Here is a 72089-nt window from a genome sequence, read left to right as displayed (position 1 = left end):
ATAAATCCATCCACAAATTTTAAATTAACTCCATTTTTCTTTTCGTTGTTTCCTGCCAATTTAATAAACTCCTTGGGGTGACAAAAGATTCCTGTTAGATTTTTGGTTTTTAGTGAGCGCCGTCGTGAAAAGACGCCGGTTGCTCATCGTTGTTTATATTTTCGTCATACTGTCTCTCTCCGTCATATTCATCTGTCTGGGTATTATTTACTTCTCTTCTATTTTCTCTTGGTCTGTCGGATCTGTTTCGGTTTTCTCGATATCCCTGTTCATTTTGTCTACCATTATTTCTGTTTTCTTGATTTGAGCGTGTGGTGTTTCTATTCTGGTATTCTCGATTTCTATTCTCATTCCATTGCCTATTTCTTTGTTCATAATTTCCTCTTCCGTTGTCTCTATTTTCGTTTTCCCTTCTGGGATTAAAATCTCGTCTTGTATAGTCCCTCCTATTTTGATTTCTATCTCTGTAATCTTGTGTTTCTCGGGGCCTGTAATCTTCTCGCGACCTTCTTGATTTTCTTTCTCTTAGACGTGATTCTCTTATTTGTAGGAATTGGCATAAACTATCTATGTCTTTGTAATTTTGCAATGTGATATGGTCTTCCAGCGTTTCCTCGAAATGTCTTGCAATCAGTTCGACTAATTGTTCCGATGAGTAATTATATTGTAAATGTTTTGCATTATTGTAAATTTGCAAAGCATATGTCCTTTCTGATACACCCATCCTATCATTGTATTTCCCATTTTGCAATTCCTTGTTAATTTCCAATTGTTGGACCTTTCCCCAGAAATAATTCAAAAATTTTTGTTCAAATTGTTGCCAATTGCCGAATTCTTCTTCTTTGCTATCGAACCATAGGCTTGCTTCATATTTGAGATGGTTTCTGATAGTTTCTTTTGCTGTTTCGAAATTTCCGATGTGCTGTATTTTCTTTTTCAGGCTATTTATGAACGGCACTGGGTGTAATCTTCTTACATCCCCGCCAAACCTTATCTTCACGTCATCTGTGCTATGTATAACCATTTCTCTTCTTTCTCCGACATTCTGTTGCGTCCTGTTTTCGGTGACTTGTTTTTCTATTTCTGTGATTCTTTTTTCCACTTCTTCTCTGTCTACTTGAATAGCATTTTCCAACTTATTTTCCAAATTTTCTATTTCCTTTTTCTGGCAATTCGTTACCTCCTTTATTTTGATTTTGATTTCTTTAATCTCTAACTCCTGTTTCTCGCTCTTTTCTGCAATCTCTTCTATTTTTTTAACCATTTCCTTCTTAATACTCTCTATATTTCTGTTGTTTTCTTCTATGGCTTGTTTTGTTTCCTGTTGATTGTCATCCATTTTTTTCTCCACTTTATCCATTTTCTTTGATGTTTCTTCCTGATTTTTATCCATTTTTTGTTGTGTTTCATCCATTTTTTGATCCAATTTTTGTTGTGTTTCATCCATTTTTCGTTGTGTTTCCTCCATTTTTTTATCCATTTTTTGTTGTGATTCATCCATTTTCTTTGATGTTTCTTCCTGATTTTTATCCATTTTTTGTTCCATTCTTTGTGACTGGAGTTGCATCATTTGTAATATTTTATCTATTCCTGATAATTCTTGCTGTTCTGATGCCATGATTGTCGTGTCTAAAATGTCTTCTTGGTCTGAATTATTCTCTTGATTTGAATGTTCTTTTTGTTTTTTGTTGTCTTTGCTTTGGCTTCTTGTCACAGACATTTGTTTTCAAGAAGTACTGTCCCCGCCAAATATGAAATTTTACTAGTATGTTACCAAGACGACTTTTTCTCACCCAAATATTATAAATTGTCAATAAATATATCAAATGTAATATCGTAAAAATAAAATATTAAATCAGTTATGTAAAATTTGTACCTAAAGAGATCTAAAATTTTATGTTATCAAATGTAAGTATCTCACTTTTTACCATAGGCATATAAATTTTCAAATACCGGCTTTACTCTTTCTATCCTTCAAATTTGCCACTAGAAATACTTTACAATGCTTTCCACGTTGGACGACAGTTGATGTGATCTTGATTATTAATATGAGATAATATTCTTATATGTTACTTAATTTAATCAATGTATTAATACTAATCTAATTAATTAACCAGATCACATATCAATATGTTTTCAATCTCAGGGCGAATTATAAATTAATTACTTACTTCCGTGGCTTCTAAATATTTCTTAATGGTTCCTAATCGGGATAGAAAAGAAAAGAGTAAAAAAAATACACATATGGGTTACAATTATAATCAAAATATTTTTTATTTTATTTAAAAAGGCAATCAATGCTTAATATTTGCTATTTCTTATTATTCTTAAACATAACATTTACAAATGGGAATCTTATTTCCTTGTGGTTTTCAATTGAAAGTTTTTATTAACATTTAACTATTAGGAGTTATTAGGAACAACTCTATTTAAGTTTGATGAAGCTTTTCTGATATTATTGATTATGTTATTCAATTTTTTATGTGGAATTTAATACGAAAACCCATACATTCATGTCCAAACAAATGAGACTGACCTTTTCCTGGTGAACTGAAAATGTCCTCACACAAGACCCTTTCCTGCTATCCTTGGCTGCGATCAAACCTCGTCCTGGCTTCCAGTGATGTTCTCCTTTGAAAAACTAGCTCGAATAGCTCTCGTTCCTGCTTTTGTCGTGATGCTGTGTTCTACCTTTTTCGAAACTGCTATCAGCTACCGGGACACTCTGGGCTCAAGGAGGTTCTTTTACTCTCGACCTGGCCTACTTCTCGTTCCACGATAAATACTCCACACTCACGGAACTACACCGGCTTTCTCACTCCTCGAACACTACCGTCTACTACTCGACTTCACTTCTCGACAGCTCACAACATTCTGATCTCTATTTGTCATTCATTCCCCTACTTTCTAAATATCCCTTCCAGATTCACAAATCCTACTTCCACCACCAACTCTCATTCGCAGTATTCCTCAAAACCAATTTTTAAACTTTCTAAATATGCTTAATGGATTTCAAAGAAAATAGTTAATTCCCATTCTAAAATTACTTTCTACTATATACAAATTTTAATGACCTATTCTCTATTTCCACTTAGTCTTATTTAGCATCGGCTAATGATCGATCCTTCCGCGAACAACGATAATGACCTATTAACGATTTCACTTGAGTCTTATTTAATCACTTCTTAAAATTAAATATAACAATTTGTTGTATACAGGTTGTTCTAAATTTATATGCCCGTGGTTGAGAAAATTGAAAATATTTTATATTCAATTGAATTCTGTTTATAATTATCAAATTTTAATTTTCATATCAAATAGAAATATAACAATATATATATATATATATATATATATATATATATATATATATATATATATATATATATATATATATATATATATATATATATATATATATATATATATATATATATATATATATATATATATATATATATATATATATATATATAAGAAGCGGCAATCAGCGCCGCCGCAACAGCAAAAGGTATCCAACCTTCCATAACTAAATGGATTCAATCTATGCTAAACACTAGGAAAATTATTACCTACCTAGGAGGCAAATCAACTACTATAAAAGCAGTAAAAGGTTGTCCTCAAGGAGGAGTCTTATCACCTCTACTGTGGTCGCTAGTGGTTGGCGACCTCCTAACAAAGCTCAAAAGAGCAGGATTTCGTGCTCTGGGCTATGCTGACGATCTAGTTATAGTGGTTAGGGGCAAGCATGACGGTATTATTATTGCCGAACGTATGCAGCAGGCCTTAAACATTATAACCACTTGGTGTTCGAGGATGGGCTATCAGTCAATCCCAACAAAACGACACTTATTCCGTTCACTAACAGGAGGAAACTAACATTACAGCCTCCGATCATGAATGGAATAACCCTTTCTTTCTCAGAAGAGGTTAAGTACCTAGGAGTCATCCTTGATAGGAGACTTACGTGGAATGCACACCTCACTCATATTACCATAAAAGCAACAAGGGCTTTCTGGATGTGCCGTAGGCTTTTTGGGAAAACCTGGGGTTTGAAGCCAAAAATGATCTACTGGTCATATTTAACGGTTGTCAGACCCATTATCACTTATGCTGCGATGGTTTGGTAGACCAAAACAAAGCAGCAAAAGGCAATAAACGAGTTGCAAAAACTGCAACGACTTGCCTGTATTGGGATCACGGGTGCAATGAGATCGTGTCCTACCGCAGCCTTAGAGGCAATGCTAGACCTTCCTCCACTACATTTACATGTACAGAGGATCGCTCTAGAAAATGCCTGACACAGACTAAATCTCTAAAACCCGGTGACTTAACGAGACATCTTGAGGTATTAAGGGCTGGAACAACCTAAATCATGAAGATGCCTACAGACGTAATGCCTGCAAAACAAGATTTCGAACTCGGGTTAGATGTTATTATTAACGACCGCGAGTTGACAGAAAATGAAATCGCTCAAATCACAAAAGGTGCCCTCACTTACTATACTGATGGGTCAAAAACAAACGAAGGAATAGGAATAGGGATCACAGGTCCTAATATTAGGATATCCGCAGCCCTTGGAAATGCTCCAACAATATTTCAAGCAGAACTAATAGCAATAGAGTTTTGTGCTCAAGAGTGCCTAAGAAAAGGCCTCAACTCAGCAAGAATATTTATTGCATCGGATAGTCAGGCTGCTTTGAAGGCTCTGAAGTCCACAACTTACGAGTCAAAAATAGCCTGGAATTGCAAACAATCCCTTAAACAACTGGCTAGTCGCAACAAACTAACGTTGCTATGGGTGCCAGGGCATAAAAGAATTGTCGGAAATGATATTGCCGATAGTCTCGCAAAGGAAGGAGCTTGTACTCCTTTCATCGGACCTGAACCATTTTGTGGCATACCAAAAAGCCGCATAATGGAAGAAGTTCGAAAATATAAAAAGGAACTCAGTGCAGTCTACTGGAAAAATGTTCCAGGCCAAAGACAGGCAAAAAGGTTATTACGACCCTCTGCCCGCTACGCGAAATTACTCTTAGAGCTTCAGAAATCTGATCTCCGAGTAATCACAGGAATTCTCACTGGACACTGCTCACTCAGATACCATCTCTGTAAAATGGGCATACTGGACAGTGGGACATGTAGATTCTGCGATGAGGCAGATGAGACGTCAGAACATATTATCTGAAATTGCAGAGTAATTGTTCGGCAACGCCATAAATATCTGGAACAGGTATTCCTTGATCCTGATCAGATTACAAACCTAGCTCCAAAACGTATAATGGACTTTCTTAGAAGCCTAGACCTTTTGGACTAAAATATAGATGTAGGGTATACACAAAAGATCTTATAGGTCGCAGTGTAGTAAGGTCAACTGGGCCAATCGACCCCTTTTGCAATCTACAATCTACAATCTAGGTAGCAGTAACAAAAGTCAAAGCAGGGGCGTATACAATCCTATACGATCAAGTTGGTACCAAATATAGAGCAAAAAAACATAGAGAAATAAGTCACGTACCTTTATTCCTGTTACAGTAAGGTAATATTTGGTAATAAAGTAATTCAACTAAATTAAAATAATAATTTCCACCCTTTCTCTGTTTCTCTTTTCGATGTTGGCTGAAATTTAAGACTGGGTTTCTCTTACTTAAAGCAGAATTGCCCCCCTCCCCCGCATCCGATGGGGCTCCCTCCGTTGGAGGTGTGGATTACCACCCGGGGAACTCAATTCTTATTTTTCATCCTGCTTCTTGTATGTTCTCCATTTGTTGTTTTTACATGTGCCAGGATGCTAAAGCTTGACGCCAAAACCCCCACTTTGGAGGACCTGTACTATCATCCGGCAATTCTGGAGCTGACGCTGTTTGCAGCCGCCCACTCTGGATCAGACGCTGCTTGATTTTATACTAACCCTAAAATCTGGGGTCGCCACTTCCGCCATCCTCGCCGTACCGAAGGCACAGTATAAAGAGGGACAGTAGAACCACTCTCCGAAAAATTGGAAGTAAAATCTGTAGTTGCGAATGGCGACCGCGCAATGTTCTTAGTCGCTTTCGCTCCACTCTCGCATTGCTCGTAGCATAGAAACGTACGGATTTTAACAGGAAAAACCCGCATCCACCACTGGTGAATTACCAATTGCGTACTGCCGGTATTACTTTTTGAGATCAAAGCGCCGACAGAGGAGTGGTTTTACTGTGGAACCTCTATATACTGTGCCGAAGGTCTTCTTCTCCGCCGCGCCATGACTACCGTTGTGGTCTTCATCCGTAACCGTGACAAGGGACCCTAAGCAGGTACTAGTTTCCCAGGCCAGGAAACACCTGGAATCTGTGGAGAGCAGGGAATGATTAATTTTCCCTGATAGGACTATCTAAGGAGTTCCTACTCGGTAACCAAGAAGAGGTAGACCCGAAGATCATGGAGGGATGAAGTGGACGAGGCCATGGAAAGACGAGACCTTAGAGATGGAGAATGGCAGAACAGAAATGACTAGAGACGTTGGCTGAAAGAAGTAAGGCGACGAGAGCTGTAAAAATCCTTACATAGATAGATAGACAAAATAATAATAAAATAAAACAATATGAAAAAAATTTTTTTAAGAAACGCTTTTATTTAGTTATGAGTGACTAAAAGTTAAAATATAAAAAAATCAACTAAAAAGCAAAAAATTAAAAAATCAAACTCCACGGATTATTCGAAAAAACGTTCGTTAAAAAAATGAAAAAATCTAACACATTCGTTAAAGAAAAGCGTGGGGTGAAAACCGTTTATTCGATGAAGACGCGCCCCACGCGTTTCTTTAACGAATGTGTTAGATTTTTTCATTTTTTAACAAACGTTTTTTTCGAATAATCCGTCGAGTTTTTTATTTTTATATTTAACTTTTAGTCACTCATAACTAAATAAAAGCGTTTCTTAAAAAAAATTTTTCATATTGTTTTATTTTTTACTTTTTAATCTTACACTTTTCATACATTAAAATATATCGTCATGTTTAAAAAAGGATGTAGGTATAATGACAGATAACTGTTTTGCATTTATTTTAACTTTTGATACATACATTGTACATTTTCTGTAATTTCTTCATACATTTCTTAAATCAAAATCATTATTTACGACTATTACAGTTTTCGCAGTATTTCCATCTCTTGTAATACTTTACTATTGCACGGTGTAGACGCTGTTAATTTCTCGCAATGCAGTTCTTCGATGCACAAGCCGTATAAAGGTACAGTTGAGTCCGCGAGTCTTTACCCGTGCGTCATCATTTAAAGCATACGAAATAAGTCGGAAATCTATTTCACGCAACAACAACTGACAGAAAGTGGCTACTGTTCCGATTACGGGTTTTATTATAAAATTTTACGTTATCAAATACCTATATAGAATGTCAAATGTAAGTTTTGCTTCAAAATTTTTGTGCAGAATTACAGCTACATTTTAAGTAGCTTAATAAATTCTTTTATTATTATTGATTAATAAATAAATAAGCAATTTATAGAAAAATTCAATAACATATTTTACTTTTGTTATTTTATTCACTTTGACGGAAATCTAAAGACAATCATTTCTTTACTGTGTGAATGACGTTAGCTTTGTATGTTTTAAATATTAATTGCCAAAATATAATTATTTACTTTAAAATTTCAAAGCCCAATATAAAATTAGTTGTGATAACCACTGTTTGTGTAATATAAAGAAACTTCAAAACGCAAAAATTCTACAAAAACCGCAAAAAATTCAACTGACTGACAGCCACAAAAGTAAACAAAGAAACGTCAAACAAATTGTGCTTAAAATATGAAAACATACCGTTTTTTTTTGTACCTATCTCTTTTCAATGCACTGAGTCTAGATGGTTCATAAAAATAACATGTGTTTTTACTTAATAACAAACGGCAGCTGGTTTGTCATGAGTTTCATGCGTGGAAGAGAATGATGCTAAATAAAAAGTATGTGTTTTATCTCGCCAGGTATTAATGACGCACGGGTAAAGACTCGCGGACTCAACTGTACGTATCCATACAAGGGTAAACCTCGCCCGGTGCAGTAGCTTCACTTAGCGGATACGTCGGTGATCGCCACTTGGCGCGTACACTCCTCATTTCAACCGGTTTGCGGTTTATATGTAAGGGAGCGCATGCTGTATCCATTTGAGCAGCTACACCGAGCGGGGTTCACCCTTGTATGGATACGTACCTTAATGATCGCACTCGGCTTAATGAAACGTAAGCTTTGCAGACTCAATGCAGGCTTTTAAGCCTGTCCTTACGCAAACACTTTCGAGCCCAAGTTCACGACAGCGCAGCGTAGTCAACAGTCGAACCTTGCGTTTTATGTACAGTCGAAGCCCACGACAATACTAAGGGCAGCATTCGTCCATCTGCGGTGCCATAACTTTTTTTCGGTGAAAACTGGATAGAAATCGGACAGAAACTGGATAAATTTGAAACATAACGTAAACAAATAACGTAAAAAATGAAATTATATATAGTTAATATAATTAGCTGCAATCTGTAAAAGTTTCAAGTTTTCTACATTGTAAGAAACAAGAAAATTTAAGCATTTTCCATTAAAATCGTTTTTTTATTTAAACAATTCATAAACATAAAAAAAATTAATCGACTATTCGTGTATTGTTCCCGCGAATCCGTATGTCTGCAAAATTTCCTTCATTTCCATTGAAGAAAAGACAGTCAAATTAACGTCTAAAGATTTGACTCAAACGATAGAACTAAATATAAAAGCGTTTACATAAAAGCGTTTAATGACAACGGTGATGAAATTATGGAATTTTTAATTCACTGTTGGACTATAGTGAGCTTTTAAGTAACTTTTTAGATATAAATCAAACTTCTAAAAATTTCTCTGTTGGTTTTGAATAATTTGAATATTAAAGTAGATTTTAATATTTTTTACATAGTTTGTTTAACATTTGGATATAAAACGTGTAGTGTACACTCCATTTATCTTTTTCGAGAAAAATTTGCTGTACAAACACAGATAATAAATTCAGATTATTTTCATTTCATTTTATATTATTTTCAGGACACTCACGCATGACACCGTAGTCTAAAGCTAAAGCAAATAGAACTAAATAAAAATTAATAGCACTACCGTGAAGAAAAGGATGTACGGCTGAATTCAAACGAATGGCTGGCATTTCTTGGTCGCTATGAATAATTGGTTAGTTGAAAATAGTGATTATTTATAATTACGACAAGCATGTAACATGCTTGTTGTTGGTGTCACAAATAATGTAAATCGAAATAGGTACAACAAGAAATTACAATGTTTCAAAATAGGGTTCTGTTAGATAATTAGATTGTGTACACATTATTTTGAAGATAGTTGGTTGTGGCTTTTTACGTGTAAAAAATTCGAATAGGAATTTTTTTAATGGCTTTGATCTATTCAGACATGATACATAATAAATACTGTTTGCTACAATATTAAATATAAATATATTATATAGGTAAATATTATTATGCATAGGAATTAACCTTCATAATTGTGAAAATTGTTTATAAATTAAGGGCCCCCTGTTAAGATAGGCAAATTGCCCTCATTCTCAGAATTTATAAAAAAAATATATTTCTAATATTTTTGTGCGTCATTTTAAAAAATCCGAAAAACTGGTTTTTGGGCAATTTTATAAATAATTTAATGTAACCGGTTCCGTCAGGACATTCAAAAATGAAAGAAAAATGTTCAAACCCCCAAAAAAAGACCCCCAAAGAAAACCTCCACCTTTTTGAACGTATTTCTCACATTTCGGATTTTCAAAGGTGACGCACCTTACGGAAAAATCTGATAAAATTCACAAAATAAAAAATAGACCTAAAGCGATCTCATTTAGAAAATAAATAAAAAATAGACCTACATCTTCAGGTTATGTCTACCGGTTGGTAATAAATAGAATAGAAATAAAACGTTTTATAAAAGCTACAAGCTTTTTGTTTATTTTAATGCGATCTTTTTGAAATTTTTAAATTCACTGCATCCCACTAAAAGAAAAATAAAAACGAAAAAATTATGCTTTTGGTGGGAAAGCCGGTGAGTTGGACGGTCAGAATTGAGCTAAGTCTTATTTTTTAATTACGTTAAACGTAAAAAAATTAAAAAAAAAAAAATGAATTTTGGGAGTCAGGGAATTTTGCGTATTTTAACGAGGTGTGGCAATATATTGAATGAATCAATATACAGGTTATAAAGAATTCGAACAAAATCGTAATTCACGAATGCCATTGGACTACTTATTTCTTCGACTTGTTAGTAGCGTAGTGACCATGCTTAATGACGAAATAGTAAAGGTTTGACATTGTCAATGTAAAGTTTGGTTAAGCCCACGTTTATTAGACATTTACTACGGTTATCTAGTCCGACTGTGGTGGGGCAGACTTAAATGCTTGACTTACGTCACAAGAGTACACACGCCCATATTTTTTAATGATCTTTGATCATTGAATGTGTATTATTGTGTATATATGTGAATCATTTGTGTTATCATTTATCTTCAACTATTCAAAATGGGACATAAACCACAACTAAAAGTTATTACTGTTTCGATGTCCAAATCGGATGTCGTTGTCGAAGTACAAAATATTACTACATTAAACAAAAATGTTGTTGCTTAGTAAAAAATTCTTCTAATAACTTATTTAATCTGACTCATTATATCGGCAATTCAGACAAATATTATTTTTCTTAAGTAGAAGACCTTAAAATGATATTGCCAATGTTTTTGAGTTGCGCATTTTGACAACGACATCCGATTTGATCGTGGAAACGTTAATAAAATCATTTTTTAATTAAATTGTGGCTTATTTCCCATTTAGAATAATTGATTATAAAAATGCCACAAGGAAATAGCTTCATCTTAGGCTTAAGGATCTTAGGCTTAAGTCCAGAATATCATAAGAATTAATATAATATAATTATAATATATTACAATAATGCCTGGTTGCACCAACAGATCTTAAGCTCCAGCTTACCTAAGCTCTTCTTATAGATCGGGCCTCCTTGAGTATCACTTACGTTGCACCATAATTTTAGATTCTTACCTTATTATTAATTATATCTATTATTATATTACGGTATTCTTATTGTAATATATTATAATTATATTATATTAATTCTTATGATATTCCCGACTTAAGCTTAAGATCTGTTGGTGCAACCGGGCATAAGAATACCATAATATAATAATCGATATAATTGATAATAAGGTAAGAATCTAAAATTATGGTGCAACGTAAGTGATACTCAAGGAGGCCCTATCTATAAGTAGAGCTTAGATAAGCTGGAGCTGAAAATCTGTTGGTGCAACCAGGCATAAATGTTCGTTTTCTCAGATTTGTTATTTTGGATTTAGTGACTTTTGCCGTAACGACGACGTATATTTTATAAGGTAGGTTAAAACGTTAAAATTTCATTATATAGACCCTACTATGGGGATGGGTACGAACTTTCAGCTTCAATGCAATTTAAATGGGATTATTTTTTTTCAAATCCTGAGAAAACTAATAAGTATTTTTGAAAAATTTAAACACAGAATGAAATATTACGGTACTATCGAGGGCCAAAAGTCCCTGAAAACTTCTATAATGTTTATTTCAATAAGTTACAGGGGTGAAAATCTACGAGAAAGTTTAGTGTGGTTTTTAATTTCAAATATCTCATTCAAAAGAAACTTTTTATTTATTCTAAGGGACTTTCGGCCCTCGGTCATTCTTCGTTTAAATTTTTCAAAAATACTTAGTGGTTTTTTTAGGATTCGAAAAAATGATTATATTCAAATACATTGAAAATTTTGACAAGCGTCAAAATGTTCCTTTCATCTTAACGTACCTAACAATATTGTTAATGAAATTTTTGAATGCCAGATACAGCCTGTAGTGTGGCCAAATTTATTACCTATTATTTAAATTCTGACAATAAATTATACAAGTAATTCTAATAATGATAGCTGACCTATAAGAACGGTATGTATTCAATAGTCAATCCAGTATTGATGAAAATTCAGTATAAACGACAAATTTTTGTGTAGAATTACCCCAGGCTGTGGGTGAAAAAACGTGATATAATTCAGGAATTTTTGAAACCTATCAGGTGTTGTAAATGACGATGCCAGGAATAACTTCTACTAAAATGTGACCAAAAATATTGTGAGCTTTTTTTTTAATTGCGATTTTCATTTGTTAAATTTGCAATTTTTAAAGATTTTTAATTTTGCAGCTTAGGATATTGATTTTAGAGAAAAACTTTTTAATAGAAACTTGTAGTAAATTAAAAAACCTACAATTTGAGCTACGGTAAGTTTAATTTCGTTTATTGGTTATTGCAACACAGCCTGCGAAAGGTCCAAAATGGCCGTTTTTTACAATTGCGTTATTTATTGTACAAATATTTTTTTTTATTTTTTAAAGCTTTAAAATGAAGATCTTTCAATTCCAAACATAAAAAAAATTGCAAGGCCGGATTAACGAATTTGTTGCTTAGATATTATAAATTGTTTATCCCATGAGGTCAAATGTCGAAGGCTATAACTTTTTGAAAAAAAATCGTAGAGAGTTGTTGTAACATCCAATCTCCTTCTAAAGAGATATATTTTCATATTCTGATGTAAATAAATGCGTAAAACATTTTTAAACCTCTAATTTTTGCGTTTGAAAATAAGGGGGCAAATTTCGTTATAATCATTTAGAGCTGAAGCGGCCCAGTACATCCTATGAGTTTTTAACTTACAGATTATTGTTGCTGAAGAGGAAACGAAGATTTATAAAAAAATAAAAACATTGTACGACCAGCTGAAGCCGAGCTAAATGTTGGGTTTGAAAATAAGGGGGCAAATTTCGTTATAAACATTTAGAGCTGAAGCGGCCCTGTACATCCTATGAGCTTCTAACTTACAGATTATTGTTGCTAAAGACGAAACGAAGATTTATAAAAAAATTAAAAAAAATTTACAACCAACTGAAGCCGAGATAATTGTTTATTTTTTCTTAAATCGTAGTGCCTTTATTTAAAACAATTAAGAAATTATTTTACAGTCATTGACTGAAGAAAGACTTATATTATCTTAAAATAAAAATTAATATAAACTATAATTACATTTAATTATTAAAAATTATTTTTAAAATCGGTGCTTTTGCGAGCGGCCGAATTTTGAAAATCGCCCGGCTCGCTTCAAATCCGCGCGCTCGGAAAATGTTTGCGTAACTTGTATTAAATTTTGACCGAAAACAATTTAATAATATTACCATTATAATATACAGTGTATTTACCACTGTAATTGTTTTTCTTGATAAACTTTTATATGTGAAATCTCATTTCTGAAGAAATAATATTAGAAAGTAAGTTAGAAACTCATAGGATGTACAGGGCCGCTTCAGCTCTAAATGTTTTTAACGAAAATTACCCCCTTATTTTCAAGCCCAGCATTTAGCTCGGCTTCAGTTGGTCGTAGAAATTTTTTTTATAATTCTTCGTTTCCTCTTTAGCAACAATAATCTGTAAGTTAAAAACTCATAGGATGTACAGGGCCGCTTCAGCTCTAAATGTTTATAACGAAATTTGCCCCCTTATTTTCAAACCCAAAAATTAGAAGTTTAAAAATATTTTGCGCATTTATTTACATCAGATTATGAAAATATAACTCTTTAGAAGGAGACTGGATGTTTCACCAACTCCCTACGATTTTTTTTTAAAAAGTTATAGCCTTCGACATTTGACCTCTTGGGATAAACAATTTATAATATCTAAGCAACAAATTCGTTAATCCGGCCTTACAATTTTTTTATGTTTGGAATTGAAATATCTTTATTTTAAAGCTTTAAAAAATAAAAAAAATTATTTGTACAATAAATAACGCTATTGTAAAAATCGGCCATTTTGGACCTTTCGCAGGCTGTGATGCAATAACCAATAAACGAAATTAAACTTACCATAGCTCAAATTGTAGGTTTTTTAATTTACTACAACTTTCTATTAAAACGTTTTTCCCTAGAATCAATATCCTAAGCTGCAAAATTAAAAATATTTAAAAATTGCAAATTTAACAAATGAAAATCGCAATCACAAAAAAAGCTCACAATATTTTTGGTCACATTTTACTTTACAACACCTGATAGGTTTCAAAAATTCCTGAATTATATCCTGAAATCGACCTATTTTTCACCCACAGCCTGGAGTAAATGGAGATTGAAGTCCTAGATTTCCATAAATCTTGCACTAACAATCAATCTTGATCAATTTTAAGTACCAAACCACCCAAATATAAAACAGTTTTCCATAATTAGCTATTATAATCCACTAAACATCTTTATTTCATAACTACCTTTACTATTTTGCATACATCAAAGACATAAAAAATACTGATTAATCATGTTACCATTTAAATTACTGTACTCTTATGACGTAAACGCGGGCTTAATGTTCATTGGTATATCGATGTAGGCACCGTAGTAAATGTCTAATAACCGTGGGTTAAGCTTACAATATAATATTGTTACGGCAGCTCCGTAAAATTTATTATACAGGGTAGCGAGAATGTATCTCTCTCTCTCCTGTCGTTTCCCCATTACTGAGGATCGTGATTGCTTCCAATATTCCTAACAATGTTTCTCCATTGGTCTCTATCTTCAGCTGCTCTAAGAGCTTCGCAGAATGAGTTTCCAGCTGAATGCTTTATTTGGTCAGACCATCTAGTTGGTGATCGTCCTCTTGATCTTCTTCCCGGAACGTTTCCAGAAACAATTAATCTCTCCAACTGTCGTCACCTCTGCGAACCACGTGACCAAAGAATTGTAGAATTCGTTGCAGACATATTGTGGACAGCCTTTTTTTAATATTGAGTTGGTTTAGAATGGAAACGTTTGTCCTATGAGCTGTCCAATGTATGCGCAGCATTCTTCTCCAGCACCACATCTCAAAGGCATCAATTTTTTGGCGCTCGCATGCGCGAAGAGTCCAAGTCTCTGCTCCGTATAGAAATATTGAGAATACAAGGGCATTCACCAGTCTCATCTTGATATTTTGAGAGAGAGATCTGTCTTTCCAAAGTTTAGTTAGGCAACTCATCGCATTTTTTGCCATACCAATACGTCTCCGAACTTCTGCTTCACAGTTACCATCGTTAGTTATACTAGACCCGAGATAGACAAAGGTGTTTACTATCTGGTATTCCTGTAATATGTTAGTCAGTTGAATAGTGTCAAATCTGCCGACCACCATTATTTTTGTCTTAGCTTTATTGATTTTCAGACCAACTTTATTGCTTTCGTACTCAACTTTTCGCAGAAGATCAAACATTTCTTGCTCATTTGCTGCTATAAGTGTAGTGTCATCAGCAAATCTTAAATTGGAGATTTTTCTACCAGCTACTGTTACTCCACGGGCCAATCCTTCTAAAACCATCCTCATGACATGTTCACCATAAATGTTAAATAAGTCAGGTGACAACACGCATCCTTGTCTAACACCTCTCTCGGTCTTGAATTGGTTTGAGAACTTCTGATCTAGTCGTACTGTCGCTATATTAGACTGGTACAGATTTTTAATAAGTGTCACCAGGTGCATTGGTGCGCCCATTTTTATTAAAATTGACCACAGATTTATCCAGCTTACACAATCAAATGCCTTTTGGTAGTCAACGGAGCAAATAATCATAGGTACTTGAAATTCTCTAGACTTTTCAATGAGTTGTCTCAGGTTCAGGATTTGTTCCCTTGTACCTTTACCTTTTACAAACCCCGCTTGTTCCTGAGGTATTTGGTAATGTAGATAGGTTTTTAATCTCTTTTTGATGATATGCAACAATATTTTACTAGCATGTGTTATTAGTGACAGTGTGCGGTAGTTTTCACATCTGGTAATAGTTCTTTTTTTGTGTAGTGGGATATAAATTGAGGTACACCAATCAGATGGTCATTTACCTGAATTCCAAACAGCGACACAGATAGAATGGATGATAAGTAATCCTTTGTCACCTATGAACTGTAGTATTTCACATGGTATTGAACCAATGCCTGGGCATTTATTTCTCTTTAGTGATTTAATTGCATCTTTGACTTCAGCGAGTAAGACAGTAGGTTCTCTAGGGTAGTCAGAAGGCCACTGATTTTCTGCTGATACCTCGTTATTTTTATATAGCTCGCCACAGTAGTTTCGCCATGTTTCCAATATTTCATTAATATCGGTCTTTAAATTACCTTCCTTATCTATTCTATTACAGACCACGTTTGAGGTTTAAATTTTCTGGTAAGGAGCTTGATCTTCTGGAATAAGTCCCTCGGTTCATTTCGAGAGCCATGGTCCTCTATCTCTCTGCATATTTGAGAGATGTAATCAGCTTTATCTTTGCGGCACTGTTTTCTGATTTCTCTCGATAACGCTCTGTATGGAAGAATGCGAGAATGTATGGAAACACGCTAATTTCTCGGAAACCGCTTGACCGATTTTTATAAATTTTGGTGGATAAGGGTTTTCTATAGCGGCCGATATTATAGTGGTAATTACATTGTTGCCAAATCTTCCGTTTTTCTGGAAATCTAATAAACTTTGTTATTTTAAATGGAATACCCTGTATATTTTTTACGTTTTGAAGTCCTTAAGAAATACTGATTAATTTTTATGTTATATTTTCTATACATAAATGCCCTAATTTCGGAGTTATTGATACATTTATATATAAAAAAAAATTAAATAAATTATAAAAATTAATTTGTTTGGCCCGAGTAGACATTATTTTTAGGTTTTTTGAAGCATTGGGAAAAAAAAGGTCTTTTGTAATTTTCTTGTAAAGTTAATTGTTTTCGAGTTATTAACAATAATTTAAAACTGAAAAAAAAAAAGAAAAATGACGATTTTTCAGGTTCAAAAACACAATAAAAAAAAACAACTTTTGAAATTACGAGGCACCTAAATTCAAGTTCAAAATTTCTTCTACCTATAAGAATTTTTGGCACGTTTTATTCTAAAACATTGTTTTTTAATTGTTAATGAAGCGCATATGAGAGGACCGGCGATCGGGCTGCATTAACAACTAAAAAAACAATGTGTTAAAATGAAATATGACCAAATCACTTATCGGTATGATACAATAAGATTTGTACTTAAATTTAGGCTTTTCGCAGTTTTAAAAATAATATTTTTTACTTGCGTTTTTGAACCTAGAGGATCGTCATTTTTCGATTCTTTTCAGTTTTAAACTGTTTATAGCTCGAAAACGATTAACTTTAGAAGAAAATTATGAAATACCTTTTTTGTTCCTAATGATCCACAGAACCTAAAATAATGTCTACTCAGGCCAAAAAAATAAATTTTAATAATTTGTTAAAAAATTTTTTTTATAAATGTAGTAATAACTCCGAAACTACGGCAATTAGGTATAGGGAATATAACATGATAAATAAGCAGTATTTCTTAAAGACTTCAAAACGTAAAAAATATGCAGGATATTCCATTTAAAATAAGAAAGTTCATTAGATTTCCAGAAAAAAGGAAAATTTTACAACAATGTAATTACAACTATAATATCGGCCGCATTAAAAGACGCTTACCCACCAAAATCTATAAAAATCGTTCTGGCGGTTTCCGAGAAATTATCGTGTTTCCATACTTTCTCGCTACCCTGTATATAAAAAAGGTCCTGTGGCGAAAAAGAAAAAGTAATAAAAATCTAGAATGTTCGAGATGTTACCGAAATACGCTGAATTGCCTAGAGAAGTCTTTTTTTTTTGGACTGAGGTGGAACGCTCTTAGCTGACTAGGGAAGATGTCCCTAGTACTGTTTAACTCGGACAGGAGAGGAGAACACGCCAGGGCACAGAGACCAGAGTATCGTCCATGCGTCTCACGTGTCCCCCATAACCAGCCGCCTACCAACTAAAACCACCCCCTCTTCCGACGCGGAATATCCCTGAACGTGTTCAGTGGATGAACGAAACATGGGGATATTCCGCGCAGTCTAAAAAGAATGTCTGAAGATATCTTACGTGTTAAAAAATCCTATTATGCTTGCCTAGAAGCGGCAGGAACATAGCAGGAAGTCTGTATCTGAAGTTTGAATAACTGAACCCAAAGCACCTGCCTAAAAGCGGCAAACGCTTGTGGAATAGGTCCTGGCTCAAAAGTTACACCAGAGCAGCGGAGAAACGTACCTAGAAGTGTTATCGTATCTATGGTCCTGGATTAGGGATTCCTCTCAAGAGGGAGAAAAAATTGTCTTTAGAAAAGAGAATTAAAGTATTGGAAATCTGTATTGGACCACCATAATAATATTTTTTATATACATATTTTTATATAATATATTGTTGTGATCTTGATTATTGATATGAGATAATATTCTTATATGTCATTTAATTTAATCAATGCATTAATAATAATCTAATTAATTTACCAGATCACATATCAACATGTTTTCAATCTCAGGGCTTTTTATAAAATTAATTACTTACTTACGTGGCTTCTAAGTATTTCTCAATGGTTCCTAATCGGGATAGGAAAGAAAAGAGTAAAATAATACACACATATGGGTTACAATTATAATCAAAATATTGTTTATTTTATTTAAATGGCAATCACTGCTTAATATTTGCTATATCTTATTATTCTTAAACATAACATTTACACATGGGAATCTTATTTCCTTTTGGTTTCCAATTGAAAGTTTTTATTAACATTTAACTATTATGATTTATTAGTAACAATTCTATTTAAGTTTGATGAAGCTTTTCTGATATTATTGATTATGTTCTTCAATTTATAATGTGGTATTTAATACGAAAAACCCATACATTCATGTCCAAACAAATGAGACTGACCTTTTTCTGGTGAACTGAGAATGTCTTCACACAAGACCCGTTTCCTGCTATCCTTGGCTGCGATCAAAACCTCGTCCTGGCTTTCAGTAATGTTCTCCTTTGAAGATTAGCTCGTATAGCTCTCGTTCCTGCTTCTGTCGTGATGCTGTGTTCTACCTTTTTCGAAACTGCAATCAGCTACCGGGACACTCTTGGCTCAAGGAGGTTCTTTACTCTCAACCTGGCCTACCTCTCGTTCCACGATAGATCTCCACACTCACGGAACTCTACCGGCTTTCTCACTCTCCGTACACTACCGTCTACTACTGGACTTCACTTCTCGACCGCTCAAAACATTCTGATCTATATTTGTCATTCATTCCCCTACTTTCTAAATATCCCTTCCAGATTCACAAATCAACCTTCCACCACCAACTCTCATTCGCAGTATTCCTCAAAACCAATTTTTAATCTTTCTCAATATGCTTAATGGATTTAAAAAAAAATAGTTAATTCCCATTCTAAAATTACTTTCTACTATTTACAAAATTTAATGACCTATTATCTACTTCAACTGAGTCTTATTTAGCATAGGCTAATGATCGAACCTTCCGCGAACAACGATAATGACCTATTATCTATTTCAACTGAGTCTTATTTATCATAGGCTAATGATCGAACCTTCCGCGAACAACGATAATGGTACGCGCCATTCACTTTGTTTATTCTCGGCGCATTGTCCCGAGTTTCGTAAGCTTCTTCTAATCACTTCTTAAAATTAAATATAACAATTTGTTGTATACAGGTTGTTCTAAATTTATATGCCCGTGGTTGAGAAAATTGAAAATATTTTATATTAAATTGAATTTTGTTTATAATTATCAAATTTTAATTTTCATATCAAATAGAAATATAACAATATATTTTTTAATAATATTGTATATATACAGTGTGGAAGGCACTCACGGAACAAATCCACTTCCGTCCCTGTATCAAAGAATTACAAAAAAAAAACGCCGAAACCCGTCGACTTTCAAATAAAAATGTGCACCTTCCAAACACAAACTTAAATGTACAGGGCGATCCCTGCAAGCCCAACAGAGTCCACAAGCTCCATTTCCAATGGAACACCCTGTACATTCTCACACTTTCAAAAGCTGCTCAACAACCTGACCTCAACAAACCATGTCATGTAGGGTGCATCATGAACAATACAGGGTGAAACCCCGACATCAAAGAGCATGGAAACCACTCATGGAATAAAACTGATTGCGTCTCCATTCCAGAAAAACACCAAAACACCTAGTCAAGTCTGGAACGTCAGAAAATGTATATAAACACACGAAGTTGACGGTTCAAGAGTATTTGAGTTATTGTGTATAATAACGGATTTATAAAATTAAACATAACAACAAAAACCGAATTACAATCTAATTTGGGAGTGAAAAAGGGAAAATTTCCCCCACTAACAGGGTCAAAAATTAAAGAAAAAAATTATTGAAACATAAAAATGTATTACTGACATGAAACTTAAACCACATACAGACAAATTCAACCCAATAAATACGCTAGTTGGGAAAATTAAGGGAACTTTATTCATGTAAGTTATTATTTATATCTTTTATGTACTTTGGGTTTATCTTGCTTATTTATTTTGGTTGGTGTTTCATTGGAAGTTCCCCCCTAAAGAAAATTTCTCCTCCCAAGGCAAATGACTAGATCTGCCACTGATATGATATCGAATGTGAACCAACAGCCTCATAATCTTTCATAGTTGAACCAGACATAATTAGAGCTGGCAAAATTTTAAAACCACCCACATTCGATGGTCAATCAACTCGGGAAACCTACCGTTTTCAATTGGATAGTTACAGCTGGAGCAAATAGCTGGACTGTGAAAGAAGTGGCATCTTCCTTGGTAGTATCGCTTGAAGGGCAGGCAATAACCGTCTTGCAATTTATTCACCAGTTATACCTCTCTTGTTGAAATCAAATTCACGATGGATACAGAAAATAGTAACTCACTATTAATTCACTACAAATTTTAATAGTCGGTCCGCTAAACTCAGACACAAGACACAACTGGCTAGTGAGTTTAGTAAGTAATTTTTTGTCAATTTATTAAAACTGGCAAAAAAATAATTACTAAATAGTTGATAATTATGTACTAAATAGTTAGTTATTTTGCCAATTATGGCAAAATTGGCAAAAATCAAAAAAAAATTCCTACTAAAATCACTAGCCAGTTGTGTCTGAGTTTTTAGCGAACCGACACTGGTATGTTTAATTTTATGTTGTTAGTAGATACATATCTGTAAGTTATTCACACGTTCAAAGTTATGTTTTACTATCGAAATGTTTTGGAACTACCTTAATCATGTTATTTTATGATCAAAACAAGCATTTGTTTTGCTTTCATTAATTTTTAGCTGTTTTTCTAAGCGAATTATCATATAATTTCTTATTTTATCAGATGGAATGCTTTTATAAGGTATCACTGTGTCTAGTGAGGACACTAATTAATAATAAGAAGCCAACTAAAAAAGCATAAGTAAAGATGGTTATTAAGATAGAAAAAACAAAGACTTTTCTGATTTTTAAATTTATGAAAGGAATAGGAAAGGAGAATGAACGATCAAAAAGCGCATCTCAACAACTGGTTAGAGGCGCTTAAGCCAGATATATTTTCAAGGAGAATGATATTGGTATGACCCAAGATAGAAACTTATACAAAAACGTTATTATGGAAGCCGATACCGCATAGGGACAAAAAAGTGATAGTGAGGAGAAGAATGGAAAAAATAGAGTGCCGATAAGGATCGACAAATGATTGATGGATAAAATCAAAAAAGGTTTCCAGAAATAACAAAAGACACCACCTATTAAAAACGGTAAAAACAAGAAATGCTTACACAAATTTGATGGTACCTACACTGTGTATACACAACAGAATTTATGAACACAACAATACGCCTCTCCCATTTCTTCACAAAATCAGAATATAACACGAACAATATTTTATGTTAGAGTCATTGCGTTTACTTAAATTGCCACAAATCATACCTTTGTCTAATAACAAGCACCGACAAAAAACAACAGTTTTATTGTTATTAATAACTAAGTAAACTCACGCAATGTACATGAGAATGGTGTGAAATCGTTGAAGTTAATAAATAACCTGGAGGATCACGATAGCGCAGCTATTTCCATTATTACTCCACTTTTGCGCCGAAAAGACATTCAATATTTTCCTTTATATTTATAATAAACCGCATTTAAAATCCTAAACATTGAAACAAACTTAACCGAATAAGAAGCTTAATAGTAGGTATTTGTGCAATGTGTTTTTTTTTAATATTTTAGATATTTCTTTAGTATTTACACAGTTGTGAAAATGTTTATTTAAACTTCTTTTTTTGTATCTACTCATACCGGGTGGAAGAAAAGAAATACCTTTCTTATGTTAAATTTGACACACCCTATACGGGGGACGAGGTACACATGTGAGTATACATCGAAATCGCATTGTAGTCTTATGTTTTGTGAACATTTTGTTTTTCGAATGTCCCTGATATCTTTAGAAACAAAGAAAATAGACGGTTTTACTCTTTACCTTGAGTGTTTTAACTAAAACAAAACTAAAATAACATTAAAAAATAACAGTTAACCAAACTTTAAAAACAGAAAGGCACATAATGATGTAAACAGTTCTTATCGACACCTGTAAGAGTTTTTTGTCAACCAGCTAAGCGGTACTCACAGCTCAACATAAGAGAGACGAGATTGTTTAATGGAGGTTCTGTGTTGTTTTCGGGTGGAATTTCCTTGAGAGTAAGTATATTTTTTGAAACACTCTTTTCCTTTCGCTACTTAAAAAAAAATTGTTCGAAGGGAAAAAATTGTTTTTGTGAATTTATTAAAAAAAATTGTTTAAACAATTTTTCGACCAAGTTCGAATATAATCGCATAAAACTCAACAACAATCAATTTTAGACAAAAATGACAACAACCTTCTTTGTTCAGAATGACCAAGATAATCTAAAAAAAATTAGACGAAATGAAAATTTTTTTGTGAATTTGTTTAAAAAAAATGTTTTAAACAACTTTTTGACCACTGCACCGCATGGAACCCTGTGGATTTGTTGTAACGATCTCTTTTTGAGTAAGCAAAAAAATCAAGTCGGAATAATTTCGCTAACGGGGGCGACGATACAGCCCGCTCTAATTGTAGATGTTTTAGCATTGTATTGGTTGCCACTTTTTAGTTTAAATATATTTATTGAATGTTTGTTGATGTTTTTGATTTTTATGTCTATTTAAGCGATATTTGCGTATACAAACCTTCATTGTTCCTTTAATAAATTACCGTTATCCTTTTTTTCTTGTTTAACCTCTTTTATTTTAACATTTTAGTTGGGCAAAATGTTAAATTTTAGACAATAAAAAACGAGATTGATCTTATTGCAATTCAGGAAACGTACATAGAAAATGTAGATTAACTCAGCTCAAGAGGAAAAATCTCAAACTTTGATACACTGTGTAATTCCTATGGGAGAGTCTAAGGCCTAGGGGGTGGCACCATACCTATGCTATAAGTGGTATACAAACTTCATCTGTATTTTCTACGTCTACCAGGAATAGACATTTAAGTAAATTTAAAAATATGAGTGGGTAGAGTAACGAATTATAGATCTTTTTAGGAAAAGAAACTAAAAATCAATGATACTTTTTATTTTAAATTATTGTCTTGACAGCATTACATGTTTAAATAATAACTAGATTTGTGTATACGTGATAATATATTTATTGCAATACAATTTCAATAATGATATTACCTGTAAATGACGAAACATTCTATTAATGCAATAGAAGTTCATTCTTTTCAAAATGAAGACACAATCTCAAAATACAAAATTTCAATAAATCAATTCATTGTCCTCAACTTGTAAAACAATAATTATACTGCAACATAGAGTCTTTGTTTATTAGATTGTCAGCAAGGTAGTAACAAAAACAAATGACGATAACCTCTAACCCTTCCATAACTCATTCTTTCAAACAAAAGCATTCGGCGATTGTTACCATTCCGATGGATTACAAAGGACCGTTCAAGTATTACGTAACGCAGGTGGAGGGGGGGTCATAAATTTTCAAAAATTGCGTTACGCGATAGTTAAACGCCCATTAGAGTGCGTTACGTAGGGGGGGAGGGGGTCAAAAATCTTCAAAAATCGCGTTACGTAATACTTGAACGCTCCCCAAGCTCGAAAATACAAAATGTAAACAAACGATCGGTGAGAGCCGCCCATGACCGTCCAGCGCTGTTGTGTCACTTCCGGAATAAGAGCTATATCCGGAGGAGTTTAGAATAGGAACGAATTTCAACATGTACTGGAAAGAAGATTATAAGAAGAATGCAAAACCTACCAACCTAGATATATTACATGTGTTAGAAGCAAAGATGAGGTTAATCAACTGGTTAATATTCCCAAATGGCCTACGGATGTAAATCTTTGACCCTGAGAAATTCGGAAAGAAGAAAGATAGACGCCACTGAAATGTTCTGTTGAAAGGACGAATACTACGAGTTCCTTGGACTGACCACATAACAAATAATTCAATTTTAAGAGAGCTAAAGTAAAGCAGTAAAGTCCATCTCCAACAATTAAAATACTTTGGACATGTTATGAGAGCAAATACAGAAAACATGGAAAGACTCATTATACAAGGAAAGGTGGAAGGCCGAAGATAGCGAGGAAGATCCCCAACAAGATGGATCGATGAAATTACAGGAATACGCATAAGACCCATGCATGAGTTAAAATAAATGACCAGACACAGAGATCTTGGAGACGTAAAATACACGACATTACGTCTTGATGATTTAACTAAAATGTCATGTCACTAAAATGTATATTATCACGGACTTACCTTTTTTCTATCATTTGTGACGCACTGAAAAATGCTCATGAAAAGAAGCATAGCATTCAATATTTAAATAGTCAATAGCTTTGTGTATGCGTTATAATATGTTTATTGCAATATAATTTCAATAATAGTATTACCTGCCAATGATGAAGAGACATTGTTCTGTTAATGCAATAGAGACACAATCTCAAAATACAAAATTCTAATAAATCAATGCATTGTCCTCAACTTTTAAAATAATTACACTGCAACTTGAGTCTTTGTTTATTAGATTGTCAGCAAGGTAGCAACAAAAACAAATGACGGTAACCTCTAACCCTTCCATAACTCATTCTTTCAAACAAAATCATTCAGCCATTGTTACCATTCCAATGGATTACAAGCTCGTAAATACAAAATGTAAACAAACGGTCGATGAGGGCCGCCCATGAACGCCGAAATATGAGCCACATCAGAATCTGGTGAAGTCTAGAATAGAAAAGACCTTCAATATATGCAATAATGCAAAATCTACCAACCTAGATATATCATATGTTTAACAAGCATGTCAGAAAGTTTGGATCAACCAAAAAGAAGACACCCAAAAGAACTGTGTGAAAATCTGGATGAGGACATCTGGGGGTCAGGGATACAGGATTACCATGAAGAAGTTCTATGCGTACACTTCCTTTTTTCTGTACGAAATGCCTATGAACATGAAGCTCACACGAGAGGTCTTTCCGGCAAGAAGCTCGAAGTAACACGAGAGCTCTTTCCGTCCGGCAGATGGCATGCAGTACGAAGGAACGGGGTAGCTTTACCGTTTATTATGGATGAACTTGTCGAAGCATTGGGCAAACTTCTGGAGCACCTGAAGGCGCTGCTAGTAGCACATACTTTTCCTGAGCCTTGTAGGACACCGATATTTGTACTGCTTCCAAACTCTGGGGAAAATTATCGCCACACTGCTTTTCTCCGTGCTTCGGTAAGCTGTATGAAAGGATGCTGCGAGAACCTATCGATGGGAAATAGCAATGGATGGGCAATGGGAAAAGATCCATTATTGCAATCGTGAGTGTATCCGATGCACTGCGCAACAGAGGAAATGAAGACCGTTGAGTTGCTAAATGCTGTTATATGATGTTAGGAATGCATACAATGTGCTACAGTGTAACTGTAACAGACTAAGGTAATGATGGCAATGGAGGAGAGACAATATTCTGATTAGATGATGAATGTGGTGACGGAGTATCTGTCCGAGAGAATAATTATGGTAGATTAGAGCACAATATCTTCGACGTGGCGGCAGGTTTTCCACACGAATCAGTCTTGGCCCTGACGCGCGACGCAGTAAAAGCTGGCATATGACGAGGTTATGAATTCTTGGAAATCGAAACGTCAAACATTGTTATAAATGTTAGTTTCATTAGAATAAATTGTGGATTAATTCAATTTAAATTTATGATTGTCCTAGATAGCATTAAATATTTAAATAGACATTAGCTTTGTGTATGCGTTATAATATATTTATTGCAATATAATTTCAATAATAGTATTACCTGCCAATGATGAAGAGACTTTGTTCTTTTAATGCAATAGAGACACAATCTCAAAATACAAAATTCCAATAAATCAATGCATTGTCCTCAACTTGTAAAACAATTACACTGCAACTTGAGTAGGTATTTGTTTATTAGATTGTCAGCAAGGTAGTAACAAAAACAAATGACGGTAACCTCTAACCCTTCCATAACTCATTCTTTCAAACAAAAGCATTCGGCCATTGTTACAATTCCGATGGATTACAAGCTCGTAAATACAAAATGTAAACAAACGGTCGGTGAGGGCCGCCCATGAACGCCCAGCGCTGTTGTGTCACTTCCGGAATAAGAGCCACATCCGGAGGAGTCTAGTGAAATTTGACGATTCCACGTGGGGAATGGGTGGAGTGTTGTGACTACTGTTTCGAGCGGTCGGGGTTTTTTGCCGGTAGGTACTTGAGATTCACATTATTTTCTGTTTCTTTTGTCGAACACGACTCACCGACTGTGTCTGTCGGCTGGGGAGAGCTAGTTTTTATTGTATTAGTAAAAAAGCTACAGAGGTATTCAGAAAATGTGATCATTATTTAGAATTTAGAATGTTATAATATAACTAATACTCCGGTCAACTTACGCATCCGAGGCTACAAAAATTACCATTAAGCTGAAAATTGGCAGGATTGTTCAAAATACCAACATAAATGAAATCTAAAAAGTCCTCATAAATCCGACCCGTGCTAAAAATTTTACGCAGGGTCAAAAGTCACCAAATATGGTTTTTAGCAATTTTCAGCGAAACGGTAAGTTTTATCGTAAAATCAGTTTTAACAAAAAATGTAGATTAGATAATCATCTATAAAAAATGCAATATTACTTTTTTTCCTGAGAGCCACCGTTTTTGAGATATAACGATTCAAAAAGTGGTAATCGTCATAATGCGCACACGTTTCAACACCACCTTTGAGGTAGTGTACTTAGCGCGTTTTTTCAACGTGGTTTCCCCAGTAGGCCTCTTCCACGGATCTGTTATGATTCTGTTTAATTTAAAGCTATTTAATAATTGATATTGGCAAGGGTTAAAAATGATAAAAGTTATATAAAGCGGTATAAATTTAAAAAAGGGAAATTTATCAAACTGGTTCATAATTTTCTAATACTTCTGCTCCTTGTTCTTCTTCTCATTGTTCTTCTTCCTCTTCTTCATCTTCTAGTTCTTCTTCTTCTTCTTCTTGTTCTACTTCTTCTTCGTCTTCTTGTTCATCCTGGGTGCAAGTAAATTGTCCCAATAATGACACATCGCATGGCTCCTCGATAGAATCAAATGAACCTTCAATTGTTGGTGATTCAACATTGGAGCACGACCGGTTTTGACAATTAGTGCATGCTACCTAACAAAACAGTCCAACTTTTTTGCAACCACATTTAGCGCTACATCCCTTTTTACAGTTGCAAAAAATTGTGTTCATGAGTTTTTCCGCCGCAGGGGGGAGTAAAGTTTGAATTAGTTCTAATGAACTGTCGACTAATTTCCATCCCCAGTCTTTTGGATCTAGCTGATAACCAAGCCACACTTGAACTTGGTAATATACCCGAAAAAGATGTTGATGAGCAACCGCTGAGGTTGGAGGAAGACAAGATAACTGCACTTGTTTTTTGTTTCGAGTACTTTTGAAAAAAACATGCATATCGAAACTTATCTAAGCACGAAGTTTTCTTAGGCGCTCCATACATAGAGAGAAGAAAGCTAATTCCGTCGGAAATAACTTCTTGTGGAGTTGAATTAGTTTTTTTAAAAACTTCAGCACATTCCAGTAAATCTTGTTTTTCAAACATTTTAAAAACAGTCGTTTTATCCCTCCTGAAAAATGCAGATGTCGTATCACAGCCAGTTATTGCGTGTAAAAATAGTATATGATTTTGACATTTTGCAAAAGTAGATAAACTTTTCGATGAATATATTTCCGATTGGTGTTGAGCTATTCCAGGTTTAAAAAAAAAGATAGTTTTTGCAATTGGATTTCTACCAGTGAGTAATATGAGCAAGTCTACATCTTCACCACCTACAACAATAGTTGTATTTGTTAATTGAACTGCTCTATGGCTGTTTCAATTATCATTACGTAAGCATCATTATGAGCTTGTTTTACCGATATATTTTCAGCAATTAACTTATCTTTCAGCATTGAAATGAACCGAGATTTGTTATGAGTATTTGCAAGAAATTTCTGTTGAGTGGTAGATACTGTCATAGAGTGATCAAATAAAATATTAGAAGATGAAACATTTTGTCTAGAAAGTTGTCTTTCATTATTATGTTCAAACCCTTCTGAGAAAATAATAGGTAGGGTGATTAGATTAGCCGACGAACGTGTTTATTCCGACAAAACCCATCTTTACAAATTGAACTAAGGCGCATAAATAAAAGAATCATTATAAATTAATACTTTGTCATATCAATTTACTATTTTTGTTGGGATTAAGCCGTAAAATTCAAATAATTGTAATACAGCTTATACATTGCATCCCTCGGTAGACCGCCAGCTGTATAGTAGAAACGTTATCATATTTATAATCTTATATTATTATGTGTGATATAAGTTAAGCTGACCGATAGAATATTATGTTTACTTTTATTACAGCTTCAGTGATGGATATACCTGGTGTATTACTAATAAGTACAAAATAAGTAGGTATATTATGACGATTAGAAGTCTTTCAACTCTTTGAATCGTTGTATCTCAAAAACAGTGGCTCTCAGGAAAAAAACTATTAAGATAATTTTTATAGATAATTATCTAACCTACATTTTTTGTTAGAGCTAATTTTACGATAAAACTTACCGTTTCGCTGAAAATCGCTAAAAACAATATATGGTGACCTTTGCCCAGCGTAAATTTTTTAGCACGGGTCGGATTTATGAGGACTTTTTAGATTTCATTTATGATGGTATTTTAAACAATCCTGCCAATTTTCAGCTTGATGGTAATTATTGTAGCCTCACTCCTATTTTTGAGTCCATAAGATAATACTGAAATGTGAAAAAAAAAATTAAGTTTCTTGGAAAACACTTTTAAATTTTATTTTGAAATGAAATTCGACTGGAATTAATATCTACTTATATCATATCATGTTTGTTAACAAAATTGGGCAGATAAGGGAGCGTATTATACAGGGTGTCTGCGTAACTTGGAACCATATGGACAACTTTTTTAATATCAATTTTACGAAAAAAAGTTATTCTTCATAGTCTAAAACCTAAGATGCAGTTATCAGATATCAAATTTTATCAATAATATACGAGGTGTGTCCAAAAATATGAATTTCGCTCAAGAGTAATGTGCCTTTATATTTCACAATATCAAAAATTGTTATTAAGTAAAGTTGTTTGTAATTAAAAATTATGTTATAATATGCATTTACACTCTTTTAATTGAAAAAAAAATTGAAAATTTTCATTAAATTAGGGATACCCAACATCATTTTTATTTTATGATAACTCCGTAATTATTAATTTTGCGAAAAAAAGTTATTCTTTATAAAAATTTCTGAATAGTCAAAAAACTAAGATGCAATCATAAGATATCAATTTTTTTTAAATTTTATACGAGGTATGTCAAAAAATATGAATTTCGCTCAAGAGTAAAATACCTTTATAGTTCACAGTATTTCAACTAGAAGAATGCAATTGCATATTGAAACATAGTTTTTAATTCTGAACAACTTTTTATAATAATAAATTTTAATATTGTGAAAAATAAAGGTAGGTACTTTACTCTTCAGCGAAATTCATATTTTTTGACATACCTACCTCGTATAAAATTGACAAAATTTAATATCCTATAATTTTATCTTAGTTGTAAGACTATGCAGAACGTTTTATGAAGAATACATTTTTTTCGTTAAATCAATAATAACGGAGCTATCATAAATAAAATGATGTTGAGGGTCCGTGATTTGAGGAAAATTTTCAAAAAAAAATTTTTCACTTGGAGGAATGTAAATGCAGATTATAACATAATTTTTAATTACAAACAACTTTTCTCAATGACAATTTTGATATTTTGAAATATAAAGGCACTTTACTCTTGAGCGAAATTCATATTTTTTGACACACCTCGTATACTGTTAATAAAATTTAATATATGATGATTGCGTCTTAGGTTTTAGGCTATGCAGAGCATTTTATAAAGAATAACTTTTTTTCGTAAAATTGATATTAAAAAAGTTTCCCATATGGTTCGAAGTTCCGCAGACACCCTGTATTACCTATTTCAATTTTTGAAGATTTTGTGTGATCATTTTTAACTAAAAGTAACAGTTATGTTGTGAACAGTCCAGAAAGTCAGTAAACTAACTACGTTATTGTTTTAATCGCGTTTGTGGTAACAATAAATAAAATAAAAAGTTTCTCGCAACTATAACAGAATGAAAGCTCCAACAACTTAGAAGAACCCCAATAATCGACTTCTATGAAATGCCCTAATTGCAAATAAGTTCGGAAATATAATAAATCGTGAGGTTAAAGTACCTAGAAAGATCTAAACTAAAGACAATATCTGCCAAAATCTAGGTCTAGGTCACCATAGCAAACGAAGTTATGAAACCTGAAAAAGACCCAATTAAGGAAAAGGATTTAATAACCAATAAAATACTAGACCTTAATATTCAACAAAGAAGCAAGTGAAAAAATAAAAACGAGACTCGATATAGAGAAATATAGCGACAAATAAGACTCGTAGTTAGGGAGCGTTCAAGTATTATGTAACGCGATTTTTGAAGATTTTTGACCCCCTCTCTCCCCTACGTAACGCACTCTAATGGGCGTTTAACTATTGTGTAACGCAATTTTTGAAGATTTTTAACCCCCCCCCACCTTGCGTTACGTAATACTGGAACGGCCCCTTAAGCGAGCAAAAGAGGCCTGGATGGAACAAAGATGTCATTAAATGGAAGAACTACAAAGAAAAGATGACGAGTTAAATATACACAAAAAATTATTTATTTTCACTCAGAGAAAAAGAACTCCAAAGGAAAAATAATTTTCGAATTAACGAAAAAATAGTAAGAATGGACTAATTACATAAAGGTTACAAGACCACCACTTAACACCGCAAAGGGAGTAAAGGGTAACGCAATTTTTGAGGAATTTTGACCACCCCTCCCCACATGTAACGCACCGTAACGTTTTTCTGTACCCCCCTCCCCCTACCTAAACGTTACGTAACACCCAAGTGGCCATTTGAACCTAAATGGAAAACGAGGCTGCGAAAAGTACCGGAAAGAACTTTGTTATTATTTTAATGGCATTTGAGGTAATAATAAAAATTTACAATCATTATTCAGCCTTAAATGTCCACTGCTGAACATAGGCCTCCTCCCCTCGTTTCCAACCACGTCTATCCTGCGCCGGTCTCATCCAGGTTTTATTTAGCTTTTTTAAGTCGTCAGTCCATCTTGTAGGCGGTCGACCGACGTTTCTCTTGTCTTCGCTTGACCTCCATTCCAATAACCTTTTTGTCCATCGCCCATCTGTCATTCTGGCAATGTGTCCTGCCCATCTCCACTTCAACCTGGCTAGCCTTTCGATGACGTCAGTCACCATTGTTCTTCTCCTGATTTCTTCGTTTTTGATTTTGTCTTGCAGAGTTATTCCTAACATTGAGCGCTTCATTCTTCTCTGCGTTACTCTTAGTTTGGTAGCCGAGGCTTTAGTTAAGGTAAGTGTTTCTGATCCGTACGTCAAGACTGGGAGGACGCACTGATCAAATACCTTTCTCTTTAGGCATGTGGACAACTCACTTTTAAAAGTTTCTCTCAGTTTTCCAAATGCTGCCCACCCAAGAACGATTCTTCTATTCAGTTCATGTGTCTGGTTATCCCTGCCACTCGTAATTTTATGTCCCATGACGTGAAATATGTTCAAAACTTACAATAATAATCTTTTATTATTAATTTTACATTTACATTTTCCCTATTTGGCCCCATCCTTACATACATTTTTGGTTTCATTCTTTATTGTTCTTCTCATGCGTTCTTCTATTTTATCTTTTTTAATAAAAGCTTAAAATAAAATAACATATTTATTATTTCAACATTTTATTTTGCTTAGTAAAAATTTTTGTATAACGAATAATATACGATGTTACCAGTAGTTTCGGAAAAATAGTGAAAAAATGTGTAAAACTTTTTGTTCTTCACCGCCCTGTATCGTGAAAACGCATGCCGTTACATAAATTATTTAGTAAGCAAACCCCAATTATTTTTTAATTTTTCACCTATCCTAGAGATCGTGTTACCTTTTTCTGAAACACCTTGTATATATTTTTATATTCCTATTTGACATAAGAAATAAAAGTCTATAGTTATATTTAAAATTCAAATAAAAATAAAGGTTTTCGTTTTTCTCGACTGCGGGCATGTAAATTTGGAACACCCTGTAAAAAACAAATTTTGTATAGGTAGTTTTTAAGAAAGTGTTTCGGAGAAGTGTTTACGTACCCCAGGAACAATACGACTCAAGTAAACAATTAGAGTGATGTTTAAAAAGAAAGTGTTCGTGGAAAGGTTGTCAATAACCACCGATAACACATATTCTAGTAAATAAGATAATAGGTTATTAAATTTGTAAAGAGGATTAATGTGGAAAGTAAAATTGAAATGGGGAATATTATTTTTTCTTGAAATCCATTAAGATATTTAGAAAAAGGAAAGTTTGTGTTGGTAAATACGGATAATTGAAAGTTGCTTGGGATTGGTTGATTTTTGAATGCTGGAAGGGGTATTTTGGAAGGAGGAGAATGAATGAGCAATGAGAGTCAGTGTGTTTTGAGCGAGGGAGAGGCGAAGTCCAGTTTTCGAGAAGAGTGTACAAAAAAGTGAAACGCCGGGTTGGTTAGTTCTGTCTTTAAAAAATAAAAAGTAAGATATCGTGGAACGAGTGATAGACCGAATCGAGATAGTATATAACTCCTTGAGTCTAGAGTATCCCGGTTTTGTTGAAGTGTTTGAAAAAGGTAGAACACGGCATCAGGAGAAGGCAGGAACGAGGGCTGTACGAGGCGTAGTTTTCAAAGGAGCAGAGGCATCACTGGAAGACTGGGACGAGTCGTTGGATCGCAACCCAAGCCAAGAGGAAACGTGTTTTGTGTGAAGACATTGTCAAATCATCAGTAAAGGTCGGTCTATTTTGTTATGACATGAATGTATGGTTTGTGTATTAAATGCCACATTGAAAATTGAGGCACACAATCACTATTAAAAAAATTTTCATCAAACCTAAATCAATTTGTTACTGATAAATCATAATAGTTCATTATAAATAAAATAAATTTGGAGACAAAAAGAAATAAGATTCCCATTTTTGTAACTGTTGTATTAAATAAAGATAGAAAGATAAGATATAAGAAATATTAAGCAGTTATTGCCATTTAGATAAAATAAACGATTTTTATAATTTCCAATTGAAATCCGTATGTGTGTATTATTTTACTCTCTTTTATCTATCCCGATTAGGAATCCACTGAGAAACACTTTGAAGCCACGAAAGTAAGTAATTGATATTATAATTTAGCCCTGAGATTGACACTATATTGGTATTTGATCTGTTTGATTAATGAGATAATTATTGATTAATTAATTAAGATAAATTACATCTGAGAACATCACTAGATTTCAAAAGTAAGATCACAACAATATATATATATATATATATATATATATATATATATATATATATATATATATATATTGTAACAAAATAATTATTGACCTACCCTCGTATACCAGCTCCCGTCTCCGCACAAACAGAACACTATCGATGTTTCGAGATACGCCGATGCAGCGCCGATGACGTCCAAGCGGTCGAGTCACATGGACATAGCTGGAGATATATAGATATTTCTGGAATATCTGTATCGCATATATAAATAGGACATATTTGTAAATAGAGTTAGTCTTAAGCTAAAGTTTGTAAAGTAAACTTGTATAAATATAAATAAAGTCGTATATAAATTACGAACCGCTAGTTTTATTGTAATTAGAAGTAATTACACTAATCACGCTACAGTTGGTGTCGGTGTTCGGTTAACTTAGTGCGATATAAATAAGTGAATTACAGAGAGACTTTAAAAGACTTTTGAACTTTATTCGTCGGGAATAACCGGAGTGCGTTAATTGTTCGGTATTCGGAAAGACTTTAAAATACTTTTGGACTTTATTCGTCGGGAATAGTTAAAGTGCGTTGATTGTTCGGTATTCGGAAAGACTGTTAAAAGACATTTTGGAAAGTACGTGTGTGCCGACCAAAGATGTTGCTACAAGAACTTACAGTAAAACAGCTCCGTGAACAGCTCGAGGAACGGGATCTGGACAGCAGTGGGCTCAAGATAGTCCTACAAGCACGACTCGAGGATGTCCTCACGAAGAACGGAGAAGATCCAAAGACGTTCCACTTCTAGTAGACAGAACAACGAGAAATTTGAAAGTGTTTCTCAAAAGATCGATGAAACTTCTAGAAGAAGCGACGAGAAACTTGAAGAAGTTAGTAGACAGAACAACGAGAAATTTGAAAGTGTTTCTCAAAAGATCGATGAAACTTCTAGAAAAAGCGACGAGAAATTTGAAAGTGTTTCTCAAGTAATTAAAGACGTTTGTAGACAGAATGACGAGAAATTTGAAGAAGTTTCTAGAACATTCGATAAGATGCAGAAAAGTGTAGAGACCGTAGAAGAAAAGATCAAACAACTAGAGAGCATGATAACCGATACAAAAGTACAACCATCAGTTAATGCAGCAGCGTTAGATCCGGTAGTGAAAGATGAACTACCGAGAGACGAAACGTCGCATAATATGAGATTCAAATTACCACCATTCGATGGAAAGTCCTCTTGGTCCATATATCTTAGACAATTTGAAGCTATTGCGACCGCCAATCATTGGACCGAACAGGAAAAGGCTGTTTCCTTGACTGCTGCTTTGCGAGGTGATGCTGCAGATATATTAAGATCAATTCCTAAGGGTCAAGAAAATTGTTACCAGACCTTGTTCACTCGTCTAGAAAAACGCTATGGAGATGCCCATCTACAACAAGTATACAAAGCACAACTGCGAAGTAGAAGTCAACGAGCAAGTGAGAATCTGCAAGAATTTGAAGCAGATGTGGCTCGTGTGGTGCGGTTGGCTTATCCAGAGGTGCCAGACAGCGTTTTAGAAGAAATTGCAGTAGATACCTTCGTCAATGGGCTGAAAGATAATGAACTACAGAAAGCTTTACGACTAGCAAGACCGAAAGTTTTAGATGAAGCACTTGCTATTGCATTGGAACACGAAACGGCTAGTCAAACTTCACGAGGCCATAGAGTAAGAACCATTGAAGAAAGTGACGAACACAACGATGAACGTCTGGAGGAAATGATACGGAGAGTATTAAGTAATCAGATGCCAAAGAGACGCGAGCCTAGATGTTGGAATTGTGGAGACGTAGGCCACATTCGTCGTAATTGTAAGAAGATCGTACAGCCGTCGGAAAACTAGAGCGGGTCGACACCAAGGGGCAACTGCCGACCTCGAGAACTAGAGCCCCCATAGTAACTGTCAACCTTACGTCCTCCGGTGGAATCCACAACTTATACATCGAAGGTCGTATCAGTAATAGATGTAGATCATTTTTGGTGGATACAGGTGCAACGAGAACTATCGCACGTCCAGATGTAGTACGAGACCATAATAAATTATCACCTGCAACAGTAAAGCTTAGAACAGCGACTGGTGAGCTAATTAATACATATGGCGAGGCTAATATGTCAGTATCCATTGGCCAGACCACAGTTGAACATCAAGTATTAATTGCCGAGATCTCCGACGAATTCATATTGGGGATGGACGTACTAAGGAAAGTGGGGGCAATATTGGATGTTCAAAATGGAGTTCTCAAGATCAATGGTGAAGAGTTGCCCTTTCACGACGACAAAGAAGATGTCATCCGCTTACTTACTACATGCGACGTAACCATACCCGGTAATAGTGAGAAAATTCTGATGACCATGCTTGATGGACACTGCCGAGAGGGAAGTTTAAGGATGGTCGAAGATGTGGATAATGTCGAGTTCCTAACGGCGAAAACTTTGGTAAAAGTTCGAGATGTGATCCCTGTAAGAGTTATGAATTTAAGGGAAACTGCTATCAAGTTAAGTAGAGGAGCTTTGATCGGGCAGTGTGTTCCCGTGGCTTCAATTTGCTCTGTGAATACCAATGAGAAATCATCGAAGGCGAAGTATCCAAAGGAGCTTGTTGAGATGATCATTGAAAGATGCCAAGATCTTGATCATGAACGAACGGAAAAAGTGACATCTATGCTGATAAAGTATCAAGATGTTTTTGCTATTGACACGAAGGATAAGGGAAAAACAAGCATAGTAACGCATAAAATAAATACCGGAGACGCTCAGCCAATCAGACAACGGCCTAGACGACTTCCATTTGCGAAAAGAGATGAAGCCGAAGAGATTATCAAGGATATGGACAAACAAGGGGTAATTGAACCATCGAACAGTCCATGGACATCACCAGTAGTTCTGGTAAAGAAGAAAGATGGTTCAACGCGTTTTTGTATCGACTACCGCCAGCTCAATGCGGTAACAAAAAAAGATAGTTATCCTTTGCCCAGAATAGACGATACATTGGATACTCTCTCCGGTTCTCGTTGGTTTTCCACACTCGATTTAAAAAGTGGATATTGGCAAGTAGACATGGAGCCAGCCGATCGGGAGAAAACCGCATTTTCGATAGGATCAGGGCTTTGGCAGTTTACGGCTATGCCGTTTGGTTTATGTAATGCCCCTGCCACATTTGAAAGATTAATGGAGGCAGTTTTAAGAGGTCTAACATGGAAAACATGCCTGGTTTACTTGGATGATGTAATTGTGGTTGGAAGGTCCTTTGATGAACATGCCAAGAATCTAATAGACGTCTTTCAACGATTGAGGGCAGCGAACTTGAAGTTAAGTCCGAAGAAATGTCACATGTTTCGACGAGAAGTTAAGTACTTAGGACATATTGTATCGAGTAATGGTGTAACAGCTGATCCTGAAAAGATTGATGCAATTAAAGATTGGCCAGTACCAAAAGATAAACATGAAATTAGAAGTTTCCTTGGCCTATGTACATATTACCGACGATTTGTCAAAGGATTTGCCAATATCTCCAAGCCCCTAACAAAGTTGACGGAGGAGGGCAAAGAATATACATGGAGTGAGGAGTGTTAAAAAGCTTTCGAACAACTACAAAGGGCTCTGATCAGTGCACCGATATTAGGCTACCCGGGACAGGCAGGAAAATTTGTTTTGGATACCGATGCTAGCAACAGTGCCATAGGAGCTGTTCTCTCACAAATCCAGGATGGACAGGAAAAAGTCATCGCTTATTTCAGCAAAGTCCTGTCGAAACCAGAAAGAAACTATTGCGTTACCAGAAGAGAACTGCTGGGTGTAGTGAAGGCTTGCGAACATTTCCATAAATACTTGTACGGCAGAAAGTTCCTTCTTCGAACAGATCACGCTGCTCTAAAATGGCTCATACAATTCCGTAATCCAGAGGGCCAGATGGCAAGATGGTTAGAACGACTTCAAGAATATGATTATGAGATAGAACACAGGGCCGGAAGAGTTCATTCAAATGCTGATGCCCTTTCGAGACGACCATGCAGTGCAAATTGTAATCACTGTGCCAAATTAGAGGAACGATTTTGCCCCGTGAGACGAACCACCGTCGTTAATGAGCAATGGCAGCCACAACAGTTACAAGAAGCCCAAGAAGACGATCCATGTATAAAAAGAGTATTGGATTGGATGCGTCGAGGTGAGAGACCTAGTTGGCAAAACATTAGTGCATGTAGTCCGGAAGTCAAGGCCTACTGGAGCCAATGGAATTGCCTGATACTAAAAGATGATCTTCTGTACAGAACCTTTGAGAACGATGATGGTACAGAATCTAAGCTTCAGTTGATTGTACCTAAAAGTAAAGTGTCAGAAGTATTGCGTCAGTTGCATAACGGTACATCAGGTGGACACTTTGGTATTACGAAGACTCTGCAAAAGGTTCGAGAACGGTTCTATTGGGTGAACTGTAAAGATGATGTAAGAAGATGGTGCCGGAAATGTGAACTGTGTGCATCCGGTAATGGTCCAGTTGGTAAAAAGAGAGCACCCATGAGACAGTACAATGTTGGAAGTCCTATGGAAAGAGTAGCAATCGACATTGCAGGTCCATTTCCAGAAACCGATGCTGGAAATAAATACATTCTGGTAGCCATGGACTATTTTACGAAATGGACCGAGGCCTATGCATTACCGAATCAAGAAGCTGCTACCGTTGCAGAGGTACTTGTTAAAGAATTCTTCAGCCGATTTGGTGTTCCCTTGGAGATCCACTCCGATCAAGGGCGAAACTTTGAGTCAGCTCTTTTCCAAAACGTTTGTAAATTGATTGGTGCCAATAAGACCAGAACAACACCCCTGCATCCTCAATCAGATGGAATGGTCGAGAGGATGAACCGAACGATGGGTAAACACTTGTCCAAAGTTGTATCTGAACATCAGCGAGATTGGGACCAACACATTCATTTATTCCTGATGGCCTACCGCTCGGCCGTGAATGAAACTACAGGTCAAACACCAACCTGCCTGATGTTGGGTCGTGAAGTTCGTTTGCCCTGCGACCTAGAGTTTGGCTGCAGACCTTCCGAGGAATATGTTGCAGGCGAAGAATACGTAGACCGCCTGAAGTTACGAATGAACAACATTCATGAACTTGCCCGACAACACATCCAGATAGCCAGTGACAGAATGAAAGATCAATATGATTCTCGCTGCAAGAATGAAAGCTTCGAAGTAGGTGATCTTGTCTGGCTTTATAATCCACAACGTCGTCGAGGCCTGTGTCCTAAACTGCAAAGACAATGGGAAGGTCCGTATGAAGTTAAGAAGAAAATAAATGACGTAATATACAGAATTAAGAAGTTACCAAACGGTAAACCAAAAGTTATTCACATAAATCGTCTTGCACCATATGCTGGCTCAAATGAAACAGAGGAAGCCCGAGTCCTCCAACAGGAGATGAAAGATGCACCACAGCCAAGTTTTAAGGAATTTATGTCAAATTACGCAGAAAGAAAGAGTGCTAGATTCGGCGTGACCACAGAAGTTCAGCAAGATCTGTTTGGTGTTCCAGAAAACGTCTCTCTAGCCCACTGTGTTGCACAAGACCTCGAGATGACTAAAGGAATCTCGTCCGTATTCAATAGAAAGTTCGGCCGCCTGGACGAGTTAAGGAATCAACAACCTAAAATTGGAAGAGTATTGCGATTGGAAGATGGTCCTCGATCTTTGCTGTATATAGTGACCAGGAAGTCTTATACGGACACGCCAAGCTACGAGAACATATGGCGTGCTCTAACTAATTTGAAGAAAATGGTCTGTAATTATGACATCAAAGATTTGGCTTTACCAAAAATTGGCCATGCAGTAGAAAATCTGGATTGGAAGATTGTGAGAAGCATGCTGGAAGTGATCTTCAGAGAAACTGGCGTACGGATTACTGTGTGTTGCATGAACCCGAAGATGTCATACCCTTCAAAGACAGTAGACTGTTACTTCTTTTCTAGGGGTGTATGCAGAGCTGGAGAATCCTGTAGATTCCGCCATCCTGGGCCATCTAGGGTTGCTGATCGGGACGCTCAGATCTTAAGAGGGGAGCAGTGTAACAAAATAATTATTGACCTACCCTCGTATACCAGCTCCCGTCTCCGCACAAACAGAACACTATCGATGTTTCGAGATACGCCGATGCAGCGCCGATGACGTCCAAGCGGTCGAGTCACATGGACATAGCTGGAGATATATAGATATTTCTGGAATATCTGTATCGCATATATAAATAGGACATATTTGTAAATAGAGTTAGTCTTAAGCTAAAGTTTGTAAAGTAAACTTGTATAAATATAAATAAAGTCGTATATAAATTACGAACCGCTAGTTTTATTGTAATTAGAAGTAATTACACTAATCACGCTACAATATATATATATATATATATATATATATATATATATATATATATATATATATATATATATATAAGAAGGCACTTATGGAATAAAATTATTTCTGTCCTTTTGTTTTAAATAATTTTAAAAAACGCTGGGACTTGTAGATTTTCATATAAAATGTGTGCTTTTTAAACATAAATTTAAATGTACAGGGTGATTCATGCAAGCCTAGCGTAGTCCATTATCTTTAATTTTAATTAAACACCCTGTATATTTTTGTTTTTAGAAGCTGCTTAACAACCTCATCTCAAAAATGTGTATTATGTAGGGTCTATTATGAATAATGCAAGGTGAAATTTTGAAATTATGTATAATTTTCGTCAAGATGTTAATCACATAAAACTTTGAAATTAATAATTCAGGAATCACACTTTAAATATCACTTTTCTAAACTATCACTTTTCTAAACTAAGTATCAATATAGTGGGTTTTGTATTTAATGCTTTTTATTTAAACACATTTTTAAATAATTTGAAAATTTGCGTATTTAAAATATTAATGAATACCTACCTACTGCTGAAAACGATACTGCAGGTTATGGACTTAAATTAGCCATTTCATTTTTACCAAAATATAAAGTACCTACCTATCTATTCATCAGATAAACCCATATATAACTCCGAGGGAACAGTTCCGGATATTGAAAACAATATGACACATGGTCTTTTGAAAACCAAACAATTCTCAACGAAAGAATCTCTTGTTATCTTAGGTTAGGCACTTGACATCATTTGTACATGATTTTACCCTGAAAATCCTAACTTTACCATCAAATATAATTTAGGTGAAGTGAAACGAAAGAAGATTATGCGCTGTTGGATGTTGGCCTTTGGGTTGTATAATATGAATGAGAAATGGTTTATATTTGAGCAATGAATTTTTTTCAGAGTTTTCGGTTGATTTTATACAGTTTTCAGTAGATAAGTAGATTGGAGTTCAAATCAGTAGGTTTTATACAGTTTTCAGTAGATCGGAGTAGGTCTACTGAAAAATCAGTAGACAAATCATAATACAATTCAGGGGTCTATGTAAAACATAAAAGAAATTATGTAGTTTTTTTTTATTTAAATTAAAAAAGAATGTTACGTAACGCGCTGTTCGAACCCCCTCCCCCCCATGTAACGCGCCGTAACGTTTTACAAAACCCCCCCTCGCCCCCAAACTGCGTTACGTAATACTTGAACGCTCCCAAAGTATAGGACTACTGGTCTTAATATTTTAAGAGCGTTACTAGAGAAAGCCATCAAATAAAGCAAAACTGGGAAATCCCCAAATACCAAATGACCAACTACCATCAGATTGGCTCCAATTTCTAGATGACCACAATGTCTCAGAACTAAGAAACATTTATAACTTCATACCTACATGAAACTGGAATATGTAATGTCACAAATATCATTGGATTCTACATTTATCCTACTCCCAAAAACACCTAATACATCATCACGTAAAGACTAATTAGTCTACAGTCTCATGAATTAAGGGATATTCATGGCCCCAAAACCTTTGTCAATTGAATGGTTTCGGAATTAATTGGAAAATGTTAGAAATATTATTTTTGAAAGAAACAAAATTAATTTTTTTTTTTAATAAAGCATGTTGCAATATTTTGTAATGTAACCTTCCTGTAAGTCTCAAGTAACACAAAACTTTCTTCTTCTCCAATATAATATTGTAGGCTGTTACTGCTGAATAAATCTAAACGATTAAATACGGCATTGTTCTGGAGGTAATAAAATAATATTTTTACTTTTCACCAAGGAAAATGTAGGTAACGTTTTAAGTTATGGAATCTTTTCCCCAAATCAATTTCTATAGCATTACGATCCTATGGAAGCAATAAAAAGTACTAATTTATTTTTATCGATTTATTTTTATTACCTCCGATATTCCACAGAAATGCATAAAAGTTTTATCACCAAAGACCAGCACATTCCATCACTCTTATTCATTTGGGATAAAAATATATATGTAAGAGCTTTGTATATATTTATTCTTGCTTGGTGCGGCTTTGAATTTCACATAAATCCGAAATCTGTCGACTTGTAATCTCTGATAAAGTATTATTTAGAATTATTGTGAATGCCCACACGGAGTCAGTATTTATTTGCCATTTATCAAGACCGACTTTCTTTTTAAATTTGTTTTCTTTACTCAATTCTTGAAAGCTAATAATAGGGGAGTCAATGTAGATCTAAAACGTGCATTGTTTCGGAAAAAATCAAACAAGCTTATATTTTAGAAATTATACCCCTTTAGGCACGATGGGGAAAAATGTTGAGAGTGGGTTTTTATAAGAACGACAGTATGAAGTACACGCGTACCGACATGACAGTGCAAATCCGACAGATCAATGCAAATAAAGTGTGAAAGATATATATTGGTCTTTTTAGTAAATATATCTTTTAAATTTTTGGGTAGTTGGATTTATCTTCGTTTTGAATAGGATAATTAGTATTAAAATATGATAAAAAAAATTAAACAGTTGTGTAGAAAATCTGACGTTTTTAAATTTTTTTACGATTTAGCAAGGGAAACTCAATTGCAGGAAGGCTACAGTTCATAAAAAATGATGTATTAACGTTATTTTTAATTTTTGTTATTATTTTGAATATTAAAATTAGGTTAATATTTAAATAAAAATACAATTAAACTTGTTTAAAATATATTTATTTCGTTGAAATCATAATAAAAAAAGTATACCTTCTTACGTGCGTACAAGTTACACACACTCTATTTTTTTAGTTTATAAAATATGTTAATGTTAATGTAAAAATTCTACTCACACTCATAGGTTTAGCCGCTAATGTTTATTTATTGTTTAAACAATAAAAGCTGTTTTGTATAAATAATTTTAAAAATATCCGTGAATTCACCATTTTACTGGAATAAATAATGTTTCTATTTGGTTTTTGATTATGCTAAATACGAATCTGACATTACAATTTGAAAATTAAAAACGATGAAAATTTAATGATGTTCTGTACCAGTAATTTGAAACAAACTTAGAAAAAAACATTAATTAGAACAATTTAATTGCATATTAAAATATAATTTTTAATTTCAAACAACTTTTCAGCACAACAATTTTCGATATTCGAGGGAATTTCATATTTTTTGACATATCTGATGGCTGCCTATTAGATATTAGACAATGTAAAGCATTTTATGAATAATAACGTTTTTTCGTAAAATTGATAATAAAAAAGTTTGCATATGCTACTAAATTACACAGACAACCTATAAGAGCTAAACAATTTTTTTACTGTATAATATTTTTTAAGTTTGTTATTAAATGTATTTTAGGTAAGTGGTATAGAAAAAAATCTTATGACTTTGTAAAACATTTTTTGTTAATTCATATGTTTCGGTTTTTTCATTAGGTACAATTTTTATTTTTCTTAATTTTCTCATAAAGAAGTTGTTTATTTTATTATCAAAGTAACATGATATACTGCAGTTTAAGACTACATCTTATACTTAAAAGAAAATCTATAAAATTATAATATAGCCCTTTAAACTTGAGTTTGAGTAATATCTTCTTAAATGTGGAAGTAAAAATGTAAAATGTAAAACTACACATCTTCAAAAATTAGATTTTTTGAGAAGTCGTATTTTTGAGATTTTTTTTAAGGAACATCGTTTAGGACGATGTTTGAAAAGTAATTTGTGTTAGTATAGCTAAAATTATATTATGGGCCATTCCACGAACATACGTCTGTTTTGGATTATTTCGACAACGAATATTTTACTGTGCAACATAAGAAGTACGAAAGTAAATGGCGCTAATAATTATTCCAATAAACAACAATGTAATTTGCAATTTACTTTCGTTCTTCTTATTTTGCACAATAAAATATTCGTTGTCGAAATAATCCAAAACAGGCGTATGTTCGTGGAATAGGGTATAGTAACTCATATTTAAATAGTTTTTAAACAAAGTCCCACTTTCTGCCCACACTGTATGTACTTACTTATGCATATTTTTTTCATTGTAATAAAACTATAAAATAGCTTTGGTGTTCTTGTTTCCTTTCCAATGTGTAAAATTCAATTTGATCAATTCATTAAAACGTTATGTTAAATTTAGTCAACCACCCGCTCGGCCAACCGCTGCCGTACACTGCAATGTCTGTGAGAGGGTTGACTCGCGCATTATACCTAAATAAAAAATTATAGAAGCTGTAGATTTAAATTTATAAAAATCTTATTAATTGTTTTTTGTGTAAAATTTTCTGCATTTTTTAATGGGTAGAATAGTTTTTTTCTAAAATTCATATTTTTGTAGGTATTTTAAAAAATATCTAATTTGGCAGTTAATTTGTTTAATAAACAATTAAACATCCACTTTTGTAGAAGAATTATTTAATATGTTGTTTATTATACATTTCTTAATGAAATTATAAAAATTTCTATATTGCTAGTTATTTTTTCTCAAGTAAAAACTAAATTGACTCCACTATTCCTCAATTCTTGAAAGCTAAACGCAATAAAATTTCATTGCTATTAAATCTTTGGTATCTAACAAAGAAAAACGACAAGTTTTCAGTTTTATTCGATTTTAAGCTGAAGTAATTCAAAAAGTTTTATTTGCTTTATTTCGCTTTGATTACGAAAAATACATAAAATTGGGCTTTGTAACTTTTTCAGATATTAAATAAAAAATAAAAAAGGATAAAAAGTTTGGAAACTATTATTTTTTAGAGTTTCATCAAATTTAATGAAATGAGAATTTGATTCGAGAAGGAATTATTATATAAAAATCGGGACAAGTATGGAAAGACCAAATACAAAACACAATAACTATAACTACGATTTTATGACTATCCAGTGAGGACCTTCGAAAATGTAAACTGTTCGAAATTCTCAATATTTACATACTCGGTGACATTAATTTCTTAAAACTTAATGTTTTGGCTACAATGAATCGTTAACGTTGGCAGGAGTTTTTATACATCGCATCTTTGGCCTCCTTGGGCTCCAGATTTTATACCACTTGATTTTTTCTTGTATTGTTACCATTGATGTGTTATCTATAATTAAAGGGTTCTAAAAATCGTCAATCACAAATTGTGAGGAAAATAACGCTATTTCGTGTTGTGTTAATTCCCGTCTTCAGTTCTTATCGTTTTCTATTGCATTTTTTCTACTTTGCAAGGCGTGCTACGCCGTGTTCTGTTGGATCCCACCTTTAGTTTTTTGGACCGTGTAGAACTTTTTTTGTAAAATTAATAATAAAAAAGTTTCCTATATGATTCCAACTTACGTAGACACACTGTATAACATGACAAAAGACCATTGAAGCCAAAAGGAGTCAAAATATTCATTCTTTCACTATCATATTTATATAAACTCTAAAAACTAATATTATTTTGAGCATAAAATAACAAATAAATTACTGCTAACCAGAGTTCGAACAAGGGAGTACAATTTCAAAATTCAAATCATCAGAAAGGTAAAACTTTGTCGTCATATATCAACCATTTCGTCTCTTTGTAGTGAGCCGAAAAGTTATGACAAAGCATCGGAATAACAACGACCTCAACTGTTGGCCATAAACAGTAAACTATCGTATTGCCAAATGAAAAATGTGCCTTCTATGTGTATGAAATTGGATGGAGTTTCGTACGGGAGGTGAAAAATTATGGTGTTTTTTAGCATAAAAGTCGAATTGTAATGAAAATTGCTGTTTTATCGCCATCTTCGACAGCTCCTCATTTACACAGTTTGTACATACTAAAGCAACGTGATAAATATGTTTGTTTCTTTAAATGATTATATTTATTATAGCTAGGCTTACCATACGTCCCGGTTTGACCGGGACGGTCCCGGTTTGAGATCCCTGTCCCGGCGTCCCGGCCGGTTTGCATTAGTGTCCCGGTCAAACTTGAACAACACCGACACCCAAGCCATTGATCAAGGATCGTCCAAAGTGCTCAAAACACAAGTCCAGCGCAAGTACCATTGCAAGCTCATTTACCATAACATCGTTTTTCAAAAATGCTGAACCCGTAGAAAATGAACTTTCCATTGCTGCTAAAGAAGCTACTTTTGCATTCCATATAGCAATCCACAATAATACATAAATTTAAGACATCTGATTGCTCCTCAAAATAAATATCGAAGCTGTTTGAGCCCAAATTGGGGTCTACACGCACCAAGTGCTAAGCGATCATCACGGGAGTGATTGCACCTCGCACCGATGGCAAGAGATGAACTACACAACGAGCTAAAAGAATGCAAATTTTCGGGCATTTCAACAGATACATCAAACATACATGATGTTCAATTTACAGTGGTACCTGAGACAGAATATCTGTCTGTAAAGTTACTCGATTTTTAATTTGTCGCCGGAGAAACGTCTGAAATCTTGGAAAATCACATAATGTCGATAATAAAAAAACACTAAATAGGAAACAAGGTGGCAGCTTTCTGTGGTGATAACTGTAATACGAATTTCGGAGGGAAAACTGGCGAGACACCAACAACGTCTATTCCAGGTTCAAGGAAGTTATCGGCGTTACCATAAAAGGCATTTGTTCCAGCGCACACATAGTTCACAAAATAATTCAACATGCAGTTAATGGTCTTCCTGTCGAAATACAAGCAATCATTATAAAAATATACAAATATTTTTGTATATATATACCGTATAGTACGCGTTACAAACTTAAAAGAGTTTTGTGAGACAGCTGTCATCGAGTTCAAAAAATTAGTGAAACATGGAAATACAAGATTGCTGTCTTTATTACCAGCTGTGGAAAGGATACTGCCGCTACACTAATGCTTGAAATCTTATTTTCTTGCTAAAGTAAACTGCCCTCTCGCATTGCTAAATTTCTTCACAACAGAACTGGGAGCACTTTACTTTTGGTTTGTGCTCGGACAGTTAAATGTATTCAACAAAACCGTTTAGTCTATGGAAAAGACTAACTCAACTGTGACAGATGTAGGTATGGAGTTCACAAAAGTTAAAAAACAATCTTCAAAACAGGATGAAAAACAAATTTCTTCCACAAGCAGCTAAACAACTCTTAAATAAATTGAATGATAATGTTGAAATGTCGATAAATGTTGATAAATGTCGAAAACTTCATTAGTGACGTTCACGCTTTCTATGAGCGCTGCATTTCTTATTTAGAATTGTGGGAAAAGATGTTCGGCGGAGCCGAAGATTTTGAGTAGTTCTGCTTGAAAAATGAGCTTAACTGGAGTGACATCGAAAAAGCAGCAAAAAATATAAATAAAATGCAAAAACCTCAATCGAAAACCCAAATAAAGATTGATGAGTTATTTGATGAGGTGTTAATGGTAAAAGGCACAGTATAAAAAGGGACAGTAAAACCACTTCTCTGTCGGCACTTTGATCTCAAGAAGTAATACCAGCAGTACGCACTTGATAATTCACCAGTGGTGGATGCGGGTTTTCCCTGTTAAAACCCGTACGTTTCTATGCGACTAGCAATGCGAGAGTTGGGCAAAAGCGACTAAGAACATTGCGCGGTCGCCATGCGCGACTACAGATTTTACTTCAAATTTTTCGGAGAGTGGTTCTACTGCCCCTCTTTATACTGTGGTAAAAGGCTTCTTCCAAAATTCTAATGAAACTAGTTATTCCGAGAAATGGGTCCAGCTATTCACCCATTTTCACAAGAAGCGTATTGAGGTGCTGAATTAAAAAAATTATGGAGTTTGCTATGTGTCTACCCGGTACTTCAGCGCCACTGGAGAGAATTTTTTCACGGATGAAAAAAATGTGGTCTGACGATCGGGAGGAAGAATATGCCTTGTTTACGTGCAAACTCAACTTGAACATGTCATGTACTGAATTTTATGGCAAATATAATTTTATAAAAATAAATAAATAAATAATATAACTGGTGCAAATTTTTAGTGTTGTGTGTATTGTACTTTATCTCTTTTTCTCATAAAAAATATATTCACATTTTTTACACAAACTAAACGAAAAGCAAAACGAAAATGAGCCTCTTCATCTCTGCGTCCCGGTTTGGCTCTTCGTAATTATGGTAAGCCTAATTATAGCTTATGTAAATCGGCAAAACAATAAAAAAACGTTTAGGTATAAAATGATAACAGAAAGAGGTGAATGCTGAAAACGTATATAGCTAAAATATAAGAAAAGGATAAAAAATATTCAATACCATACATACATAAATTATTAACTCTCTAGGCCCAGAAGGCCCATGGTTTGGTTTACGATTCTTTCCCATTCCTTCCTTGCTGCTTTATTTTTCCATTTTGGGATTTTATGTTCCATGTCTTTTGCAACATCCTTCTTCGGTCTTTGTTCTTCGGCCCTCCCATTCCTCCAGTTAGTGTTCGATTCGGCATCCTCGTGTTTGGCACATTTTGGATATGTCCCAACCATCTCGGACTTTGTCCTTTTTATATCCCTACGATATTCGGTTCTGCGTACATCTTCTGTAGTCTTGGTCTTTTATTGGTCTTGGTCCAAATATTTTTCTGAGGACTTTTCTTTCCTACCTTTGGAGCATGACTTGTTCTAATTTGTGCATCATCTCATCATGCGTGTTTCACTATATAATGGTAGGACTTATCACTGTTTAATATATTCTTACCTTCGTACTTCTAGATATAATTTTACTTCTTAATAATTTGTCTAGAGCAAAGATACGACGATTACCACCCATAACAGCCAATAACATCGATATATCTATCTATTTATCTATCTCTGTCTATCTATCAATCTATAAGCGAGGTTATCTGTCCATCCATTCCTCTTCTTTGATGGCTCTGCCTCTCATGATGTGCCGTAGGCTACATTTTTTTCCCAGGTAACTGAAAGGCTTCTCCCTTTTTCTTCTTTGTTAGGGTATGTAATTTAAAGCTTTACTTGGTCATCTATCTTCATTAATTCATTTTATGTGACCAAACCACATTAATTGTCTCGTTTCAATTCTATCTACACTGGAATATTCAGTATTTGCTTCTAGCCCAATAAATAACCGTTTTGGAGTGTAATTTTCAGTGGCAACTCCGAATTGCATGAAAATTTGGATTTAGGTTCTACTTACCCTCCACTTCAACGTTGAAATTGTGCCGTTGGTTGCTTTTACTTGGGGGGTGACAGTCACCCCTTCTCGGGGGTGAAAAACGCTTTAAAATAAGCCCGGAAATGGATAAATTGACAGATTATAAGCAACTTTCGTTCTATAAAGTTTTTTACGCAAGACAATACTTTTTGAGTTATTCGCGATTGAAAATGTTGATTTTTCGACAAAAAACTACGTTTTCAGACCGCTTTTCGCAAATAACCCAAAAAGTAAATATTTTATCGAAAAAAATATTCTAGCAAAAGTGTAGCTCATAAAAAATCGAAAAAAATGGTGTATAGTCTGTTCGCTAAACTCAGACGCAACTTTCTAGATATTTTAGTCGGTAATTTTGCCAATTTTAGTAAAATTGGCAAAAAATAATTACTAAATAGTTAACAATCACTAAATAGTTAGTAATTTTGCCAATTTTTGCAAAATTGGCAAAAAACAAAAAAATTATCGACTAAAATATCTAGCCAGTTGCGTCTGAGTTTAGCGAACCGACTATATCACTAAAGTCTATAAATTGAGTAAAAGCAAAGTTGTAGCTCATGAAAAATTCGTTTTTATTCGTCTAATTCCAAATCGAATAACTCAATGCGAAATCACCGAAAAATCAAGCACTTTTCGGGAAAAAGGTTATCAACATTTTTAAAATATATAAAAAAAATCTTTATATTAGTTTTTTACAAAAGTTTCTAGCCTAAAAATAAACGAGTTACACTGAACAAAAAAAGTTGGCCCATTTTTTGGTACAAAAATCGTGAAAACCTGCCTCTATTTAGCACCCTAAATAAAATTAATCGTTACCGCTTTATCATTTATTTTAACTCTATGTAGATTGTTTGTGTGATTTGTAAATGTTATTGGTTTGAAGTGCTTATTTTTGAAAAAAATTGGTTTTATAGTAAAAAAAAAAAATTCTAAAATTTTTTGAAAAAATTTCTTTTTTCAAAATAACTTAAAAAGTATTAGTGATAAGAAAAATCTTAACGAGTAAAAAAATGTAGGTTTTAATATTATAAATATGGTTGTTTCATATTGTTTTTCCGTAAGACAAAAATTGGTTAAGATATGGCTGTTCAAAATTTGCATACACTCGTGACTAGTGACCCGTTCAAGCTTTTTCAACTATAACCCTTTCAAAAATAAGCACTTTAAACCAGTGAGACCGACAGATGATATAAAAAATAGATAAGTAAGTAAATTGTTTGTAAAGCGGTAGCGATTAATTTCATTTGGGGAGCTAAACACGGGGAGATCTTCATAATTTTTTACCAAAAAATAGAGGACCAACTTTATTTTGAGCGTAACTTGCTTATTTTTAATGCTAGAAACTTATATAAACAACTAAAATAAAGATTTTTATATACACTTTACAAAGTTTGAATGGGTTTTTCCCGAAAAGTGCTTAATTTTTCGGTGATTTTACCTTGAAATATTCGATTTGGAATTAGACGAATAAGAACATGTTTTCCATGAGCTACAGCTTTATTTTTACTCGATTGATAGACTTGAATGAAACACCATTTTTTTCGGTTTTTTATAATCTAAACTTTTGATAGGGATATTTTTTCGATAAAATATTTACTTTTTGAGTTATTTGTGAAAAACCGTCTGAAAACGTAGTTTTTTTGTCGAAAAATAAACATTTTCAATCGCAAATAACTCGAAAATTATTAACTTACATAAAAAACTCTATAGAACAAAAGTTGCTTAAAATCAGTCAATTTATCCATTTCCGGTCTTATCTTGAACGTATCGCCTAGTGAGAACAATAGTGGCGAAACTCGAAAATTAACGTTTTTGAGTTAAGTCCATCAATCGACATCTAAATATGCCCTCTTTTATGTGCAATATCGGCTAACAATTATTTAATTTCCTTATTACTAGAGGGCGCCTACAAGTCTTTATGGTATTGTGAATTTGTCAAATATTTTGATGCATTAACGACGAAAGCACGCCAAACTTTATATCAATACTGGCGAATCTGTAATTACGCCGTGCCTACATGTATTTGAAATATTTGGTATTTTATTAAAGATAGTAGTACAATGTGCAATAGTGGCGAATGAGCACTTTTGTCTGTGTGGTCGTTTTTGCTTTTGTGTTCTTTTTAAAAAACTTCTTACAGAGAAACTCAGTTTCAATCGTTCTTAGGTACTTAGAAATAGCAAATCAAGAAAGCGTCTATCCACTTTGGATCAGTATTGATTAATTCCACACTATCGAGAACCAATATTCATTTCTAAAAAGAAGTCTTACAAAATAAATCAATTCCTTCTACCCACAATAATTTCTTTAGTAGTTTGAAATACGAAACATACGTGAGTGAAATGATGAATTTAATTTTACTATTCATAGTTCTTTTGCTTACTTTTTATCTTTTATCATGTTTATCGTTTTCATAATTATTACTTAAGATCTTATTTTGTTATTTTTCTATTGTACTTTAGTTTCATTTTGCGCATAACTGGTGTGTACAATAAAATATTTTATTTGATGCGTTTAATTTATTTATAAAAGTAAATTTTTTAATTATTTAAAACAGAAACTAAACTGTTGTAGTATAGTAGTATTAAAGTATAGTGGCGAAACATCAAATTAAACACCTTCGATAATGAAATAATGGCGTAACGCAGAAAAAAAATCAAAAATAAATGCAATATCCATCTTTTCTTCAAATAAAATTACTTCTACTAATTGGTTTACATATCTAGAAAGCGCATTATTAGAAAAATTTTGCAAAATGATTACCTATAAGTCAGTTATACTGTTTATCAGTTTCATCAAAACTTCAAATACGATTATCTCTAAATGTTCATTTTGAAGTTTCGTCACTATTGTTCTCACAAGGCGGTATGTTCTTTCACCCCTGAGAACGGGTGACTGTCACCCCCCAAGTAAAAGCAACCAACGGCACAATTTCATCTTTAAAATGGAGGGTAAGTAGAACCTAAATCCAAATTTTCATGTAATTCGGAGTTGCCCCTGAAAATTACACGGTATCGCCGTATTTCCCGTTCATTTGCTGGGCTACTCCTAACATCTTCATTCCTGATGTGATCTTTTGTGGATATACCACACGCTCTCCTTAGATAATCCATTTCTGCTACTTCTATTCTTTTTCTATGTTTTTTCGTGATCTGCCAAACTTCTACCCCATAAGTCATAATAGGCTCTACCAAGGTACGATATATTGGTGATCCCATTTAGTAAATACAAAATCATTCCTTATGTCGTATTCCCAAGGAGTTGTATCCAATAAATTCCAGGAGTTCCATTACGCAGCGTGCTTGGACCTGTCCTGTTCCTATTGTATACTGCATACGTGCCATCAACATGACTTACTACTGTTGCAACATTTGCTGATGATACAGCCAATTTGGCGTCCCACACTGATCCAACATCAGTCTCTAAGAACCTGCACATTAGTATAAACAAGGTACAGAACTATAAAAATTAACACGCGTGACGTTAACCCTCCGCAAGGAAACATGCCTTCCTGATCAGTTTATTAATTGTCACCTTCCACAATCTGATAGCGCCAAATATCTCGGCATCCACCTGGCTCGACGTCTGACTTGGACAAAACACATAGTCACTAAGAGCAGGCAACTTGGCCTCAAACTAAGAAACATGTATTGACTTATCGGTCTCAAATCAAAACTATCATTAAACAACAAAATACGGAATCATGCTGTAAGGAACTGCTAGCAACTCCAAGAGATTCCAAAATAAAGTACTGCGAGCTATAAGAGATTTTTTAGACCCTCTACTTTTTGACGTATGTTAAACGTAAAACGTTATACTTGTCATGCGCATTGAGTAATAAAATAAGGGATAATGTGTTTACTTAAAATAGTTTTTGAATCCTTTCAGAAAATACGCACACAGGTTAACGTTAATTGACATTTGCAAACGTAACCTATAAAACGGCAGTTGTGTGCTATAACTTATTTTATTTGCCATAATGGAAGAAAATGAATTAAGACGTTAACCAAAGACAATTTACTACTTTAAGAAAACAAAACATCCATCCTAAGTTTAACAAGATAATTCAGTCAAGTGTCAGATTTTTCAAGAAATGGTGTAATTTAAAATTGTTCTACCAGGGTTGCCAAGCAGATTATATTCAATTATATTATATGTTTATTACCTGATAGTTTTTAAGAAAAACAAATTTTGATTACAATTTTATACATCGTTTCTATATTTTTTATTCTAGTTGTCTTTGGTTCAGCTTATATGACTTTTTTTTTCGTTTTTTATGATTTAGATATATGACATTTGTCAATCTTAAAATACATAATAACGTGAACCTTATTTCTACCTAAATAAGGGGATACCTTATCCGCTAATAAAGTAATACGTTATTTTTCTGTTAATGCGCATGAGCAGAATTACGTATAACGTTTAACGTTACTGAAATAAGGGGCTTAAAAACTCTCTATTGTTACGCTCCCTACTACGTAAGTAACTAAATCGTTCAGCATGACATCTCTTTAGAATTCATCAAAAAAGCCATACATGGTTTTAATGTCAACTATACTGCAAAAGCGTCAGTGCACCCAATTGGGTTAGCCGCCCAACTAAACGTGCGCGATGCGAATGAAGTTCGTAGGAAACATAGTAAATGATGGTCTTGCTTGTTTTCGATTCAGAGGGTGGCACACCAACTAGACAGGCTGTTTCTACCATTTCAGGCGTCCTCAGTAGCTTTCGTTAGTGTGCCTACCTCTGGACCGAAAAACAGCTCTAACATCATTTTAAAGGGAATCTGAAAAATAATTCAAATTTCCCATCAGACGCGATACAGCGACATCTACTAACAAATTGAAGAATCTCAGATGCAGAATCCACCAATTTAATAAGAATTAAAAATGGTAAATAGTATTTTAAAACTGAGATTTTTCGTGTTGAAAGTTCTTACTGGTACATCCTTAATCTGCGACTTTTTCAATTAATAAGACAGCAGACGACGAATATAGAAAACGAAAGGGAAACGATCACATTTCGCTTTCATTAGTCTAGGAAAAACGGACAGCAGAGGAACTTTCAGTACTCAAATCCGAGTATAGGAAATAAAAATAATAAATGATGGTTTTGCTTGTTTTCGATTCAGAGGGTTGCACACCAACTAGACAGGCTGTTTCTACCATTTCAGGCGTCCTCAGTAGCTTTCGTTAGTATGCCTACCTCTGGACCGAAAAACAGCTCTACCATCATTTTAAAGGGAATCTGAAAAATAATTCAAATTTCCCATCAGACGCGATACAGCGACATCTACTAACAAATTTGAAGAATCTCAGATACAGAATCCACCAATTTAATAAGAATTAAAAATGGTAAATAGTATTTTAAAACTGAGATTTTTCGTGTTGAAAGTTCTTACTGGTACATCCTTAATCTGCGACTTTTTCAATTAATAAGACAGCAGACGACGAATATAGAAAACGAAAGGGAAACGATCACATTTCGCTTTCATTCGTCTAGGAAAAACGGACAGCAGAGGAACTTTCAGTACTCAAATCCGAGTAAAGGAAATAAAAATAGTAAATGATAGTTTTGCTTGTTTTCGATTCAGAGGGTTGCACACCAACTAGACAGGCTGTTTCTACCATTTCAGGCGTCCTCAGTAGCTTTCGTTAGTGTGCCTACCTCTGGGCCGAAAAACAGCTCTACCATCATTTTAAAGGGAATCTGAAAAATAATTCAAATTTCCCATCAGACGCGATACAGCGACATCTACTAACAAATTGAAGAATCTCAGATGCAGAATCCACCAATTTAATAAGAATTAAAAATGGTAAATAGTATTTTAAAACTGAGATTTTTCGTGTTGAAAGTTCCTACTGGTACTTCCTTAATCTGCGACTTTTTCAATTAATAAGACAGCAGACGACGAATATAGCAAACGAAAGGGAAACGATCACATTTCGCTTTCATTCGTCTAGGAAAAACTGACAGCAGAGGAACTTTCAGTACTCAAATCCGAGTAAAAGAAATAAAAATAATAAATGATGGTTTTGCTTGTTTTCGATTCAGAGGGTTGCACACCAAATAGACAGGCTGTTTCTACCATTTCAGGCGTCCTCAGTAGCTTTCGTTAGTGTGCCTACCTCTGGACCGAAAAACAGCTCTACCATCATTTAAAGGGAATCTGAAAAATAATTCAAATTTCCCATCAGACGCGATACAGCGACATCTACTAACAAATTTGAAGAATCTCAGATACAGAATCCACCAATTTAATAAGAATTAAAAATGGTAAATAGTATTTTAAAACTGAGATTTTTCGTGTTGAAAGTTCTTACTGGTACATCCTTAATCTGCGACTTTTTCAATTAATAAGACAGCAGACGACGAATATAGAAAACGAAAGGGAAACGATCACATTTCGCTTTCATTAGTCTAGGAAAAACGGACAGCAGAGGAACTTGCAGTACTCAAATCCGAGTATAGGAAATAAAAATAATAAATGATGGTTTTGCTTGTTTTCGATTCAGAGGGTTGCACACCAACTAGACAGGCTGTTTCTACCATTTCAGGCGTCCTCAGTAGCTTTCGTTAGTATGCCTACCTCTGGACCGAAAAACAGCTCTACCATCATTTTAAAGGGAATCTGAAAAATAATTCAAATTTCCCATCAGACGCGATACAGCGACATCTACTAACAAATTTGAAGAATCTCAGATACAGAATCCACCAATTTAATAAGAATTAAAAATGGTAAATAGTATTTTAAAACTGAGATTTTTCGTGTTGAAAGTTCTTACTGGTACATCCTTAATCTGCGACTTTTTCAATTAATAAGACAGCAGACGACGAATATAGAAAACGAAAGGGAAACGATCACATTTCGCTTTCATTCTTCTAGGAAAAACGGACAGCAGAGGAACTTTCAGTACTCAAATCCGAGTAAAGGAAATAAAAATAGTAAATGATAGTTTTGCTTGTTTTCGATTCAGAGGGTTGCACACCAACTAGACAGGCTGTTTCTACCATTTCAGGCGTCCTCAGTAGCTTTCGTTAGTGTGCCTACCTCTGGGCCGAAAAACAGCTCTACCATCATTTTAAAGGGAATCTGAAAAATAATTCAAATTTCCCATCAGACGCGATACAGCGACATCTACTAACAAATTGAAGAATCTCAGATGCAGAATCCACCAATTTAATAAGAATTAAAAATGGTAAATAGTATTTTAAAACTGAGATTTTTCGTGTTGAAAGTTCCTACTGGTACTTCCTTAATCTGCGACTTTTTCAATTAATAAGACAGCAGACGACGAATATAGAAAACGAAAGGGAAACGATCACATTTCGCTTTCATTCGTCTAGGAAAAACTGACAGCAGAGGAACTTTCAGTACTCAAATCCGAGTAAAAGAAATAAAAATAATAAATGATGGTTTTGCTTGTTTTCGATTCAGAGGGTTGCACACCAAATAGACAGGCTGTTTCTACCATTTCAGGCGTCCTCAGTAGCTTTCGTTAGTGTGCCTACCTCTGGACCGAAAAACAGCTCTACCATCATTTAAAGGGAATCTGAAAAATAATTCAAATTTCCCATCAGACGCGATACAGCGACATCTACTAACAAATTGAAGAATCTCAGATGCAGAATCCACCAATTTAATAAGAATTAAAAATGGTAAATAGTATTTAAAACTGAGATTTTTCGTGTTGAAAGTTCTTACTGGTACATACTTAATCTGCGACTTTTTCAATTAATAAGACAGCAGACGACGAATATAGAAAACGAAAGGGAAACGATCACATTTCGCTTTCATTCGTCTAGGAAAAACGGACAGCAGACGAACTTTCAGTACTCAAATCCGAGTAAAGGAAATAAAAATAATAAATGATGGTTTTGCTTGTTTTCGATTCAGAGGGTTGCACACCAACTAGACAGGCTGTTTCTACCATTTCAGGCGTCCTCAGTAGCTTTCGTTAGTGTGCCTACCTCTGGACCGAAAAACAGCTCTAACATCATTTTAAAGGGAATCTGAAAAATAATTCAAATTTCCCATCAGACGCGATACAGCGACATCTACTAACAAATTGAAGAATCTCAGATGCAGAATCCACCAATTTAATAAGAATTAAAAATGGTAAATAGTATTTTAAAACTGAGATTTTTCGTGTTGAAAGTTCTTACTGGTACATCCTTAATCTGCGACTTTTTCAATTAATAAGACAGCAGACGACGAATATAGAAAACGAAAGGGAAACGATCACATTTCGCTTTCATTAGTCTAGGAAAAACGGACAGCAGAGGAACTTTCAGTACTCAAATCCGAGTATAGGAAATAAAAATAATAAATGATGGTTTTGCTTGTTTTCGATTCAGAGGGTTGCACACCAACTAGACAGGCTGTTTCTACCATTTCAGGCGTCCTCAGTAGCTTTCGTTAGTATGCCTACCTCTGGACCGAAAAACAGCTCTACCATCATTTTAAAGGGAATCTGAAAAATAATTCAAATTTCCCATCAGACGCGATACAGCGACATCTACTAACAAATTTGAAGAATCTCAGATACAGAATCCACCAATTTAATAAGAATTAAAAATGGTAAATAGTATTTTAAAACTGAGATTTTTCGTGTTGAAAGTTCTTACTGGTACATCCTTAATCTGCGACTTTTTCAATTAATAAGACAGCAGACGACGAATATAGAAAACGAAAGGGAAACGATCACATTTCGCTTTCATTCGTCTAGGAAAAACGGACAGCAGAGGAACTTTCAGTACTCAAATCCGAGTAAAGGAAATAAAAATAGTAAATGATAGTTTTGCTTGTTTTCGATTCAGAGGGTTGCACACCAACTAGACAGGCTGTTTCTACCATTTCAGGCGTCCTCAGTAGCTTTCGTTAGTGTGCCTACCTCTGGGCCGAAAAACAGCTCTACCATCATTTTAAAGGGAATCTGAAAAATAATTCAAATTTCCCATCAGACGCGATACAGCGACATCTACTAACAAATTGAAGAATCTCAGATGCAGAATCCACCAATTTAATAAGAATTAAAAATGGTAAATAGTATTTTAAAACTGAGATTTTTCGTGTTGAAAGTTCCTACTGGTACTTCCTTAATCTGCGACTTTTTCAATTAATAAGACAGCAGACGACGAATATAGCAAACGAAAGGGAAACGATCACATTTCGCTTTCATTCGTCTAGGAAAAACTGACAGCAGAGGAACTTTCAGTACTCAAATCCGAGTAAAATAAATAAAAATAATAAATGATGGTTTTGCTTGTTTTCGATTCAGAGGGTTGCACACCAAATAGACAGGCTGTTTCTACCATTTCAGGCGTCCTCAGTAGCTTTCGTTAGTGTGCCTACCTCTGGACCGAAAAACAGCTCTACCATCATTTAAAGGGAATCTGAAAAATAATTCAAATTTCCCATCAGACGCGATACAGCGACATCTACTAACAAATTTGAAGAATCTCAGATACAGAATCCACCAATTTAATAAGAATTAAAAATGGTAAATAGTATTTTAAAACTGAGATTTTTCGTGTTGAAAGTTCTTACTGGTACATCCTTAATCTGCGACTTTTTCAATTAATAAGACAGCAGACGACGAATATAGAAAACGAAAGGGAAACGATCACATTTCGCTTTCATTAGTCTAGGAAAAACGGACAGCAGAGGAACTTGCAGTACTCAAATCCGAGTATAGGAAATAAAAATAATAAATGATGGTTTTGCTTGTTTTCGATTCAGAGGGTTGCACACCAACTAGACAGGCTGTTTCTACCATTTCAGGCGTCCTCAGTAGCTTTCGTTAGTATGCCTACCTCTGGACCGAAAAACAGCTCTACCATCATTTTAAAGGGAATCTGAAAAATAATTCAAATTTCCCATCAGACGCGATACAGCGACATCTACTAACAAATTTGAAGAATCTCAGATACAGAATCCACCAATTTAATAAGAATTAAAAATGGTAAATAGTATTTTAAAACTGAGATTTTTCGTGTTGAAAGTTCTTACTGGTACATCCTTAATCTGCGACTTTTTCAATTAATAAGACAGCAGACGACGAATATAGAAAACGAAAGGGAAACGATCACATTTCGCTTTCATTCGTCTAGGAAAAACGGACAGCAGAGGAACTTTCAGTACTCAAATCCGAGTAAAGGAAATAAAAATAGTAAATGATAGTTTTGCTTGTTTTCGATTCAGAGGGTTGCACACCAACTAGACAGGCTGTTTCTACCATTTCAGGCGTCCTCAGTAGCTTTCGTTAGTGTGCCTACCTCTGGGCCGAAAAACAGCTCTACCATCATTTTAAAGGGAATCTGAAAAATAATTCAAATTTCCCATCAGACGCGATACAGCGACATCTACTAACAAATTGAAGAATCTCAGATGCAGAATCCACCAATTTAATAAGAATTAAAAATGGTAAATAGTATTTTAAAACTGAGATTTTTCGTGTTGAAAGTTCCTACTGGTACTTCCTTAATCTGCGACTTTTTCAATTAATAAGACAGCAGACGACGAATATAGCAAACGAAAGGGAAACGATCACATTTCGCTTTCATTCGTCTAGGAAAAACTGACAGCAGAGGAACTTTCAGTACTCAAATCCGAGTAAAAGAAATAAAAATAATAAATGATGGTTTTGCTTGTTTTCGATTCAGAGGGTTGCACACCAAATAGACAGGCTGTTTCTACCATTTCAGGCGTCCTCAGTAGCTTTCGTTAGTGTGCCTACCTCTGGACCGAAAAACAGCTCTACCATCATTTAAAGGGAATCTGAAAAATAATTCAAATTTCCCATCAGACGCGATACAGCGACATCTACTAACAAATTTGAAGAATCTCAGATACAGAATCCACCAATTTAATAAGAATTAAAAATGGTAAATAGTATTTTAAAACTGAGATTTTTCGTGTTGAAAGTTCTTACTGGTACATCCTTAATCTGCGACTTTTTCAATTAATAAGACAGCAGACGACGAATATAGAAAACGAAAGGGAAACGATCACATTTCGCTTTCATTAGTCTAGGAAAAACGGACAGCAGAGGAACTTGCAGTACTCAAATCCGAGTATAGGAAATAAAAATAATAAATGATGGTTTTGCTTGTTTTCGATTCAGAGGGTTGCACACCAACTAGACAGGCTGTTTCTACCATTTCAGGCGTCCTCAGTAGCTTTCGTTAGTATGCCTACCTCTGGACCGAAAAACAGCTCTACCATCATTTTAAAGGGAATCTGAAAAATAATTCAAATTTCCCATCAGACGCGATACAGCGACATCTACTAACAAATTTGAAGAATCTCAGATACAGAATCCACCAATTTAATAAGAATTAAAAATGGTAAATAGTATTTTAAAACTGAGATTTTTCGTGTTGAAAGTTCTTACTGGTACATCCTTAATCTGCGACTTTTTCAATTAATAAGACAGCAGACGACGAATATAGAAAACGAAAGGGAAACGATCACATTTCGCTTTCATTCGTCTAGGAAAAACGGACAGCAGAGGAACTTTCAGTACTCAAATCCGAGTAAAGGAAATAAAAATAGTAAATGATAGTTTTGCTTGTTTTCGATTCAGAGGGTTGCACACCAACTAGACAGGCTGTTTCTACCATTTCAGGCGTCCTCAGTAGCTTTCGTTAGTGTGCCTACCTCTGGACCGAAAAACAGCTCTACCATCATTTAAAGGGAATCTGAAAAATAATTCAAATTTCCCATCAGACGCGATACAGCGACATCTACTAACAAATTGAAGAATCTCAGATGCAGAATCCACCAATTTAATAAGAATTAAAAATGGTAAATAGTATTTAAAACTGAGATTTTTCGTGTTGAAAGTTCTTACTGGTACATACTTAATCTGCGACTTTTTCAATTAATAAGACAGCAGACGACGAATATAGAAAACGAAAGGGAAACGATCACATTTCGCTTTCATTCGTCTAGGAAAAACGGACAGCAGACGAACTTTCAGTACTCAAATCCGAGTAAAAGAAATAAAAATAATAAATGATGGTTTTGCTTGTTTTCGATTCAGAGGGTTGCACACCAAATAGACAGGCTGTTTCTACCATTTCAGGCGTCCTCAGTAGCTTTCGTTAGTGTGCCTACCTCTGGACCGAAAAACAGCTCTACCATCATTTAAAGGGAATCTGAAAAATAATTCAAATTTCCCATCAGACGCGATACAGCGACATCTACTAACAAATTGAAGAATCTCAGATGCAGAATCCACCAATTTAATAAGAATTAAAAATGGTAAATAGTATTTTAAAACTGAGATTTTTCGTGTTGAAAGTTCCTACTGGTACTTCCTTAATCTGCGACTTTTTCAATTAATAAGACAGCAGACGACGAATATAGAAAACGAAAGGGAAACGATCACATTTCGCTTTCATTCGTCTAGGAAAAACTGACAGCAGAGGAACTTTCAGTACTCAAATCCGAGTAAAAGAAATAAAAATAATAAATGATGGTTTTGCTTGTTTTCGATTCAGAGGGTTGCACACCAAATAGACAGGCTGTTTCTACCATTTCAGGCGTCCTCAGTAGCTTTCGTTAGTGTGCCTACCTCTGGACCGAAAAACAGCTCTACCATCATTTAAAGGGAATCTGAAAAATAATTCAAATTTCCCATCAGACGCGATACAGCGACATCTACTAACAAATTGAAGAATCTCAGATGCAGAATCCACCAATTTAATAAGAATTAAAAATGGTAAATAGTATTTAAAACTGAGATTTTTCGTGTTGAAAGTTCTTACTGGTACATACTTAATCTGCGACTTTTTCAATTAATAAGACAGCAGACGACGAATATAGAAAACGAAAGGGAAACGATCACATTTCGCTTTCATTCGTCTAGGAAAAACGGACAGCAGACGAACTTTCAGTACTCAAATCCGAGTAAAGGAAATAAAAATAATAAATGATGGTTTTGCTTGTTTTCGATTCAGAGGGTTGCACACCATCTAGACAGGCTGTTTCTACCATTTCAGGCGTCCTCAGTAGCTTTCGTTAGTGTGCCTACCTCTGGACCGAAAAACAGCTCTACCATCATTTTAAAGGGAATCTGAAAAATAATTCAAATTTCCCATCAGACGCGATACAGCGACATCTACTAACAAATTGAAGAATCTCAGATGCAGAATCCACCAATTTAATAAGAATTAAAAATGGTAAATAGTATTTTAAAACTGAGATTTTTCGTGTTGAAAGTTCCTACTGGTACTTCCTTAATCTGCGACTTTTTCAATTAATAAGACAGCAGACGACGAATATAGAAAACGAAAGGGAAACGATCACATTTCGCTTTCATTCGTCTAGGAAAAACTGACAGCAGAGGAACTTTCAGTACTCAAATCCGAGTAAAAGAAATAAAAATAATAAATGATGGTTTTGCTTGTTTTCGATTCAGAGGGTTGCACACCAAATAGACAGGCTGTTTCTACCATTTCAGGCGTCCTCAGTAGCTTTCGTTAGTGTGCCTACCTCTGGACCGAAAAACAGCTCTACCATCATTTAAAGGGAATCTGAAAAATAATTCAAATTTCCCATCAGACGCGATACAGCGACATCTACTAACAAATTGAAGAATCTCAGATGCAGAATCCACCAATTTAATAAGAATTAAAAATGGTAAATAGTATCGCTGTATCGCGTCTGATGGGAAATTTGAATTATTTTTCAGATTCCCTTTAAAATGATGGTAGAGCTGTTTTTCGGTCCAGAGGTAGGCACACTAACGAAAGCTACTGAGGACGCCTGAAATGGTAGAAACAGCCTGTCTAGTTGGTATGCAACCCTCTGAATCGAAAACAAGCAAAACCATCATTTATTATTTTTATTTCCTTTACTCGGATTTGAGTACTGAAAGTTCCTCTGCTGTCCGTTTTTCCTAGACGAATGAAAGCGAAATGTGATCGTTTCCCTTTCGTTTTCTATATTCGTCGTCTGCTGTCTTATTAATTGAAAAAGTTGCAGATTAAGGATGTACCAGTAAGAACTTTCAACACGAAAAATCCCAGTTTTAAAATACTATTTACCATTTTTAATTCTTATTAAATTGGTGGATTCTGCATCTGAGATTCTTCAATTTGTTAGTAGATGTCGCTGTATCGCGTCTGATGGGAAATTTGAATTATTTTTCAGATTCCCTTTAAAATTATGGTAGAGCTGTTTTTCGGTCCAGAGGTAGGCACACTAACGAAAGCTACTGAGGACGCCTGAAATGGTAGAAACAGCCTGTCTAGTTGGTGTGCAACCCTCTGAATCGAAAACAAGCAAAACCATCATTTATTATTTTTATTTCCTTTACTCGGATTTGAGTAGTGAAAGTTCCTCTGCTGTCCGTTTTTCCTAGACGAATAAAAGCAAAATGTGATCGTTTCCCTTTCGTTTTCTATATTCGTCGTCTGCTGTCTTATTAATTGAAAAAGTCGCAGATTAAGGATGTACCAGTAAGAACTTTCAACACGAAAAATCTCAGTTTTAAAATACTATTTACCATTTTTAATTCTTATTAAATTGGTGAATTCTGCATCTGAGATTCTTCAATTTGTTCGTAGGAAACCTGTATGTACTACCATCCGACCAATACATCACACAGACTTAAATTTTTAAGGCAAATGTTGCACACTCCTCTAGGAGATAATAATAAGAAAAAGTTATGCTGCAAAAATCATTTGTGAAAACTGTTTGTTGCGCTATTTTTCATTGTAAACTACAAGATATTATTTTGCTTAAGATGGGTTATGTTGTTTCTAATAACTCCGCATAAAGTATTCATAAATATGATAGAATAATCTCTTCCTTCTGGTATGTACAATCCTCTTTGCATTTAATATTTCTCGTCTTACCCGAGTATGTGGAATTTAGAGCAGGGAAGTTTCAAATACATAGTCACTCAAATATTCGCCAGAAATATAAAACTCGGTTACGGGTTTTTACTGGAAATTCATTTTCTATTGGTGTTGGCTAAGTATGGCAGAAAATATTTCTCGAGTTTAATAACAAACTGCAAAAGAACGTGTGGAGTTACTGGAAGTAGTTTTCGAATGAGTAATGGCAAGAGGCAGTGTCGTAAAATTTTTCAAGTATTTTCAACTTAATATTTTGTTCCTTCGTAATATATAGAAGTAATATATAGCTGTTGTCCAAAGTTTTAAACTTTCTGTTTTATTAACACTCAGCGTCATGATTTTTAATAGAAAACTGTTTTAAATTTAATTAAATTATATGGCAGAAATTTTAAATATGTAACAGTAGGAATATAAAACAAAAATGTGAAAATGCTCTAAACGCTATATTTAATCGCAGGGCGGCATACTTAAATGCAGGGCAATCATTAAAAGCTCTCGATTGTGCTCCAATAATATATTTAAATATCCAATTGAAAAATTATCCTTTAAAAAGCGATGCACATAATTTTAAAATACTAAAATCCTAATAGTAGGGGAGCAAAGTATGCTAAATGTGCAGTCACTCGAGCGTTGTGGGGACGAATTGGCTTGTGAAGAGTAGGTCCTAAAACCAAAAAAAAGTTGAGTAAAGTTTCCATTTTAGTGGGCGCTTGCTATTTTTTAATTTAATTTTCCATTTCCAACAATCGTTTTTTCCGATTATATCGCCATCTATACAGAATTCGAAAAAGTGTTTCGAATAAAAGTTACTTATTTTTACGCAAGGAATCCAAATCTGCAATAAAAAAAGGTGGCTCCTATTTAAGATTTTAAAGTAACCCCCTACCCCACCTCCGTGGAAGGTCGTGTTTGGTACCGTTCGATAGATTTTTGAAAAATATTGAATAAATGTATTTTACAGTTTTTGATCTGATGTCCATTTCGCGAAATATCGCGGTATTCGTATTTAAAATATTAAATTTACCTCCCACCCCTCTCCGTGGGAAGTCGTGTTTGGTATCATTCGATAGATTTTTAAAAAAATATTGAGCTCATATTTTTTAGTTTTTCTATCTATCACTCATTTCGCGAAATATTCGCTTTTTTCTTGTGAAACATTGGGAGTCACCCATTTCCTTATAGTCTATGTGGTGAGACCGCTCCCGTCTGAAAACAATTTTCATTCGATTTCTTTGTGGATTCCTATTCAAAAATATCTCCTTTAAACAAATCTGAAGGGAGCCGGGCGGAATTTTTGTGCAGAAATTGTTTAAACAATTTTTTTAAACAAATACAAAAGATCACCTTTTTTGACCTAAATAATATTTTTTTAGGTCTTTTGGGTCATTCCAAACAATAAAGGTATCTTGTGATTTTTCTCAAAAATTGATAGTTTTCGAGTTATAGGCGATTTAAAATATGAAAAATTCGAAAATACGCATTTACAAGGCTTAAAAACTCATATTGTATTTAAGTTAGTATTTTTGAGATTACCAAGTACTTGAATTTTAGTATAAACATTCATTTTCAAGATTCTGCAGACTGAGCGGGTCTAACTTCAATTTGCACCGTTGTTTTTTAATTGTTAATTATGCGTGTCCATCCGATTTTTTTGCCGGCGCGCACTATTTCCAAAAATCTCCTATTTTCTTCCGAAAATTATATTTTTTTTAATTTTTCAGTACATTTGAAATAAAACAGGTTTCCTGTCGTTTTTCTCAAAAGTTAATAGTTTTAAAGTTATAAGCGAATTTTCGGATCTTAAATCGCTTATAACTTTAAAACTATTAACGTTTGAGAAAAATGACAAGAACCCTATTTTATTTAGAATGTCCCGTAAAATCTAGAAGATATATTTTTCGGAGGAAAGTAGGAAATTTTAGGGATCAGAAATTTTAGTTAGGAATCAAAAATTTTTTCAGACGGGAGCGGTCTCACCACATGGACTATTTCGCCCTGCTCAAATCGTCAGCTTTTTGAAATATTATACACTCTTTTGCGTGTACTTAACTTACCTTATCTTAATCTGACAATTTCGAGTTTTTAAGAATAGATTTTATTCGGGCCCCCCTTAACGAACTCCATTGTGTTAAGAGCCAATATATAGTAGAGGTATATCTGCAGGGTCCCAGGTTTCTCCCTATATGCTAATCTGACGTGCTCGAGTAACTGCAAAAATCCCCGCTTGGGCTCCCCTACCATAATTCAAAAGCAGGTATATAGATAACCAAAAGATAACTAATACACAGTTTAATACAAGAACAGCAGATGAAAAATATGATCGGCTAAAAAAGTGCTTACATGAAGCTGCATTCGAAGCGTTAGGGGAAAAATCCTCAAATAACACTAATCACCCTTGGTTTACAGATTCTTTAAAAGAAAAGACGAGGGAAAAAAAAGAAGCATATCAAAAATGGCTCAGTACCAATTGCTCAGAAGACCGAAAAACCTACGCAAGAATAAGAATGGAAACAAAAAAAGAAGTGATTAAAACCAAAGAAAATATGTGGCTGAAGAAATGTGAAGAAATAGACACTCTTATGGGAGGAACAAAAAGCAGAGAAGCTTGGAGAACAATATCAAATACAAGACAAAACGTACAAGAAAGATGCCAGATATCCCTTATAAGTATAAACGAGTGGGAAACATACTTTAGAAACCTATTGCAAGAGAATAGACAGGAATATGTAAGGCAAACCATCATCGCCCCAAACAACCTGGAACGACTAGAAGATATAACTATTCAAGAACTAGAACTAACGTTAAGAGAAATGAAAAACAATAAAGCTCCTGGTCCTAGAGGTATTCCAATTGGACTCATTAAGCACAGCACGACACAGGCAAAAGAAATTTTAGTTGAAATATTCAACGGATGCCTTTCAGGCAATAGTGGCGTGCCCTCTGAGTGGAAAAACTCCATAACTACCCCTATATACAAAAAGGGTGGTAGAAAAAATTGTAATAATTACAGAGGCATTAGTGTGATCAGCTCAGTTGGAAGACTGTACGGACGAATAATAAAGAAACGGATAGAAAAGGAGTGGCAAGATTCCGAAGAACAAAGTGGATTTAGGGCAGGTAGATCATGCACAGATAACATTTTCTGCATAAGGCAATTACTAGAAAAACGTTCTGCTAGAAATCTAGAAACTCACATGGTATTAGTAGACTTAAAAAAAGCATACGATACCGTTCCCAGAGAAAAAATGTTTGAGGTATTACAACAAACCACTTTAAATAGAAAATACATCCAAACAATAAAAGATCTCTATGCTAATGCAACAACAGCAATTAAAATTGGAACGAAACTTTCAAATAACTTTGAAACTTCGAAAGGTCTTTTGTAGGGATGCTGTCTGTCGCCCACTTTATTTAAAATTTACCTTACACATGTTTTAAAATATTGGACTAGGAAATGCCAAACAATGGGAATACCAGTAGGAGATTCTTATTTTTATACGTTGCTATTTCCTGACGACCAAGTTGTGATTGCTGCTGATAAAGATGACGCCAGTTACATGATTAGAAAATTGAAAGAAGAGTACCGAAAATGGGGCTTGGAAATGAGCATGGAGAAAACTGAATACCTTGTAGTCGGAGGTGATACTGAAGACTTAGAATTAGAAGGGGAATACATAAAAGGATGTGATGAATTTAAATATCTAGGTTCTATTTTTGACAAACACTCCACATGCGATCAAGATATAGAATATCGAATGGGTCAAGGAAGAAAAGCTATAAAACAGCTGAATGGCATTTGGTGGAGTACAGGATTGCAAAATCAGACAAAGAAAAAAATCTACCAAACTATCGTGGAAGGAATTGTCCTGTACAACTCGAAAGTGTGGGAAGTAAAAGACCGACAAAATAAACGACTACAAGCTTTAGAAATGGACGCGCTTAGAAGAAGCTGCAGAATATCTAAACTGCAGCATATCCCAAACGAAGAAATAAAATAAAGAATGGAAGTAGAAAATGATATTATAGACACAATAGAACAAAAAAGATTGATATGGTACGGGCACGTCCAGAGAATGGGACCAACAAGATGGCCCAAGAAAATGATCCAGTATGCACCACCCGAGAGAAGAAAAAGAGGCAGACCGAAGAGAACATGGTTACAAGATGTAGAGAAAGCAATGAACAGTAGACAACTCAACGAGGAAGATATTCGTGACCGAAAAGCATGGCGAATAGGAGGCGGGAAACGGCGAATGCTGTAGAACACCCGATATATATAGGTATATAGATGCCAGTATTTTCTAACATACCCCTTGTTTGTGATCCTCTTCTTGGACTTCTTCTTTTTTTTTTGTAGACAGACCTGACTCTGTTTGTTTTTCAATGTTCCTCCAATAAGATATCGTTCCATCGTTTTCGTGGTATTCTCACTGATCGTTTTACTATTGAACCAAATAAGAGATGACTCATACGACTTACGGTCATTCCATTATTCTCTTCTATTTCTTACCAGGTCATTAATGTTCTCCACTATCTGTACTTATAGCAATGTCCTTAGTGTCTTGCCATCGATTTTTTGAGTTTTTATCTCTGCTGTTTCTACTATTTATTTTGTTCTATCTGTAACAGGTCGTGTTTTTGTTTCGTATGTTTTATTATTGGCCTGATAACTCTTGTAAATTCTGCCTATAATTTCTTTTCCGATATTTTTATTTCTCTAATGTTGTATTCTAATGATTTCCCTTGCACTTGCCACATTATAAATATAGCGTATGTGCATGATCTTCCCGACCTAAATTCCCCGGATACAATTTGTCTCCATTTTTAAAGAGATATATTAGGATTATTGATCTACTTTCTGGTATTAAGGCAGTCAATGAGGGTATTTGGCTCAGAATTCCATCCTACAACATCGATTTACTTGATATTTTCACAGTAACTAGGGAATAGCCCAAGAAACAAAGTCTACCTTATGCCGATGTGCGCTTTTATCTTGGGGGTGGTTCTCACCGCTTCTCGAGGGTGAAAAATGTTTTGGTTAAAATAGCCACGGAAGAGGCTAGAGATCCTAATTTTAAGCAAAAGCTGTTCTATAATTATTTTTTGAAAACTCAATGCGTTTCGAGTAATTCATGTTTGAAAATTGACCATTTTCATTGAAAAATGACACATTTTCGTACGGACTTTTGCGAATACCTTAGAAACCATGCATCTAACAAAAAAACTAAATAAAATATTTCTGTAAGTTATAAAAAAACAAATAGATTCGTTCCTTCATAAATCTTCTAGTTAAAATACAAAGAGGGATATGGTAGGTAAGAACAGTTTGTTTTTTGCTGCATGCTCAAATCGGTGCATTCAACTTGAAATAACAGAGAAACGGTGAATTTTAAGTGTGTAATGATACTAATAACTTTGTAGCGCTTCAAAAAGGCATTTAAAATGAGAAATAATACTAAATGTCGATTGCATTAAAAATTAATCGAGATATTCTGCAAAAAAGTTGATGATTAATGTATTTTAAGAAGAAATGAGAGAAGTGTATTTAACCCCTCATCCATCAAAATTTAAATACATCGTTTTCCTTCTACAATACTTTTTATTAAAGCGTTATTTCTATGTTCAAAAAGTTGGACTGGTTTTAAATGAATGGTTTTTGAAAAAAATAAGATGAAATTTTAGAGCACATTTTTAAATTTTCTTAAAAATCTTCCTTTTTCTCCATGTAACTCGAAAATGATAACAGATACGAAAAAAGATACCACACAAAAATGTAGAGCGTTTTCACATAAAAATTTTCTTTTTGTTTTTGATTACTGTATCTCTTATCATTTTCAAGTTACAAGTAGAAAAAGGAAGATTTTTAAGAAAATTTAAAAATACGCTCAATAATTTGATCTTTTTTTTTCAAAAACCATTCATTCTAAACCCGTCCACCTTTTTGAACATAGAAATAACACTATAATAAAAGGTATTGTAGAAGAAAAACGATGCATTTACATTTTGGTGAATGGGGGATAAAATTACTTCTCATTTTTTCTTAAAATACATCAATTTTGTTTGCAGCATATCTCGTTTAGTTTTATTGTAATTGACCTTTAATATAGCTTATTTTAAAGGTCTTTTCAAGCACTACAAAAGGTATTAGTAGCATTGTACACCTAAAATCGACCGTTTCTCTGTTATTTCAAGTTGAATACACCATTTTGAGAATGTACCAAAAAACAAACTATTTTCACCTACCATATCTCTTTTTGTATTATAACTAGAAGATTTATGAAGGCAAGTGTCTCTTTGATTTTTTATAACCTATAAAAATGTTTGATATAGTTTTTTTAGTTAAATGCAAAGTTTTTAAGGTATTCGCAAAAAACCATTCGAAAAGGTATTATGTTTCAATGAAAATGGCCAATTTTCAACCACGAATAACTCAAAAAGTAGAGTTTTCAAAAAAAAATTATAGAGCAGTTTTTGCTTAGAACTAGGTTTTCTAGCGAATTCCGTGGTAACTTTAATCAAAAAAATTTTCCGCCCCTTAGAAGGGGTGTGAACCACCCCCAAGATAAAAGCACACATCGGCATAGGGTAGACTTTGAATTAGGAGATAAGTAGAGGCTAGGCCCAAAATGTCATTAAAATCCATGCAGTAGAATAGAAGTCGGAGGTAATATCCTATTCTTATCTTGCTCCCATTGACTGGCGTATATTCTGTTTTGTTCCATTAGTTTTTGGATTAGTTTTAATACTTGTTTAGATAGATCTGGCCTTCCATACTTTCGGAGATCATTCGATATTCTGTCTTCTCCTGATGATGTTCTATTTTTTAATTTCCTTAATGCTTCCTTTACCTCTTCGCCACCTTAAGCAAATTAATAGGGATCGAAAGCAGTCTGCCCATGTTTCCTTCTAAATGTGTTTCATTTTTATTTGTTCGTTTATCTCTATTCTTTATCCACTGATCATTCTCCATATTTCTGTGTCATCACTTTAACATAATTTATTATACTGGGATAATATTAGCCGTGTGAAGTTGGCACCTCTAAATACGATTTTTTCAAAAAAAAATTTATTGTTTGATTGTCCATCAAATGTCCACTCTTGTCCAGCAAAAAATTTTTTTGTCCATCTTTTGTTTACGAGATACTAAATAAACATGAAATAAGGCCCAACACCCTGAAGTCAAAAAAACGTCGTAAAAACTGATACGTTTGATTGTCCAACTGTTGTCCACACTTGTCCAGGCATTTTTTTTAATTGTCTACCTTTTATTTATTTAAATTAGCAATAATTATCGTTTGTTAGTAAAAATGTCAAAAAATGAGAATTTTTGGAAATTTTTTTACGTTTGATTGTCCATCGAATGTCCACCCTTGTTCAGCAAAAATTTTTTTTGTCCACCTTTTGTTTACGAGATACTAAAAAAACGTGAAATAAGGCCCAACACCTCGAAGTCAAAAAAACGTCGTAAAAACTGAGACGTTTGATTGTCCAACTGTTGTCCACACTTGTCCAGGCATTTTTTTTAATTGTCCACCTTTTGTTTATTTAAATTAGCAATAATTATCGTTTGCTAGTAAAAATGACAAAAAATGAGAATTTTTGGAATTTTTTTTCACGTTTGATTGTCCATAGAATGTCCACCCTTGTCCAGCAATAATTTTTTTTGTCCACCTTTTGTTTACGAGATACTCTTAAAACGTGAAGGCTCAAAAATTGTGATTTTGCGTTACGCACACGTACAATAATCACGCTTTTTGTGGCTGAAGCATGAAAATGCTTTTTTTTTGGATGT

The sequence above is a fragment of the Diabrotica virgifera genome, chromosome 7 (genome assembly GCF_917563875.1).
Source record: "Diabrotica virgifera virgifera chromosome 7, PGI_DIABVI_V3a".
NCBI lineage: Eukaryota > Metazoa > Arthropoda > Insecta > Coleoptera > Chrysomelidae > Diabrotica > Diabrotica virgifera.
This window is presented reverse-complemented; position numbering follows the sequence as displayed.